The sequence below is a fragment of the Musca vetustissima genome, unplaced genomic scaffold (assembly GCF_032173495.1).
Source record: "Musca vetustissima isolate MV318-11 ecotype Yass unplaced genomic scaffold, APGP_CSIRO_Mvet_v1 utg19197, whole genome shotgun sequence".
In the NCBI taxonomy this organism is placed as follows: Eukaryota; Metazoa; Arthropoda; class Insecta; order Diptera; family Muscidae; genus Musca; species Musca vetustissima.
This window is the reverse complement of record NW_026878198.1, coordinates 27,362-99,450: the sequence shown is the minus strand read 5'-3', so window position 1 is coordinate 99,450 and position 72,089 is coordinate 27,362. Positions and strand designations below refer to the sequence as shown.

The following is a 72,089-nucleotide window of genomic DNA, read 5'->3' as shown; positions in this document are numbered from 1 at the left end:
CTTCTAGTTTTACTTTGACACGAAGACCGTGAAATGAGTGGCTTAGTCGCAAATCGATAGAGAACATAAAAAAAACTGGTACGCCTCAACCTGTTTTTACACATTTGTCTACATTAAAGTAGACACAGCTTCCACCCAAATAAAGTTTGGAGGTCAATATCATGAACAGTTTGCAACGACACATCAATTAACCCAAAACTATTCACTTTTTTCATATACTTAAGTAATTCCCGAGTTATAAAGGGGTGAACCTCCGCTTCAGCTATGTTAAAAAATTGGCAATATTGCCCATATATATGATGTAAGCATTTTAAAGAAATCTTGCTCAACTAGAATAATTTTTAAATATTTGAAATTTTTGACTGTAAGGGCGATGATCATTTGAATACTTTTTAAAACAAAATACTAAAAATACATTCAGTTTTTGTACGTAGTTATATTCGACAATATTTTACATTTCCTCGGTTGGCAATGTAAATTCTCCATTATGATCAATTAAAAGCTAATTTAATGCTGATGATTTGTCTTAACAAAGGGTATCTTCATATTGTTTGTTGGTTGAGCCAATGAAATGATAATATCAAAAACGGGCAATTCCCAAATCATCCCTTTCGATTGTTGTGAGAAAAAAATTCGAAAATTACCCTCCCAAGCATTCCATGTGTAAACCACAAAAGCTGCAATAAATATTTGGTGGCATTCAATTTGAAAAACAACAACAAAACAAAAAAGGGTAGGTATCATCTTTTCAACAAAAACCCAAACAAATGTAAAGAAACAGAAACATGGATACGCTTAAGTGACTCGATTACTATCAGATTACCGACATATGAAACAATTACTTTTCAATCAAAACATATCAAAATATAATGTTCAGCTCGTTTGCGTATTTTCAATTGTGGTCAGAAAAAAAAACAAGGGAAAGTAATTGAAATACAAAGACACAGACAGAGATAACAATATTCACTTATGGTTTTTAACAGTGAATCAGGGTTATTTCAACCCACATTTTATATTTAAAACATATTCTAGACTTAATCCCGAGTAGTTCCTTATAAATTTATTCCACTGTCTGACAATGAATTAATGGACAGCAAACGTTACCGTTATCATCAAACACCATGAAATTAAATGTTTGTGTAAAAAAGAGTACTCAGATCCTTATAGTCCTTATATACAAATCGAATATTATTTCAATTTGTTGCAAAAAACACGAAAATTAATGGAAACAACAACAACAGTGGGTAACAAAATGTTAATACAATAATTACCACCTATTGCTGATATTCGCCTGTACGAATAAAATAAGCAGTCTCGGATAGTCAGCGGGTCCGAGGCGAGATTGTCGGAGGAAATGACCGGGTGTCAATAATCATTGGACTGATGAGACAAATATTAGCGTCCTAAATTAACGAGCAATCATGGACTCATAGTCTCATACCTTTAAGGATGTCTCCTACCCTGAAGGATGTCATCTACCCTGAATAAACACTGTGACGCCTCAATAGTATTCGGTTTAGTTACCAAGTCCTTGTCTTAATCGACCAATGGGTTCATTTTTTAAACAAAAATCACAACAAATAACAACTTCTTCTTACTCAATCCCCATTGTCATAAGAGCGAAAATCCCAAATATTGCCACGGCTTCGAACAGGAACTTTACCCATAACATCAAAATCGTGGACTCCGAAACATTCCAGGCCATTAAGACTGCGGGTACAGACATATTTTGTTTACTTAACATCGTTTCCGTATTATAAGACAGAGTGAGTCCCTGTTCATTCTAATTGAGGAATATTCATATTTTCGTCTGAGTTCGGGAAGTATTCCGGACGAGGAGAAAAACATGGTATTTAAAGTCTCCACCTCTATTAGACAGGATGCTAATGTCAAAATGACGCATAATTCGATATTTTCAACAACAGTCGGTAGACCGGTACTTCACAATCTAACAGACACTGTGGAGATGGGAATTCCGAATGGAAGCTCGAAAACTATTTTGGCAACCCCCCGGCCGACTTCCACAACCGAAAGAGCGAAAACCGAATACGTATTGGTCAGAAAGGCGTAACGAAGTGTTGCGAACGGTATGTCGAAACCCCTCAAATTGAATAACCGAGGAGGAAACACTCTAAAATAATGCGAGGTATTAGGGAATAGACTATCAAAAAAGTTTTAAAGGAACTTCTAATCACAAGAATTCCTCGCGTACAGTGGTTAGCCATGCCGAGACCTTTTCCAAGGTGGCGACAATGGTTAACCACAGTACGAAATCAAAATCCATTAAGTGTTCGAGCAAGAGGGCAGAAAGCGTGCCTGCTGTGACTTTAGTTTTAGCTGGTCCTCAAGGAATAATACTCTCCTCACAGCCGAACAGAACAGAAGCCTTCTGCTAAGATGTTTTCGGTCTTATATGTATCCGTAGCGGCAGGGAATGTAAGTGGGAAGACGAAAATTGGAGCAGTAAATTTTCACAGGAATATTATCAGCCATAATAAAAAAAAACATTCGAATCCAAAAGTCATAAGAAGCGGTGCTGTTTCAATAATTTGTGTGCAAAATGTTTACTCATTTATCCTCCTTTCGATGGAAAATTAAAATCATGGATCCAGGATAAACTTTTGTAAATATTATGTACCAAATTGCAGGTAGGAAAATTAAAACATGGCAAATTCAGCTAAGATATTCAACATACCAAAGACAGATCTGTGAAAAATTACAGCCACTTCGATTGGAAATTGCGCCTAAAAATACTCTGAATGCTGAGGAACCCTTATATGGGTTCTATGGTTTTTCAATACCTGAAAAAGATTTACTACCCAATGAGACAAATAATTATCAAATTATAGACAATTCGGATCTGTATTTTTAGCATGAGCAAAAAATCACGATATTTGCAACCCACTTGACCGATTACAAGCTAAAAGATTTTTCCCTTGCAAATTTTTGGAATCATATTTTCCCAGAGGGTACATAAAATTCAAATTTTGTTATTTTGCCAAACCGATCATTATTAAATCACCCATTGCAATTAGTAGGTTAGATCGCCTCCCCAGTGAAGAATTGGTTATATTCGGATTGTAATTGTTTCTTAGACCAACGAAAAAATAAAGTCTACGTTCCATTTCATTAGCGTTATGCTAATTTCAACTACGAAATATTCTTCACTATTTACTAAGCACATATAAATTCGGAAGATAAAAGTTGCCTGACGTTAAAAAAATGTTTCAATTTTGTTTATCATTGTCGGCTTTATATTTTGCGGGTGTTTTGTTTAAATAACTTTTGTTGGTTTACAATATAACAAGTAAAAAAACGCGCAACATGAGTGGACATTTTATATGTCTAAAATCTGTTGGGACCCTGTATGATATGTCATATTTTTTCCTCCAAGAAAACGAAATGCTATATTACCGACATATATGTGCGAAAAGTGGACTTGGACATTCAACATACCAAAAATTAGGAGAGATCTCTAATAATATGGACTTAAAAAAATGCGCCAAGGACCACAAAAAATGTCCAAAATGCTCGAGACATTTATATAACCCACAACATTGGCTCATATTGAAAATATTCTGTGAGGAAGAAGATGAACATTTACATTTATAATGTTATATGGCTCATTTGCTGCTAGACCGGAATAAATATTAATATCGATTTAGCAGAAAATGCATTTTGGTTTTCAATTTATTCACACCCTACAAGGAACAGAGGAACTTCTATAGCTTCTAAATCAGTGTGTGAAAGTGATATTCATCTGATTTTTTTTACCAACATGAAGTGTGATATAGGGAATAATTCGGCTTTATTAACTTAAAAATTACGGTATGGGACTATTTCAAAACATAGACAAGTAAAATTTCGCCGCATTCGACCGGGTATTTTATTAGACTTGTTATTCCGAAATTTCATTAAAGCGGGCTGGACCTTCATATTGGGCAATTTCTTTGTAAATTGGGTATTTAATGAGGTCTACGGAATTAGTGTCTAGTGTCGAGGTCGAGCATTTTTTATTACAATTAAAATGGACCCCGACGAAACTACTGTGTAAAGTACAAATATATTTGAACTAAATTAAAACGACCCATAAACATACCATTCGGAAATTTATGAACATTTGAATTCAATAATTTGTATGAAGTTGAGCAAAATACGTATGTGAGCTATATATAAATGGACATATTTAAGCATCCGTGCACCCACCATTTGGTATCCTGCAGCACAGTGCGCTATCCAAAAATTTATCTCGACATAAAATCCAATACAAGTTATTCTAGGTTCCACCTGGTACGTTGTGCATTAATTCGTCCCAATCGGACAAACTTAAGTTACTTGGTACAACATTTAAATGAAATCGGATGAAAATATATATGGAAGCTATATCTAAACCTATATATCGAAAGATTGGAACCTCAGCATCCTGTGTCCCGTGCACAAAAAAATGAGACAAGACGACGACAACTATAGAGGAATAACGACTGAACCCGATTGTAAATGACATAATTGGACCATACCAATGCGGCTTCAGACCTGGAAAATCCACAATTGACCAGATTTTCACTCTGCGCCAAATCCTTGAAAACCCCCACGAAAACACATTGATACATTCCACCTATTTGTCGACTATAAAGCCGCATTCCACAGCCCTATCCGTTCAGAGGTGTTTAAAGTCATGTCTCCGTTCGACATTCCTGAAAAACTAACACGGCTATGCAGCATAACTTTAAGTGGCACAAGGTCAGCACTTAAAGTCGAAAAGGACCTATCGGAGCCCTTCAATACCGAACGAGGATTCAGACAAGGTTACAGTTTGTCGTGTGATCATGTTAACATTCTGCAGGAAAAGCTCATACGAGACGCAAAGGTGAAGAGAAATGGAACTCTGTACACTAAACAACACATGTTACTCGCCTACGCCGATAACATCGACATAATGGGTCGAACATTGAGAGCGGTAACCACCTTTGAACAAATTGAGAAGAAGTCTGCCAAAGTATGTCTGGCAGTAAACGGCGAGAAGACCAAGCTGATGGTATCAACGCGCGAGACGTCCAGTAGACTCGGACCAACTGTGGAACTTGAGATCTATAGCTTCGATGTAGTCAACGATTTTATATACCTTGGTACCGCCATAAATAAAACGAATGACTTCAGTTTTGAAATTCGGAGAAGGATATAGTTGGCCAACCGATGCTATTATGGATGCTCAAAGCAAGGCCACCTCCCGCCAGACCAAACTCACACTCTACAAGACGCTGATACTACCCGTGCTGTTATATGGTTCTGAAGCATGGGTACTTACGCAAGCAGATGAGGCAGCTCTTGGAGTGTTTGAGAGAAAAATTCTCCGAAAGAACAATGGACCGATCTGCGTTGATGGTTAATATCGCCGTCGAATGAACCATGAGTTGTACCTTCTATTCTCGGACATCGTCATTGTTAGACGTATCGAGATGCAGCGACTACGTTGTGAGAATGGATGAAGATGTCCCAGCTCAAAAGACATATAAAAGCGAACCAGCTGATGGTTCACGTAGAAGGGGAAGGCCACGAATTAGATGGAAAGATTCAGTGAAAGACAACATTGCCGAACATGGTCTTTAAAATTGGAAAAACTGCGCAAAAGACCGACGCGCCTGGAAATTTTTTTAAGCTTGGCTTATGGAACGAAAGTTCTGTCACAAGCTATCTAAGTAAGTAATATCGAAATCTGAAACGATTTTTATGAAACTTAGCACACATCATTTTAGACTTAATTTAGTACTCTATGCCAAATTTAGTGCTAATCTAAAGATATATATAGGGACTTTGGTACACCATTTACATAAAATCGGACGAAAACATATATGGGAGCTATAACTAAATCTGAACCGATTTTCACGATTTTGCCTCTAATTTAGTATTTTGCGATATCAGACAATCTAGCAGATACTTGTCAATTAATTTTCGTGTTTTGACATAATTTTTTCTTGGAAAATCTCTAAAAACTCAGTTACGATGTGCAACCATTCCGTGAATTTTTGGCTAATATAAATAACAATAATTTAATCAACCCCTCTTCCTCTAAACAATCACCCCAGAATCCACTGTCTGGCGGTTATCATTCATGACCGTTCATTCTCAATGCTCAACTACCTGAAAGGATGAATGAACAAATCACTAAACGAGATAAAGGCCTAACTGCAATTATCGATGTTGTTGTTGTGGTGGTTTTGGCAAATTTTGTGGTAGCAATTTGTACAGAGGCTATGTTTACGCCCATTGCTTTCGGAGGCATAACAAGAAAACCAACAACAAACTACAACATAATGGATTAAACGGTTCAGCAAATCTAACAATGAGATACATTTTCAAGAGAAGCAGGGGAGTGAAAGAGAGAAAATATCAAAAATCCGCCATAAGTTAGAAAGAGAAAATCGTTTAGGAAAAAATGGAGTCCTCTTTCCAAAGAGGACGATGCTGATGGCGAACGAGAAAAAAGATCCTTTAAATAAACACCAAATTTGCAACATTGTTACAGTGCAAATTCAGCATTCCACGAATAAGGATCTCTAACTCAAATAGAAAAAAAGAGAAAAACTGCAAACATGAGCGATTTCAGTATTGAATATATTTTAAATAGAGCCGGTGATAAATATGCCGGTACCAATGGTTCACTGGGTGTTATGCGACGTGAGCGGAACACCTCACACTATCATCCCTACATGATCAATTTGCAAGGTCATGAAGGACAATTGGAATTATTGCAAAAATTACAACTACAGCAACAACTGCGACTTAGTCCCCAGCAAGATCAAATGCAGCAACAGCAGCCGCAACAACAACAGCAACATTTTTTGGACCAAATACCCGTCTTGGATTGGCTCCAGTACACCCGTTATCACCCACCAAAGTTGCAAAGTAGGTTTTACACAAATTGCTGGGAACATTATGAGACATTTTACTAATTATTTTTTATATTTTTCCCTCAAAAAGGATCTCTACGCCAGGGCCCAGCCAAACGCACACCCGGTCGCCTGCCACGCATACCCTTTACACCCGCTCAATTACAAGCTTTGGAAAGTGCCTATAAAGCTTCGAATTATTTGAGCGCCGAAGATGCCAATAAACTTGCCGATTCATTGGATCTAACCAATACTCGTGTCAAGATATGGTTTCAAAATCGTCGTGCTCGTGAGAGACGTGATCGACGCGAAAAAGAAGAATCTTCATATGACTCTACGCTATCTTCGAATGCCTCCAGTCCCGAGCCGGAAGATGTTATCGATATTGTTTAATGGAAACTAAAGCGGTTTAAGGATACAAATGGGTCCATAATGTTCCCCAAAATATAAAGATGGAACTAACCGATTTCTGGGTTATTGCTGTTCCAGAATACCGGGCTCGAAATATCTGTGGAATATTTTTAAAACGAATTTCTAATGAAATTGGATTGTCTTTGGATGTATTCGACATCGTTACGGATTAAAGGTGAGCCATTGAATACATGACCAAAATAACGTCTATTCAAGGGCCTATTTCACGGTGGTCTTCGCCAAGGTTCGATTAACGACCATTAGAACATCAAGTCTCAGTTCTCTGAGATACTGAATTGGAGATAATAAAATTGTTTCATTTTTAAATTAAATTTATTAAATTTAAAATGTAAATATGTATAAATTTATGTTATTTAATATAATTTTTAGTATTAATAAAAATTGAGTCTATAAAAAATATATAAATATTTTATTAAAAATATTTTTTTTAAACAAATTTAAAAGACCATGTATTGTGTTGATTTGTGAAAAAATGGAATAAACTCGTTAAGATTTAGACATGGAATATCACGACAAGAGAGCACGATGATGAGGTCGGCACATTTCTGTGGAGACTATGTCATTGTGCCACAGTTGCGTGATTGATGATGAATCATACATCTATACTTTTTTTGGTCTAAGTCCGTACAGATTTTGACAATCGCGCCGCTAAATCGATGATTTCGACCACCATGCGGCGAACAGAATTGAGCCTACAATGTCGTGTATTGAGTTTTGTTGAAATCGAAACATAACCAAATATGCCTCATGAGCCGCTTAAACCTACGAGAAACTAAAGGTTCTTCTCTTGACTTTCCTTTTCATTGTAAAATTTCGATCAATAAGCATGACTTGAAAAAAAGACTGACTTGAAACTCATTCAAATGATCATCGCCTTTACAGGCAAAATTCAAGTAAATAAAAAAGCGCACATATATATTTTCGAACGATTTTATGCTAATGGTGCATCAAACTCTCAAATTTGACCGATTGAGTCATAATTTGCACAGTGTACCATATTGAGTGCTAACTTTTGTTGAAATCAGTTCAGATTCACATGTAGCTTCCATATAGTTTTTATAACTGGTGCAACTTGGTCTGGCCAAAGGTGGCATTGTTTCTAAATTGCTTGCTCAGACAATAGTAGCATCTGTTGGCCAACACTATTGTCCTCCGAATTTCAAAATTGATGTCATTAGCTTTCTTTATGGCGGTACCAAGGTATATAAATTCTTTGACTACCTCGAATCTGTAGTTCTCAAGTTCCACAGTTGGTCCGAGTCTACTGAACGTCTTAAGATTTGATACCATAAGCTTGGCATTCTCGTCATTTACTGTCAGACCCACTTTAGCAGACTCCTTCTCAATTTGTTCAAAGGTGGCAGGATGCTAAAAAGGTTATACGACAATCTGTCATCTTGTCTGAATCTTCGTTTGGTATTAAAGGGCTTCGAGAGGTCCCTTCCGACTATTTTTGTGACAGTTAAAGTTATCCTGCATAGCCGAATTAATTTTGCAGGAATGCCAAACGCTGACATGGCTTTAAAAATCTCTGAGTGGATTGAGCTGTCGAATGCGGCTTTATAGTCGACGAATGGGTGAAATGTGTCGATATATAGGTGGGTCTTTTTCATAATTTGGCGCAGTGTGAAAATCTGGTCTATGGTGGATTTGCCAGGTCTAAATCCACATTTGTACGATCCAATAATGTCGTTTACCTTTGGTTTCAGTCGTTCAAACAACAAGATGGATAGCACTTTATATGCGATGGGAAGGAGACTAATTCCTCTATGATTGCCTAATATCGTAATGTCTCATTTCAGCATCTGCCCCCCAGTCTTGAATAGTTCGGCTGGTAACCCATCGGCACCTACTACTTTATGATACGTCAGTCCATTGACTGCTATTCTGACCTCATCTTGGCTAGGTGGTATACAATCTATACCGTCATCTCTTATTGGTTCTGGGGTATCTCTTCACCCCCACTATTTGATACAAGAAACTTTTCAAAATGCTCTTTCAGATCCTCAACACGCGGTCTGTATCTGTCACCCCGTTTACTTCTTAAATTCGATAGGAAGATGTGCCTGCACCAAAGCTTTCAGTTCGTATTTTACTCGATCTTACTCCTGTACATCTCCATTTGCTCCCGCTCACGTCTTTCTTTCCTTTTAGATAAACTACGTTTCTCCTTTCTTCCCGATAATTCTCCATCGCATTACGCGTTTCTACAGTGTGAAGGGTTGCCTTATACGTTGGGGTTTTCGTCTCAGTAGCATTACGAGACTTCTGATAGTACTATGGGTTTCTTGATGGTGGTCTTTGGTACCCAATCGTTGCTTTTGCTGCAGTTTATAGAGAGTGGACAATTCTTTGCCATTGTGATTCTACATTATTATCGGGACAAGGAGTGCTTTCGACATGCAGGTGATTAAGTTGAGCGGAGTAAGCTTCACCTATCTGTTGTGTTTGCAGTTTTTCGACGTCGAGTTTCCGTGTTACATTAAGACGGGTGCGAATCTTGGCTACCACAACTTAATGATCCGAATCGATATTCGTATCGATTCCTGATATCAATCGAACGTCTAAAACACTGGATGAATGCCATCCTGAGCTGCTGCGAAGTCAATCAACCTCATGCCGCTGTCTTATGTTTCTTCATGAAGACTAAATTTTCTGCAGAATTTTAATACCATGGCCAGGACAGCAGTCATATGCTGTTTTTAGGCGCTCGTAAAAAATATATTTGGGGGCATGACGCAAATAAGACTGGTGTAGAATAACTTTGCTTTTATACGGATTGCAGCAATTCGTTGGCGCCTGACGACACATAGCAGTGGGAAATGTATTGTAGTTGTCTGTAAATGCCTTGTTGACCACGAAGTCAGGCGCCAACGAAACGAACTTCTCATTGGGGTCGTATCGCTGGTAACATAAGAACTTCGCACAACTTGTCACAAGAGACATTTGGGTTTGAAAGGTTTTTTTTGTAAAGAAGCTATTAATAGCTTCTGGGGAGAATATCCCAACAAAAAACTAAGGGAACTGATGAGGATCAGTGGCGAGATCCGAAATCATAGTCTTCCCTGCCTTACCCTTCGGCGGACAATGCCATACATTCCCCACTAATAAATAGTGGCTTTTTATAAAAACAACAAACTGGGATTAAGCCTGACTATTTTGCAAAAACATAATATTAATATATATATGAGGACTATCTTAAAATGTGAAACAATATCGACCATTTTTGTAGGAAGATTTGCTACCCTATTTGATTTCAAAATATCAATTTACAGTCTTTTTGGTTGAAACCCCTGCCCAAAATACCAACACTTAAGAAGTACCGTCATATGGGGGATATCTTAAAAAATTGACGAAAATTAGTAATTCTTGGTAGGAAGATGTGCCACCAATTAAAAACTCAAAATACTAAATTGCAGCCAATTTGGTTTAAAAACGTACGAAAAATCCCCGAAATACCGGAAATGTGGGGGTCACGCTATATGGGAGCCATCGTAAAATGTTGACCAATTTTGAAAAGTTTTGCCAGGAAGAATTACAAAAAATGGTGGTGATACCTTTATATGGGGACTACACCAAAACGTTACACATTTATGGAGAGCCTAGAACAGGTCCGAAGATGAAGCCTTCAGATTCACTCTTTCTGGCACCTCCAAACAACGTAAAGTTATTAGTCACTTCCATTTTGCGTTTCTAATTCCGTAATCTAATCACGTGCATTATGATGCTGATATCGTGTTCTTTCGAACAGAAGAACAACATATGTTTCGAAAACATTGATGGGGCATCCCCTGAGACATTTTAAACAAAGAATAATTACCAAAATTAAAACATTTGTTCATGCCAGACAATGTTGATCTTCCGAATTTATTTGTACTTAGTAAATGGTGCGCGTTCTGCGTTAGCTGAACTTTATTTTAAAGTTTATAATATTATAGAACTGAATAAATATTATGATACATGACATTGTCAATTGTTGTGTGCAAAGCAAAGCCGCGTAGTGTTCCTTCACATTTTAGGTATTTACTTGGCCTAAGGTTGTCGGTGGGTACTAAACGAATGAGCAAAGTTTCGACTCCATATAAAAGTCTTGCTTCATTTTTCAAGATCCCAGCCGAATTTTCTAACATTTAATTTTCTTATCCGATATTTTAGTATCCACATCATAAAGGATCCCCGAGTGGTTTTGGGTATTTTGAAAGCGGAACTCAGTGTTGGAGGGTCCGGCTCGTACGAACTTAAAAGCATTCTTTTTTTTCTTTTATCTGGTAATAAAAATGGTTAGAAAAGGGTCCGCATATAATTTTATATTAAGCCCTATATGTTATCTTTTCAACTGTTGATTGTTTAAATATTGCAATATTTAATTATTACAGTCAGATATTATCGAAAAACGATCTAACCATATAATAAAGGTTCTCTGCCGAAAATGACAACAACATTCTCTCATGAACTCAAGATGTTTCTCTAAACCACACTCACACGGGAATAAGCAAGGATTTGTGAATGGGATTTAAAAAAATTATAATTTAAACTGGACTATGAAAAATTACCACAAGATGAACATCACACACCAATATACCGACATACATGCATACATATGTATATGTGCACTTTCATTACTGCCGCCTTCTAATCCTAGGGCGCTGTACATTTAAATAAATTACTCAACATTATTAGAATACCATTGGATTTGGGAATTAGTTTTAAGTAAGTTTGGGATTTGCAAATGAACACCGAGTGCGCCTAAGATTCGAAACAAAGCAAGACAAAAACATCTTTCGGTCATCATCATCGTTTGCGGAAGTGATTTGTGTGGCAAAAAGAAAACGATATGTGGCCTAGATGATGGACAAGTATGGATAACAGAACCATGTTATGATATGTTGTGGAAAGATGTGTGTAATTTGATAGTTTTTGTTTGTTTTGAAAACACAGGCAGGCACTCAAACATCGCACAAAACATGGAAATACGCATCCATTCCTTTGAATGCTCTTCTGTTCCTTTATTCCGATCCTGCATTATTTTCCATTTGTTTACAAATAACACCGCAGTGAGCGAGCAACAATTATTAAATCCGCTTAAAAATGCCTTGTATCAATTGAAAAAGATACTTTTTGCGTAAATGTTGTTCGTATTGAGGCTAGCCAATGCTGTAGTTAGCCTTTTTGCTTATTAAAAATTCACATGTGAGTGACTGAGCGGTAAACTATCATTTGATTGAAATTATATATATATATATATATATATATATATATTTTTTTTTTTTCACATCATTAATAACATTGCTCATCGGCAAGTAATAAAAAAAGCAATTATGTATTAGCTCGGAAGTACACCAAAGTCTACATGATAATATTTTTAAATTTAAAACCAGTGAACGGAGAAGTATAGCCGAACGAAGCCGACCATATGATACCCTACACAACTTCCACAGAACACTAAGTTCCTGCGGATCTATATTCCGAGAATGGGTAATATTTCGCGATATTTTCATACAGCCATATAATTGATATGAACTTAAAGGTCAACCACTCCACTCTTGGATATTATCCGGTCTATGCTCTTCAGGAGTAAATATATACCCCATAGAATGCAAATGTTGCCATTTTTTACACAAAAGTAAAGTAAATATTAACTGATCTTTATCAAACGGATCATTACAAAAAACAATAGGGGTGTTCTTCGGACAGAACCCATCCTATATACAAAATTTCGTGACGATTGTTCCATAACTGTGGCCTATATCGTGCTTACAAATTATAATCTATAAAAATATGGATCTCTATTAAATATTTTCTGTGTATAAGTTTCTTATCCACAAGGATTTCGGAATTTCAGCTACTTTGGTGGGAAATCCGATCATAACTCTCAAAATGCCGGTAATGGTATCGAATCTTTACATAGGGGTTGGCATGGCCCTTATACTCTCCATCCTCCAATCTCCAACCCGAAATCCTAAATTAAAAAAAAAAAAATTGAGCGAATTCAGTTGGTGTACCACTATATGGGGGCTACCCGGAAATTGATATTGATAATTTTTGGTAGGAAGATTTTCTACTCAAGGAGAATCTAAAATATAAATTTACTCCCCAAAATACCAGCGTTAACAAGTTAACCAATATTGATATTTTTAGTAGGGAAATTTGACACCCAGTTAAAACACTTGCCCCAAAATATCGAATAACCCGGAAACATGGGCCAATGTTGATCATTTTTGGTAGGTACATTTTCTACTCAATGAAAATCCAAAACATTAAATTGCTCCTAAATTGGTTAAAAAACGTGAGCAAGCTGCCCAAAATACTAATCTTTGGAATGTAGCGTTATATGGGGCTCCACTTAATGGTGGAACAATATTAATAATTTTTATACCCTTCATAACACTGTGGTACAGGGTATTATGTACTCGTGCATATGTTTGTAACATACAAAAGGAATCGAGATAGACCCATGGTTCCTTTTGAGAATATGCATAGAATCACTTTCTGAGTCGATTTATGCATGTCCGGCTGTTGGTGTTAAATTGTAAACAAAGTAAAGTTAGCATTTATAATTCGATTTGGATTAAATTTGTTTATTTTTCAGAAAGAAGGTACTGTATCTCCGGAATTCAAAGATGTAGCGATGGAAAGTTTTGTTCATATCCTATTTAGGATAGTTAGATTAAATCTGTGCACAGAAAATAGTTCTATTGTCACGAGTCAAAATTCGGGCCACAAAGGGTTCAATCTTGCCTTACCCTTTATGGAATTTTTACCTCAGTTCAGATTTAGATATATCATAGGTTCAATATATAATTTCGACCTATTCATGTTAAATAGCGTGTGTTAAGTTTGCTTTAAATCGATTTACAAAATTTAGAATAGGTTGCAGAATGGCATGCATAGGGATTGTTGTTAGTCGGTTTACATATAGATAAAGATCACATATTTAAGTTCGTTCAATTGCATGTCAATGTTCCTTCGAAAGGGCGACGTCTGTAAGTATACATATGGGAAATTACAAAAATCTCGCGAAATATGAACATATTGCATATAATTTAAATTCATTTCTATAAAATGAAAAGTTCTTGTCAAAATCTTAAAATATTGGTAATAAATATTAAGTTGAGTGGAAGCTGTGATGGTTGTAATGTAGAAAAATGGGTAAAAAGGGTTGAAGCCAACGAGTTTTTTGTGTTCGTTCCTGATTTGTGGCTAAACTACACAACGCACGCTTATGTGATCAGTGACTAAGTTTCGATATAATTACTGCATCCACCCAAAACGGATGTTGACATTTTGAAGCCGAATTTTCGGTGTTTTTTTTTAATTTTTCTTATAATCAGGACGCGCAACCAGATAATGGGCGAAAATGATTATAGGATTGAAGAACTCGTCATTTTGCTTCGTTTAGTGTATATCTCATGAATGTGCTCGTAGCTTCCTTGCAATTGAATTCCAATAACGAAAATGTTCTGCGTAAATTGGAACCCCGCGTAATTATACCCTTCACCACACTGTGGTACAGGGTATTATGTCTTTGTGCATATGTTTGTAACAGGCAAAAGGAAACGAGATAGACACATGGTTCCTTTTGAGAATATGCATAGAATCACTTTCTAAGTCGATTTATGCATGTCCGTCCGTCCGTCTGTCTGTCTGTGCATGTTAAATTGTAAACAAAGTACAGGTCGCATTTATGATCCGAATTGAATGAAATTTGGCATAGGTCACTTATTCGGCCCAAGGACGAACCCTATTGAAATTGGGAAAAATCGGTTCAGATTTAGATATAGCTCCCATATATATATTTAACCGAAAGTCCCTATATATCTTTCGATTTGCACGAAATTTGGCATAACGTACTGAATTAAGCCTAGAGAGATGTCTGCCAAGTTTCGAGAAAATCGGTCCAGATTTCTATATAGCTCCCATATATAGTTTCGTCCGATTTCATGTAAATGGTGCCCCAAAGTCCCAATATACCTTTCGATTTGCACGAAATTTGGCATAACGTACTGAATTAAGCCTAGAGTGATGTCTGCCAAGTTTCGGGAAAATCGGTCCAGATTTAGATATAGCTCCCATATATAGTTTCGTCCAATTTCATGTAAATGGTGCACTAAAGTCGCTATATATCTTTCGATTTGCACGAAATTTGGCATAACGTACTGAATTAGGTCCAGAATGATGTGTGTTAAATTTCCTGAAAATCTGTTCAGGTTTAGCTATATCTAATACATATTTTCGTCCGATTTTAGGTAAATATTGCACCAAAGTCCCTATATATCGTTAGATTTGCACGAAATTTGGCATAGCGTACGGAATTAAGTCTAGAACGATGTGTGTAAAATTTCGTGAAAATCGGTTCAGATTTAGATATAGCTCCCATATATATTTTCGTCCGATTTTAGGTAAATAGTGCATCAATGTCCCTATATATCCTTCGATTTGCACGAAATTTGGGATAGCGTACTGAATTATGTCTGGAACGATGTGTGTTAAATTTCGTGAAAATCGGTTCAGATTTAGATATAGCTCCCATATATATTTTCGTCCGATTTTATGTAAATGGTGCAACAATGTCCCTATATATCCTTCGATTTGCACGAAATTTCGCATAGCATACTGAACTAAGTCTAGAACGATGTGTGTTAAATTTCGTGAAAATCGGTTCAGATTTAGATATAGCTCTCATATATATTTTCGTCCGATTTTGGATTTATAAGTAAATTTGGATTTATAAGTAAATAAAAAACTCAAAATGTGGCCGAATGCAAAAACCACACTGAAATAAGTGTAACCTATATTTCGATATTTGGCTATAAATTTATTTACATTATTTTGTCCCATCGTAAGAAGCAACTCTATACCTGACCAAAATTTAGTATAGGTTGCAGACATGACATGTTTAATTTCATGTTAATGGTTCTTCAATAATGCGACGTCTGTTAGGATTCATCTGTTTAATATACCCAGTGGTGAAGGGTATCATATAGTCGGCCCCGTCCGACTTTACTACTTTCCTTACTGGTTTTAGTTTGTTTACGTGCCGGATCTGATGAGCCCCGCCATGTTCAATTCCGCCCAATAAAACGGCGGATATACCTTGAATGAAGGAAAAACTGCAAAAACTTATTTTGACAAATTCGCGTATATTATCGCGCTTTTCTTCGAATTGATTTTACATACATTTATGTTTGTATTATCATATACGCGAATCTGTGTGAAGTTAGGTAAAAAATACATCGATACGCGAATAATATGCCTATTTTATCCAAAATTATTGTGACGGCACATCCGCGGTTCTTAACCAATACTTTTGTGTAATTTCATTGGACATTACTGAAATCTGATGCGCATAAAAATCTTATGCATGTGTCGCGTCATTTTTAGCCATTTTTTTAGGTTTTTGCATAGTAAAGTACATCGAGCGGCACACTTTGGCCACTAAAGTAAACGTCGAAAACCGCATGCACAACAACTGATTTCCACGAATACGCGAATTGCATGCTTTTCAATATTGATCATTTTTATGTATTGTACGTACAATATAGTTAGACATTTTTAACGTCGAAACTCTTATTAGGTGAATCTACCGATATTTAACAATCATCTAAAAAAATTTGAAGAACAATGCGTCGCATATTTTAGAAGATTAAGCAAACCCGTATTCCCTTTACCATACTAACAAAAACGAAAATTCACATACACGTTTTGTCTTAATTAAAAAAATTAATTTATTTATTTATTTTTTCTTTTTTTTTTTTTTTTGTAAATGTCTTGTTAACCTCGAAGTGAGGCACCAGCGAAATTCTCATGCAGTTCATGTCGTTGGTCAGCTAAGTACTTCGCTTTGTTACAAGAGACATTTGGGTATGAAAAGGTTTTTTTTTTGTATAGAAGCAATAGCTTCTGGGGAGAATATCCCAACAAAAAACTAAGGGAACTGATGAGGATCAGTGGCGTGATCCGAAACTATTGTCTTCCCTGCCTTACCCCTCGGCAAACAATGCCATACATTCCCCACTAATGAATAGTTGTTTTTTATAAAAACAACAAACTGGGATTCAGCCTGACTATTTTGCAAAAACAAAATACAAATGGTATCCCAAATAAACCGCCAACACTACTAAAATTAATTTATTTTATTTTCAGATATCTTTATGCTTCTATTAGTTTTTCGAGACTATTATACCGTATTTCAATGTGATATGACAGGTATACAAAGAAAACAAATGTGTTTATCCATTTGTGAAGAAATTCGCGAATTTATATTTGAAATACAAGATTTAAAACAGCTATAACTTTTGTGCGCATCATCAGAATTTGTGAACGTGAACAGATTTAGAATCAGCATATTTTTCTTAACCTATGTACCAAAAATCATAAATGTGCTCGCAAAAATTTTTTTCAATTTTTTTTTTTTAATTGAATTTTAAAATCATTTTGTAATTTCCCATATCTTTTTTCAAACCATATTAGGTAAAATATCGGAAAACGTGCGCTTGTTGGTGCAAGCGCCTGCACCCACCATTAGGTTCGTTCCCGTACTTTTTGATAGTAAAGCTAGTAAAAGACCGAACTATCAAAAATTACTCTCACATACAAGATTTGCGCAAAAAGTAAAGGAACGAAAAATAGTTAAAACATAAAGAAACGTCGAAATCAAAAATTTCATTTGTTAAGGACAAAAAAAAGACTACAGAAACCTTATGCACAAAAAAAAAACAAAACATGGCTGGACGCTCCCATAATGTTAATGCTATTGAAATTGGTAGATATTTTGATTGGAATGTTTTAGCAAACTTGAACAACAAGATATGGAACAAGTCAAGTTTAGGGGCTCCACTCGGATCATTTTGAAATGATTACCGTATGTAGCTCTCCTTGTGCGGATCACAGATATATAAATTTCATGTGGGGAAATGCATACTTCCCGAGATATTGGCCTTGAAATTTCGGAACATATTTTCTATAAAACAACCATTTTTCTATTGCCACCAAGGCAATATGGGTATCATTAAAAGGTTATATCGGGTACTTTTTAAGAGAACTTAAGAATAAGACTTTCACATATGGACAGGCGCATACATGGTTATGCGATATATTCTTCATCTAGTTATATAGCACAAACCCTAACCTTTAAAATGATACGGCTGATTAAAACAACATACTCTCCGAACTTTCAAAGCCCATTTCGCGGGAAGTATGCATTTCTCCCTATAAAATATATATCACTGTAATCAGTTCACCGAGGACTACTTACTGTAAAAATGTCAAAGCGATCCAAGTGGAGCCCCCAAACTTGACTTAAGCCCAAGATATTTTGGACCAATGTACACACATTGGTTAGTATGATTAACCAACCCAACCCAAGTCTTCATTCTATAGTATCTTCATCTGAATCTTCTGCCAGCCATTCATATTCGCTATCCTTCAAAAGAGAATAAAAAATCTGCCCATTTTTAAATTTCTTATTTGTTTTTTTTTTCAAGCAAATGTGTGTGCGTCTGTGCGTGTGTCCCTTTTGTTGAAGCGCTAACTTTCATATGTTTTATTTCGGACTGTATATCTCTGGCAATCAAATGTCAAATTCATAATTTACTACATTTACTATTTCCTGCTAGCCCAAATTGGTCTTGCAGAAAATAGGAGAAGAGAATGCCATTTTGGTTTTAACTCTCTTAAATTTAACATAAATTTTTCCTACTTTTCGGCGTAAGGAAAGGCTTTTCTAGCAAAAATTGCAAAACTAGTACAATATAGTACTATATTGCAGGTTTGGGAACACAGCTATTGTTAGTATTGGCCAAAATATGGTCTCATTGTTTTCCCAACAACGATGAGATCAATAGCATAAATATTACTACATTAGTCAGACACCTAATCATAAGCCGATTGAGTAAATTTACGCGAATTATGCTGAACTAAATCGACGGAAATGAGGATGAGAGGAGCGACAGTAGGAGCGAGACGATTAGTTGATCAGCTTATGAATAGCTAAAATAGATGTGTATGTGCATTGTGTGGGACGGTAGGTAAACCAATGGCCTGTCATCAACTGAACAAAGGCATAAATACATATGTTTGATTTTCTTCTTCTGAGCCTGAGAAGCTTCCCTAGACCATTTTGTGCCACACTTTGTTGTCCCAAATATTAGATCATTGTTTTCTAAACAGGACTAAATCATCAACACAAACATTATTTTAATCCGAGCGGACGGAATCATAAGCCGACTTAGTAAATGTGTGCAAACTATTCCACACGAAGTAGACGCAAAGAATGAGATGACCAAAATCGTAGGCAAGTGAAGTTGTGGCAGACTAAAGACATGTATTCACATGAGACGAAAACATGTCTTTATTTGGTGACTGTTTAGACGCGATACATTTCTAAGCTTCATAATTTGGACAACATGAAGACTTACATGGTAACATATTTTCCACAAAAAAAGATTTTTTAATACTTCGGAATCATGAAGGTCAACATACAATATAAGGCTACATCTTTCCAATAGACTCGGATCAACTGTGGAACTTGAAAACTAAAGCTTCTTGGTAGTGAACGTTTTTTTATACCTCGGTACCGCCATAAACATAACTAATAACATCAGTTTGGAAATCCGGAGGAGAACAACAGATGCAAGGCCACCTCTCGCCAGGTGGCATCTACAAGACGCTGATATTACCCGTGCTGTTGCATGGATCTGAAGCATGGGTACTTGCCCAAGCAGATGAGGCAGCACTTGGAGAGTTTGGGAAACAAATTCACCGAAAGATCTTTGGACCGATCTACATCGACGGTGAATATCGTCGTTGACTGAACCATGAGCTATAACATATATTCTCGAACATCGACATAGTCAGACGGATCGAGCTACAGCGACTACATTTGCTAAGTCATGTTGTGAAAATGGATGAGGATTCCCCCACTCAAAAGGCATATACAAGCCAGACAAGTGATGGTTCACGCAGAAGGTGAAGGCAACCAATCTCGTGACATGGTCTTTCAAATTGGATGAGATGCTCATAAGACCGACACGCTAGGAAATCTTTTTTAAACTCTGCGGCGGAAATTTTATATGGATGTCATATAAAAAAATGGACTTATATTGGTCAAAAAACCAAACCAGTAAGGAAAGTAGTAAAGTCGGATGGTGCCGAATATATGATACCCTTCACCACATTGGGTATATTCAACAGATGAATCCTAACAGACGTACTCGATGCCTATTTTCATGCCAATCGAATGATATATAGGGACTTTGGTGCACCATTTACATTAAATCGGGCGAAACTATATATGGGAGCTATATCTAAATCTGAACCGATTTTCTCGAAACTTGGCACACATCATTCTGGACCTAATTCAGTACTCTGCACCGAATTTCGTGCAAATCGAAAGATATAGAGGGACTTTTGTACCCCTTTTACCTTAAATCGGACGAAAATATATATGAGAGCTATATCTAAATCTGATCCAATTTTTCCCAATTTCAATAGGGTTCGTTCTTGGGCCAAATAAGTGACTTCTGCCAAATTTCATCCAAATCGGATCATAAATGTGGCCTGTACTTTGTTTACAATTTAACATCTACAGACGGACGGACGAACATGCATAAATCGACTCAGAAAGTGATTCTATGCATATTCTCAAAATGAACCATGGGTCTATCTCGATTTTTTTTTTTTTTTTTTTTTTTGCCTGTTATATCATATGCACAAGACATAATACCCTGTACCACAGTGTGGTGAAGGGTATAAAAATTTATGCCGATTTAGGCATTTTCCGTTGAAATTCCGCGTACCAAGTTTTGACATCATCCCACGTACAAAGGACACGTTTGTAACATCTTGAAAAATTCGGGACCCCATTACTCCTAGGATGGTGCATATCGGTCCTCGTTTTGGAATGGTTTCAATGGCAACGTTTCGAATTTTAAAAGATTTATGCGCATATTCCAACCGAATGTCTATAATATGCTGAATTTTTGCAGACTGACATACATCTACACGGAAAATTATCAATAGAGGTCCATGCGTTGACATAGCCCCACAATATCGAGGTCTTATAATAGGATTATATAATGGCTACCCCGAAACATTTTATGGTAGAGTAAATAACAAGACCACATAGATAAACAAGCATTTCTTTGTATTATCCTGCATTTCTATTGTCAGTGCAAGCGCCTGCACCTATCTTAGTTAGTTTTTTTTCATTGTTTGCTCAGCAAGGATCGGATCAATGGCATAAATATTACTACATTATTCGAACACCTAATCATAAGCCGATTGAGTAAATTTACGCGAATTATGCTAAACTAAATCGACGGAAATGAGGATGAGAGGAGCGACAGTAGGAGCGAGACGATTAGTTGATCATCTTATGAATAGCTAAAATAGATATGTATGTGCATTGTGTCACAGTAGGTAAACCAATGATCTACTGTCGTCAACTGAGTCTGAGAAGCTCCTAGACCATTTTATGCCGCACTTTGTTGTCCCAAATATTAGATCATTGTTTTCTAAACAGGACTAAATCAATAACACAAACATTATTTTAATCCTAGCGGATAGAGAATAAGCCGAATTAGTAAATTTTTGCAAACTAGACGTAAAGAAGAGATGACCTAGATCGTAGGAAAGTGGCGTTGTGGCAGTCTAAAGACATGTATTCACATAAGACGAAAATATGTCTTTAGGTGATGACTGGTAAGCGCGATACATTTCTAAACTTCATAATGTGGACAACCCGGAATCCTGAAAGTCAATTTACAATAGGAGGCTGCATCTTTCCACTAGACTCGGACCAACTGTGGAACTTAAAACAACAGCTTCGAGGTAGTGAACGATTTTGTATGCCTCGGTATCGCCATAAACAAAACTAATAACCTCAGCTTTGAAACCCGGAGGAGAACACCAGAAGCTACTATGGTCTAAATAAGCAAGTCCACCTGTCGCCAGACAAACCAAAAACACTCTACAAGACGCTGATATTACCCGTGCTGTTGCTTGGATCTGAAGCATGGGTACTTGCAAACGCAGATAAATCAGCTCTTAGAGTGTTTGAAAGAAAAATTCTCCAGAAGTACTATGGACCGATATGAACCATGATCTATACCATATATTGTCGGACATCGACATAGTCAGACGGATCGAGCTACAGCGACTACGTTTGCTAGGTCATATTGTAAGAATGGATGAGGATTCCCGCACTCAAAAGGCATATAAAAGTGAAACAAGCGATGGTTCACGCAGAAGGTAAAGTTCACCAATCCGATGGAAAGATCAATTAGATGACAAATTCTCGTCTCATGGTCTTTCAAATTAGATGAGATGCGTTCAAGACCGAAATCTTGGAAATCTTTTTTAAGCTCGGCTTTTGGAACAACCGTTCTGTAACAAGCCAGCTAAGTAGGTAAGTATCTTTCAAAATGCCAAAATCGCTGTGAAACCTGTATATGGGGCTATGCCAAAGTTTAAGGTTGTTCTGCAAATAACATGAAATGCCAAATTATAGTCACTTTGGTGTCTATGTCAAAACATGGATTTATATCTAAAATGTTCTCAAAATTTGTCATTCGCCCTCATCCGAAATGTCAAATTACAATCACTTCGATGATACAATACTGCTAAAACCTTAAAAATTTTGAAAATGCGGAGGTAATTTTATATGGAAGCCATATGAAAACATGGACTTATCATGATCAATTCCTATGTCACCCTCCAAGAATCCGGAATGCCAAATGAAAATAAGATTTTTGCAGAATTCTGAAAAATTGGTTATTTGCCCATACCTTTTAGAAATCTTTGTTGTCGTGAGAATTTGTACTATCGCAAAAAGAGCACCGCATAGATCATTTCTTTTTATCATCCAGTATTGTTTGTGCAAGCGCCTGCACCCACCTCTGCTATATGGGCCAAAATATTGTATCATTGTTTGTTCAACAAGTAGCGGATCAATGGCATGGCAGATTACTTCATTAGTCGGGGACATAATCATAAGCCGATTCAGCAAATTTGCGTGAGTTATACCGGACTATGTAGACGGAAATGAGGATGAGAGGAGCGACAGTAGGAGCGAGACGATTAGTTGATCAGCTTATGAATAGCAGAAATACATTTGGAGAATTTGAATTGTGTTGCGGTAGGTAGGCAGGCCACTGAGCTGTCATCTACTAGGCCAACACATATGTTTAAATTTTTGAAAAAAACAAAACAAAATATTTTAGGTAATTGTATATCGCATCCGTGAAACTCTTAGACCATTTTATGCCACACTCTGTTGTCCCAAATATTAGATCATTGTTTTCTAAACAGGACTAAATTATTAACACAAACATTATTTCAATCCAAGCTCACTAATCATAAACCCGGATTAGTAAATGTATGCAAACTATCCCACACTAAGGAGACGTAAACAATCTGAGGCCGCATATGGTCAAGTGGCGTTGTGGACGTTTGGACACATATACAAGCGGACCACTGTTGCGGACTTACTTAAAATAATTCTCTAATCCAATGTTGTTCTAATAATGTTGAGTAATTTATTTTAATGTGCAGCGCCCTAGGATTAGAAGGCGGCGGTATGACTATTGCTTGCAATGAAAATTATATATTAATCTAGTGGTATTTTTTCATAGTTAAGTTTTGTACGTCATTAAAATAGTTTGCATAAAAAAGTAAATAGGAGGGATCAATGTTTTTATTGGAATGATTTGAGAAAATCTGAATCGTCATTGCCGATGTTCAACAGTTCTTGAGCTCTGGAGTGCTCCGACGACCATTTATATTTAAAATCGAGTTGTAAGGTTTGCATATACATTGCTGCTACACCTAGGATATTGAAATTGGGATATCAATCCATGTTTCTATACCTCCACATGGCGCTACCAGGTAATTTTTCGTATTGTGGGCAAATTGACTGTAATTTTGTATTTTATGTTATTTTTGGTAGCACACCTTCCTACAATAAATATCAATATCGGTTCACTTTTTAGGGTACCTCCAAAAGTTTGGTATTTTGGGCATGGGTTTGAACCAACTTCAGACTGCCGTCATTTCTAAGCAACTCGTCCTACAGATGTTAAAATTATTCCAGTGATAGCTCAATATATGGTTTACAAGCGTACAAATGTATGTTGGTGAGAATTTTCCAGAAAAAAAGTCATTCGTGATGGAATTCATGCGTGATAATGTGATTTCTTTATATTTGGCTGGAAAACCACAAGTGGCTATCGTTAGAGCATTCCAGCTTCTAAACGTGAATAAATGTTTTGTGTCTCGTACCATCGCTCTTTACCGTGATACTGGTAGCGTAGTCCAATGTCAAGGAAGTGGACGGAAGAAAACCGCAATATCAGCAGAAATGGTTCGAAAAGTAAAAAAAGCGACTTGACCGAAACCCGCGTCGCAGTGGCCGAAAATGACTCGTGGGCTGAACATATCGCAATATTCCATTCAGCAAATATTGAAAACTGAGCTCGGGATAAAGCCATTGAAATTCCAAAAAGTACAAGAACTTACACCACAACAGAAAGAAAAAAACTCAAAAGAGTTGCTTCTCTTGACCGAAAGTGGCGAACTGCCGAATTTGGTTTTCTCCGATATGAAAATATTCGTTGTCCAGCAGTTTGTAAACAAACAAAATGATCGTGATTACTTGCCAAAGGGGTCAGCTGAAAATGTACGCCTTCGGTTGGCCACCAGAACTCAAGCGCCAGCCATGGTGATGGTGTGGGCCGTCATAACAGCCGATGGTCTGGTCTGGAGGGTGTATTAAAACCTTGGGCATGCAAACATTTTGGCCGCAGACCTTGGACATTCCAAACGGACTCAGCACGCGCCACCCAAGAATGGTTACCAAATGAGATTCCTCGCTTCATTTCCAGTGCACAATGACCACCAAAATCTCCGGATACCAATCCGTTGGACTCTTGTGTCTGGAGTATTTTGAAAAGCAAGGTTTGCACTAAAAAATACCAAAGTTTCGATCTTCTCAAGCAAGCGCTTCGCCGGGAATGGACCAAAATGTCGTAGAGCAACATTTGGGCAGCAACATTTGGATGGTTTCATAATTCGTACGAAAGGTGACCAATTCGAACAAATCTTAACTTATTCTAAAATTTTATACTATTTCCGACATTTTTTGCTTTCATTTAATAAAATTTAAAAAAATGTAAAAATTATGGCGATTGACTTTCTTACAGTTTTTATACCCTCCACCATAGTATTAATTTTGTCATTCCGTTTGTAACTCATCGAAATATTCATTTCCGACCCTATAAAGTATATATATTCTTGATCAGGGTAAAATTCTAAGACGATCTAGCCATGTCCGTCCGTCCGTCTGTTGTAATCACGCTATCTTCTGAAGGAATTGAGATAGGGTGCTGAAATTTTTCGGTATTTTGAGGTTCTTGATCTCGTTTTTCAACCGAATTCGCTGAAATTTGGTACTTTGAGTTCTTATTGGGTAGCAAATCTCCCCACCAAAAATTATAAATATAGGGTAATTTCTTCTGGTACCCCCCATATAACGGTACCCCCCAATTTTCGGTATTTTAGGGTTCTTGAGCGCGGGATTCAACCGAATTCGCTGAAATTTGGTACATGGGGTTCTTATTGGGTACCAAATTGCCCCACTAAAAATTATAAATATAATTCCACTTTTTCTGGTAGCCCCCATATAAGGGTACCTCCCAATTTCCAGTTTTGGGGGGTTTTGACCGGATTTTTTCACCGAATTGGCTGTAATTTACAGCCTGTTTTTGTAAAATTCCAAACGAACGAATTCGAGTGACTTACGACCAAACTCCTTGGTTTTGAAAAATATGTCATTTATTTTTGTTTTGGATCAGAAAACCTTTGTAAACGTAAATAAAGGTTCGGTCGTAAGTCACTCGAATTCGTTCGTTTGGAATTTTACAAAAACAGGCTGTTAGTATTTTGAGTCCTTAATAGGTACCAAATCTCCCCACTAAAAATTATGAATATAGGTCCATTTCTTCGGATAGCCCCCATATAAGGGTACCCCCAATTTTCGTTATTTTGGCGTTCTTGAGCGCGTTTTTTTTTTCAACCGAATTCGCTGAAATTTGGTACTTTGAGATCCTATTGGAAGCAAATCTCGCTACTAAAAATTATACATATAGGTCCACTTTTTCTGGTAACCCCCATATAACGGTACCCCCCAATTTTCGGTATTTTAGGGTTCTTGAGCGCTGGATTCAACCGAATTCGCTGAAATTTGGTACATGGGGTTCTTATTGGGTACCAAATTGCCCCACTAAAAATTATAAATATAGGTCCACTTTTTCTGGTAGCCCCCATATATGGGTACCTCCCAATTTCCAGTTTTTGCGGGGTTTTGACTGGATTTTTCACCGATTTGGCTGTAATTTAGTATTTTTAGTCTTTAATAGGTACCAAATCTTCCCACAAAAAATTATGAATATAGGTCCATTTTTTCGGATAGCCCCCATATAATGGTACCCCCAATTTTCTGTATTTTGGCATTCTTGAGCCCGTTTTTTAACCGAATTTGCTGCAATTTGGTATTTTGTAGTTGTATATAGTAACAAATCTCCCTACCAAAAATTATTAATATTCGGCCCCTTTTTGGGGTAGTCTCCATATAACGACCTTTTTTGTAGTTATCTGATTTGTTCCGCGTTTTGAGTTTGGTTCTAAGACTCTGTTGTAATCATTTCTCCTGCGGAGGTTAGCGAAATACGAAATTATAACGTAAGGTTCGATAATGAACTATAGCCGCATTTAGACCTAGCCCCTGTGTGGAGGTTCCAGAAGGAGTGGACCGATATTCCCCATCTTTGAATTTGAACTAAGTTTGTAAGAAATAATAAGATGGGCAAAGTTTGGATGAAATCTAAAATTTCTGAAACGGATTTGGTCCAAAGAAACTTGGTGTCTAGAACCAATATTTCGATGAGGCACATTTTCACCGTGTTAAATTGTATACACCCTTATTAGCCATAAGGCAGAGGGTATAATTATCCATTAAAAATTTCTAAAATTTGTATTATGGTTTACATAATCCCTTTTTAGAAATGTCGGTATAGGTCCACTTTTTGTTATGTTCCCTATATTTTCATTTCTAATATATGTCAGTATATCTATGGTGGAGGGTATCCAAAGTTCGGCCCGGCCGAACTTAACGCTTTTCCACTTGTTTTATCTCAATCTGTATCCTAAAGTTTTCATTCTCTTTGCAACACCTCGAAAGATTTGTCATAGGCCTCATAAAGTATGTATAATTCTATATCGATTACACCATTCCTGTCCCGATGAAATCACGATCGGTATCGTTATATTTAAGGTAGAGCATTGCATTTTTGCACTGGTATTGCTATTACTCCTAGGATGTTTGGCAAATGTTGTATATCGGACCAAGATTTGGTATAGCTCCCATATAATGGCACCGCCCAATTTTTTGATTTACGAGTATTTTCCATCTGAAAACACTGTAATCTGGCAAATTGGGTTTTCTGAAGCTGGAATATATTTGCTCAGGTCCATATTTTGACATAGTCTCATATAAAGGCCCTGTTCACCTTTCGATATTTATAGGGTTTTCGACGCATTTACTTGACAAAATAAATACTTATCCCCAGAAAATTTGCAATGTCAAAATTTGTAAACACATAAATTATGCGGAACCCCTTATTTTTTCATATTTTAAGGGCCCCCTTTCGGTTTCAGAAATTCGATTTTTCTACCCTCTGCCTTATGGCTAATGGGGTTATATACTCTTTAATACAACAAAAATGTGCCTTATCAAAATTATGGTTTTAGACCCCACATTTCTTTGGCCCAAATCCGTTTCAGACAATTTGAAGTTGATTTACAAATGTTCATAGGTAACCGATTTCATCCGAACTTTGCACATCGTAATATTTCTTCTAAACTTAGTTCAAGTTCGAAGATGCAGAATATCGGTAAACTCCTTCTGGTACCTTCCCTACAAAAAAGTCAAAATATTGTTGAAATTTATTCTATAATATCATGCGAACCGACTATCCGATTTCACCCAAACTTTGCACAACCTATTATCTTTGCCCTGCCTAAATCATGTCCGAAGATGGGACCCATTGGTCCTCTCTTACTTATGAGTAGATCAAGTTTGCAGAAAATATAAGTCCAAGATATTTCAAATAGATCCTCCATTAGACGTGTTTGCCATACAAAGGATATATTCAAAGCCCTATCCGCATTTTTTCCAACGAAGTACACGTGGCTCGCATTTCAGAGAATTAGAGACATTGTGGTACCGACATTTGTAATATTGGTCCATTAGATATACCTCCAACTTATTCGGTTTCTATAAGATAGAATAATTTGCTATTACCCTGGCATTTGTCAATATCGATCCACACCAGTTCAAATGTGTTTTCAGGGTCTGAGATTAATTCAAAATTCTTAACAAATACTTTCGATAGTTGTTTTTCCTTATTTTCGTAATTATAAAACTTTTTTTAATAACTAAATTGTGAAAAACTCCTAAGCAATACAATTTTCATATTTATGAGCTAGCATAACAAATTAACTGGCGGAAGGGTGTCTGGGAATGTGACCGCATGTTAGTTAAAATTGGTGTACGAAATTTGTTAAACTTTTAATAGGCCTTAAAATATCTTAATTAATAAAAATTGTTTTCCAAAGTGTTGTTGTTGTTCACAACTACGAAAAATTGGTTTCAGCTGTGCGGTTATGACGCGTGTTCTACCTTCAAGACCTCAAGAATACACGGCACACACAAAGGTAGTAATAGCAGTTTGTCTACTGTGAAATGTCCTTGTGGTTAGCTGCTATTTTGTTTTTGTGTTCCTTTTATAGGTATTGTAGTATATCCTATCTGTGTTTGTAAATCAGACCATTGTCCAGGACAATGTGACCAAAACGATTAAAGGTATTTAGAGCAGAGATTAATGTCTGTGTGCGTCTGTCATTGTAAACATTGTATCATTGTTTATTAAACACAGGACATTGTTGTTGTTTTAAGGAAGTGCATTTTGTCCTTTGGCATTTTGGTGTAATCATAAGCCGATTGAGCAAATTTACATGATTTATCTCGGTTATCCAAAAGAAGTGGAAAACGTGAAAGGTAGATCTTGAGAAATTTTAGTGAAATGGGAAATAAACCAACGATGTAGATCATCTGGAGGAAGTTGGCAATTAGTTTGTCTATTAACTTCAATTGAGGGACGGGGAGAAATCGAACATTCTGATAATGAGGTAGTAGACTCGTAAATCGAATTTGTGATATCTCTCCCATTTAATCTTTAACTTCCCGCTTGTATCAAACGGGCGATTTAAAGATGATCATTTTAAATACATAAAATCGATAGGAGCAAAACAGAAAACGAAATACAAAATTACAGACAATTGTTGGTTGGAAACTTGGCATACGACCTTGAACATACTGAAAAAAGGGGGCGTTACTTTTGTATGGTGTCTATTAGAAACGAGGACTTATTTTGAAAATGTTCTGAATGCCAAATTACAGCAACCACATAATACTAAAATATAGTCTCTTCGTATAAATAATGCGACTGAGACCAAAAAACGACTGTATCTATATAAAGGGGTAGTTAGGAAGATTTGTCACCCACAAACGTCGAAAAACGTTCTCCACCTAATGCGGTAAAATGACGTTTATCCAGTCCGAACACCCAAAAACAAAAATATCCTGAAAGGCAAAGTCTGAAGTGTGGCGGGCAGATTATTCATTTGAGATGCAGAAATTGATGTAAGGCACTCCCTCCATTCCTAATTCAGTACTCTGTGCAAAATTTTGTCTCAATTGGAGCACTTTTGGGAGTTTGGTGCAGCATTTACATAAAATCGGACGAAACTATATATAGGAGCTATATATAAATATGATAAACATGTACGGACGGTTCAAAAGTTATCTCGATTTCTTTTGCCTGTTACAAACATTTGCATAAAGACTTCCATAATCCTGCACCCAAAAAGTAATCTTTATCCCGAATTTCAGGAGTCAAACTGCATCCGTTTCCACAAATCCAAATTGTAATAATAAATATCAGGATCCCAGGTCTATCCGTTCATCCAAATCCAAATTGTTCCAAATGTAGTGTCATTTGGAACTTTTCATACCCATAAATAACTACGAATTTCATGATTCAACCTCCATACATCGAAATTGCACCAAATCTAGTTAAATTTAAAACTGTTCGTAACCATAAGTACGAATTTTCAAAACTACCTCATTTTTACACTTCCACAGTAATTTAAATTCCTAATTTCAGGATCTCTACCATATTTAGTACCATCTAATACTTTTCGTACCATTACGTACGAATTTTCCTAAACTATCTCAATCCTACACTTATTTTAATTCACAATTTGAAGACTCCAGCTTGTACCAAATTTAGTACCTTTCGTATATATAAGTATCTCAATCTTGTACTCCAATAGTAATCCTTATTCCTATTTTCAGGATTCCATCTGTATGCGCTCATCTAAATGCAAATAGCACCAAATTTAGTACTTTTTATACACACAAGTACGAATTTCTAAAACGATTAAACTCCTGCGCAGCCTAATTAAATCTGAGTTTTTACTAGGTAAAATTAAATTTAATGTACAGTTACGTTGTACCGGAAAATACATACCCCTTAATTTTATATTAGCAAAATCGAATTACGAATTAAGTAATCCTCTTCGATTTTTATGTGAAGAATACAACAAATTATATAATAGTATATAATTATCTGAACCTCTCCATGCCATTAAAAACTGTATCTTACGTTTAAAGTGTGTAGCTAACAACTGTTGCCAGGCGTATATCTTCAATTAGTTGTATTTATTTTATTGGTGTGTTGTGATTATCTATTGCCGTAAATTGTTAGTGTTTATCGGGCTGAGATTTTACTGTAGCTGGTTTTCCCAATCTACTAACGCCTATATTCCGGAAGATGAAGTGTGCGCGCTCCCTAAGTTAAGGGAAGGTGGCTCTCTCGTTCGACAGGAGCGGGAAAGTGTTGCGATGGGAACGATCGAATAAAAAAAATTGTCATACATCAACACCACTTTCCAACCTGTATCCAATATAAAATATCAAGATTCTAGATATATTCGTTTAATACTTTTCGTACTCTTATAGGTCGAATTTCCAGAAACCTTTTTGTACATCGTTTTAAGTTTCCATGCGTGACCCACATTCCAAATTTCAGAATTCTAGCCCTTCCACCTTGCCTAATACAAAGGGTACAATATTTAGTACATTTTAGCATTTTTCGTACTCTTCTAGTTCGACTTTCCAAAAACCCAGCCTAATCTCACGCCTACACACCAACAACAACCCACACTCAAAACTGCAAGCTTCTAGCTTCAGCCGTTTCGTCTGACGATGATCTGTCTGTCACTCACTCACTTATATACTAAGACATGACAAATGTGGATATAACTGAACATACAAAAAATACCCAATCATTATATAATGGTTGTAGCTTTTATGTTTTTGTGTGTGTGTTTTTAAAGAAGTTTTATACTCTCCTAAAACAAGGAATGCAAAGTAGCACCTGTTGTAAATACTCTTAGGAACAGCAATGTCAGTCGCTCCTTTTGTAAATACTCTTAAGAATCCAAAATACCTAATATTGGGCGGGGGCTATATCAAAACAGGGTTTACATTGATAATTCTCTGCAAATGTGTTCAACACCCTTCAAATAGCGGGAGTGCATATTTACAGTCCCTTATGTTGGAAATAGGCTCTCTTGAAGCCGGCGATAGATAAAGTACATGTTTCATAAAGAGCCTAGGAAACCAATTTCCTTCAACCTTCAAAAATTAATTCACGTTCGTTCTGTGAACTGATGTTCTTCAGTAGAGTATCGTGTGCGAGCTGTGGTGAAATATATTTTCACACAAATCCAAATTGTACTAATTATAGTTCGATTTAGTACTTTTCGTAAATATAAGTAAAAAAGTTCCAAAACTACGTGCATATCCCAATCCTACACTCCGACGTAATGTTAATTTCAAACTTCACGATTCCAAATATATAGCACACTTCGTACAGGCTTTCAAAACCACCTCCTTAAATAGACCCTACATCTCATCCCTATTTCGCATTCCAATGCTACGAAATTGTACCAAATTTAGTACATTTTAGTACTTTTCGCATACTTATAGTTCGAACGTCCAAAAAAATCTATGCTATTTTTATTGTACGTTCCGTCAGTGACCCTCATTTAAAATTTAGTACATTTAGTACTTTTCTTACCGTTCTAGTACGAATTTCCTTGTCGGTCACCTTTGGACCAAGAGTGACCCTCACCCAAAATTTCAAGATTCTATCTTCATCCGTTAAGTCAGTCAGTCAATCACTTTACTCTTTTATTAGTATAAATGCTAAGTTTGAATATAATTAGATATTCCGTTCGCTTAATATGAGATTTACTAAGTTTTATCCTTTATAAGCGGGGGTACCAGAAGTAGTGGACCGGTTAACCCTATATGTTTTATTGTTAAGAAAGTACAGGTCATATTTAATATTATTTATCAATTATCCGCGGCTCATTCATGAGGCCCAATGACGAACCCTGAATTTGGCGATAGATAAAGTACATGTTTCATAAAGAGCCTAGGAAACCAATTTCCTTCAACCTTCAAAAATTAATTCACGTTCGTTCTGTGAACTGATGTTCTTCAGTAGAGTATCGTGTGCGAGCTGTGGTGAAATATATTTTCTATCAAAATTAAATCGAACACAAATTCACCATATTTCTAGTAGTTATGTGTAATAAATGTAGCATACTTTTAGGCTTATCGGTTAAGCATAAATTTCTCATGTAAAAATGAAAACCCCTCTTTAATAACAATACTTATATTAAAAATAAATCTCGTATATATTAAACAGCAAATAAACAAATGTGTTTATATTAATATTTATTTTTAAATCTTTAAGAAAGAACGAACACATTTTATTGAAGAAGAGAAGGTGAAGTTTTTATTTTTAAACAAATGTACATTTAATGAATATCATATACCCTTCAAACAAACCAATAACAATATTATTAATACATCTATAAAAATGTCTGTAAAGTATTAAAAATAACCTTGAAATATGTATGTACGTGTAATAAATTATCAGTACATTAATACGAGGAAATTGTTGGTATCATCATAACCTTTAATAAAAAAATTGCAACATTTTATTTCACTACAATATGTGTATGGGTGCAATTATCGATAATTATAGTCTGCAGTTCCAGATATTACATGGATGTGTCTGTCCATTGAATTGTAGACATTAGAAGCGTAAAACAAATATTATTAGAAGTTACAGTAAACCGTTACAAATGAATATTATAAAAGGGCGTTTATAGTGATATATATATATATAACAAGTAAATATATACAACAAATAAAAATGTCACTCAGTGCTGCCGATAGATAGACATATGGTATGTTCCCGTACTGCAAGAATCTACTATTTTTTACTCCGATAACACTTTTTTTCTTATGATATCGAAGAAAATAGTAAAATCAAATAAATTTGTATATTTTCCAAATTGTTGATATGTTGTGAAGGGAGGTACCAGAGACGATGGACCTCTATAGCCTACATAGTTGCACTTAATCTATATTTAGTTATATAGTTACAGTAGTTTTTTTTATTGTCCACAACTATAATTGCACAATTACCTTGTTGACGAATTTTGTGGACTGTTTACTACTTTCCAATTACTACAAAATATCCATTTAATTGCCTTTAATTCGGTATTCCCCATAGGGTAAGAAACTTTCCTCATAGTTTTCGGTATAGGCTTTACAAAATGGAACCGCTTAATTTTTACTTCACCATGTCATACTGTGTTTTATTTAAGGAAAAGTTCACAACCTATAGCGAAGTAGCACTATATTCGAATTTCGTTTTAAGTCCTTTAATGGACTATAACTGAATTCTGATCCGTCAAGAACTATACACAACGTATGTATTTTTTTAATTAAAAATAAGTTTATTAAAAACATATACATGTATATATATGTATATAGTGCACCCAATTTTTGCAAGTGAATTTAGAAATTCTTTACATTTGTTAATGTTGCCAGAAATCTAAATACCATGCCAGTTTAAAATATAAAAAAAGAAAGTGGCCTGCCTATATAAACTTTTTTCTATGAAAAATTAGTCACTAAATAGTACTGTTTTCGCTTACATCCGTTTTTGGCCTTTAAGCGTAATTGACTATAAGCGAAAAGTCCTCAGAAAAACTAAGCAATATACATATTAATTTCGGCCATAAGTTAAATTTGAGTACAATTTAGTACCAAATTTCATAATTCGAGTTCTAAAGGATCACCCACATTATTTCCATAAGTATCCACCTCAACCATCTAACAAACTTCCTGCATGCCCCGAACCTACACCCCCACAATTATTCCAAATTCAAATATCAGAATTTCAACTCTATTGGTTCACACACAATTTAAATTGTACCAAATTTAGTACACAGTAGTACCAATTTCCAAAACTTCCTACATACCCCAATCCTACACACCCACAGCGATCCTAAATCCAAGTTTCAGAATTCCAATCTATCGGTTCACCCATAATTCAAATTGTACCAAATTTAGTACACAGTAGTACCAATTTCCAAAATTTCCTACATACACCAATCCAACACCTTCACTGTGATCTTAAATCAAAATTTCAGGATTTCAACTCAATCGCTTCAACCACAATTTAAATTGTACCAAATTTAGTACACATTAGCACAAATTTCTAAAACTTCCTACATATCTCAATCTCACACCCCAACAGTAATCCTGACTCCAAATTTCATGTTTCTAGCTCTATTGGTTCACACAAATCCAAATTGTACCAATTATAGTTCGATTTAGTACTTTTCGTAAATATAAGTAAAAAAGTTCCAAAACTACGTGCATATCCCAATCCTACACTCCGACGTAATGTTAATTTCAAACTTCACGATTCCAAATATATAGCACACTTCGTACAGGCTTTCAAAACCACCTCCTTAAATAGACCCTACATCTCATCCCTATTTCGCATTCCAATGCTACGAAATTGTACCAAATTTAGTACATTTTAGTACTTTTCGCATACTTATAGTTCGAACGTCCAAAAAAATCTATGCTATTTTTATTGTACGTTCCGTCAGTGACCCTCATTTAAAATTTAGTACATTTAGTACTTTTCTTACCGTTCTAGTACGAATTTCCTTGTCGGTCACCTTTGGACCAAGAGTGACCCTCACCCAAAATTTCAAGATTCTATCTTCATCCGTTAAGTCAGTCAGTCAATCACTTTACTCTTTTATTAGTATAAATGCTAAGTTTGAATATAATTAGATATTCCGTTCGCTTAATATGAGATTTACTAAGTTTTATCCTTTATAAGCGGGGGTACCAGAAGTAGTGGACCGGTTAACCCTATATGTTTTATTGTTAAGAAAGTACAGGTCATATTTAATATTATTTATCAATTATCCGCGGCTCATTCATGAGGCCCAATGACGAACCCTGAATTTGGCGAGAATCGATTCGAATTTGTTACAGTCCCCATATATTTTGTTCTTCGATTTCAAAAAATCACTTTTACGACCCGATATTTTGTATGGGCCACTAGAAACGTGTTATGACTTTTTACTCAAATTTACACGCTATTTTATTTATTCTCAACAAAAATATACGAGGATAAGCATTCGGTGACTTTCGATGTTACATTTGAAAGATTTTGTTTTTTTTTTTGTGTTGTTACTGAATATTGAATATATCGGTCCAAATATTGGTAGAGCACCTTTTAAGGTATACCCCGATATTGTCACTATTTTGAACTTTTTAAATACATAATAATTTAACGCCTTTGTAGTAAATTGTCTGACTAGTGTTTTTGAACGGAAACATGTTTATAGTAAATAGTTTCAAGCGTCGTTAAAGTATGTTCTGGAACGGAGCTATATATGGACTTTTCCAATACCCGTTTTTTGATGTCTTTCCACGATTGGCATTTTAAAGATTATAGCCGCATCTTCCGCCAAACTGACTGTAAATTGGCATTCTGGATCACTGGCGAATAACAAACCTTTTGCAGTTTATTTTCATTATTGGCCTGTTTTTTAATAGCCCCCATAAAATGTGCAGCACGTTGAAGTTCCTAACATATCTCGATCCGCCGAATTTAACGCCTTTTTAGTAAGTTGTCTGACTAGTGTTTTTGAACGGAAACATGTTTATGAACGGAAACATGGCGTAGGGGATGATAGATACCAAGCAACGGCTCTGAATGGCTTTAACATGGCGAAGCCCAGGCTTATCTTGGTCCCTCTTTCATCTCAATTGTGGACACTGACCTCCCCGCGGTGCCACCTTGGGACCTATTCTCATCACCCGATGAAATAGTGAGCTAACATGTGCCGCGAGTTCACCCATAAGAACTATAAAAAAATGGGTTGAGGCGTCGGGTTAGTTGCCCACTCTCGGAAAACCCAACCTACTATGAAAAAGCAAAGAAAAAGAAAACCATACCCCCCTAATGTTGACGACCCCCGCAAACGTATAAAGGACCACGATCTGCGAATCTGCACTTGGAATGTGCGCACGTTGTACAGAACAGGGGCAGTGTTCGCTTTGGCGGATATACTCAAGAAGTACAAAGCCAATATTATTGCCTTACAGGAAATGCGATGGAAAGGGACAGGCGTAAGTAAATCAGACGATTACGCCCTGTATTATAGCTGCCATGAAACGAGACATGAATTTGGCTGCGGATTTATGGTTAACAGGAGAATAAAAGACCTTGTCTCCAGATTCACTCCAGTAGATGAGCGAATTGCTATAATTCGTATAAAAGCGAAGTTCTTTTACATCAGTCTAATTTGCGCCCATGCTCCGACCGAAGAAAAAGATGAACAGACCAAAGACATATTTTACGAGCGCCTAGAAACAGCATATGACCGTTGCCCTGGTCACGACATTAAAATTCTGCTAGGAGATTTTAATGCAAAAATCGGAAGGGAAAATATCTTTGGCCCCACCGTCGGAAAATTCAGCCTTCATGAAGAAACATCCGACAACGGCATGAGGTTGATTGACTTCGCGGCAGCAAAAAACATGGTAGTTAGCAGCACCAGATTCAAGCATCTCGATATACACAAGGCCACCTGGCTTTCTCCTGATCAAGTAACGAGAAATCAAATTGATCATGTTGTGATAGACGGAAGGCATTCATCCAGTGTTTTAGACGTCCGATCGATCCGAGGAGCGAATATCGATTCGGACCATTACCTTGTGGCAGCCAAGGTACGCACCCGTCTTAATGTTGCAGCAAAGGTGCGATCTAATACAACACGGAAACTCGACGTCGAAAAGCTGCAAACACAACAGGTAGCCGAGGCCTACTCCGCTCAACTTACCCATCTGCTTGAAGAAAGCACTTCTTGTCCCGATAATAGTATAGAAGCACAATGGCAAAGAATTGCCCACTCCCTACAAACTGCAGCAAAAAGAACAATTGGGTACCAAAAACCACCACCAAGAAACCCATGGTACGATCAGGAGTGTCGTAATGCTACTGATGTGAAAAACGCAACGTATAGGGCAACCCTGCAAACAGTAGCAACACGTAACGTGATGGAGAATTATCGGGAGAAAAGGAGAGAGGAGAAACGTGTTTTCAGAAAAAAGAAGAAAGAACAAGAAAAACGTGAGCGTGAGCAAATCGAGATGTACAGGAGTCAGAATGAAGTCCGGAAATTTTACCAACGAGTAAAACACCAAACCGAAGGCTTTGGTGCAGGCACATCCTCCTGTAGAGATGAAGAAGGAAACCTGGTGACAGATACAGACAGCCTGTTGAGGATCTGGAAGGAGCATTTCGAAAAGCTACTAGTATCAAATAGTGGCGATGAAGAGATGATGGTGTAGAGTGTATATCACCTAGCCAAGATGAGGTCATAAAAGCAATTAATCGGCTCAAGAACAACAAAGCAGCAGGAGCCGATGGGTTACCAGCCGAACTATTCAAGACTGGTGGCCAGATGCTGGTCAGGAGCATGCACCAGCTGATTAACACAATTTGGCTAGATGAATGCATGCCCAATGATTGGAACCTCAGCATCCTGTGTCCCGTGCACAAAAAAGGAGACAAGACGATATGTGCCAACTATAGAGGAATAAGTCTCCTTCCCATCGCATATAAAGTGCTATCCAGTGTGCTGTGTGAACGATTGAAGCCAATGGTCAATCATCAACGCGCAAGACGTCCAGTAGACTCGGACCAACTGTGGAACTTGAGAACTACAGCTTCGAGGTAGTTAAAGACTTTATATACCTTGGTACCGCCATAAATAAAACGAATAATATCAGTTTTGAAATTTGGAGAAGGATTGTGATGGCCAACAGATGCTACTATGGTCTATGTAAGCAGTTTAGAAACAAGGCCACCTCTCGCCAGACCAAACTCACACTTTACAAGACGCTGATACTACCCGTGCTATTATATGGATCAGAAGCATGGGTACTTGCGCAAGCAGATGAGGCAGCGCTTGGGGTGTTTGAGAGAAAAATTCTCCGAAAGATCTACGGGCCGATCTGCGTCGATGGTGAATATCGGCGTCGAATGAACCACGAGCTCTACAATTTATACGCGGACATCGACATAGTCAGTCGTATTGAGCTGCAGCGACTACGGTGGCTAGGCCATGTTGTGCGGATGAATGAAGATGCCCCAGCTCAAAAGGCATATAAAAATGAGCCTACTGATGGTTCCCGTAGAAGGGGAAGGCCACGAATTAGATGGAAAGACCAAGTAGAAAACAACATCTTGGAACGTGGTCTTCCAAATTGGTGGACTTGCGCACAAGACCGAAGCGCTTGGAAATCTTTTTTAAGCTCGGCTTGTGGAACAACCGTTCTGTAACAAGCCAGCTAAGTAAGTAAGTACATGTTTGTAGTAAATAGTTTAAAGCGTCGTTAAAGTATGTTCTGGAACGGAGCTATATATGGACTTTTCCAATACCCCATGGTATAATAAAAGAAGGTAACAGCAAGTGTTGTTGTACAAAAAACGATACAACAACCACATGGAAATTTGTTGTTGTAAGTTCTACTAGTGTCAACTCATTTGACAGAAAAATGTAAACAAACAAACAAATTATCATCAAATTATTTTTATTTTGAAAATGAAATATTTTCGAATCCTCAAAATAAAAATTGAAAAACATGAATAAAAATCTATCAAATTTATATTTCTATCGCTTCCACATCATTCCTATACTTGAGTCATTGCCATATATATGTGTAACACATATGAAAATGCTGGGAATAGCGAGTTATTCCTTGAAGAAAGATTTGCTTCCTCAAACTTTCAGCAGGAGTAAATTGGATACAGATTGAGTAAATTGGATACAATCATATGGTTTCAAACTTTTTTCTTTGAGAGCACATTTAATAAAGAACAATTTCAAATTGTATGCGTTCCCAATTTTCCTGTTGGGTGATTTTTAAAAACATAATTTGTCAATTTCATATTGACACTAGTATTACGTTGGAATCAAATCAGCTGGGATTTGCTGTTACCTTTTATAATTGTACCATGCCAATACCCGTAAAAATCTATTTTAACACTTTTCATTTATTAATTTGAAAATTCCAAAAAATCAAAATCCATAAAATTGTTATCAAATAATGGCATGTTGTAAAAATCCGCTTGACAAAGACCGTGAATTTCGTCCAAATTACGCATTCAAGGCATTGAGTGAAAAATTCTACGCTCGTCATGATAATATCGATTTGGTTAGTAGTCAACTAACACGTTTTCCGCATTTTGAGGAGGAAATCGAGAAGCGCATGAATTATGATGCCCGCAAGCGTTATTATGCTCCTGTGACGGAAAATCAAACTTACTGATGGTTACTGATGGTTGGAATATTTGGCAGAAAAATATACCGGTCTGGATCGTGAGATATTTATGCATCAACTGTCATGCGATGAGGTTATGCAGGTGGAGAAACAAATTGCCATCGATGTTATTCGTGAAAAACAATTGATGAAATTGTGAAAAATAAATTATAGAACATGGACTATACATATAACTTTTTTAGAACTGGCGACGATGTATTGACTTATGGTTATAATATATACCGAAGCTTTAACATCTTACGATTGATTGTGTTTTATTTTTTAGACAAAAAAAAAGTCACTAATCTTGTTTAATATAGGCGACATATTCCCGAGACAGTTTCTAACCTAACTCATCAGTTAATACCAAGGCACCGCAGGTCTGGAACCATTTGAAAAATTAATTGATTTGAACGTGGCCACTTTCTTGGATGAGAAGCAGATTCCATATAAAACTCCATACATTCTACAGGTTAGGCACTCGGTTGTAATTCAACTCCGCACCGAGCCAAAACACTACCCGAGAGTTGTTTTCACGACAGGTCTACGATCCGAAACGACCCAAGTCTTTCTCGGCCAACGTCTGTCACCTCAGGCCATTGTGTAAAAGCAATAGGGCTGCTACAACAACAGCAACAACTACCCGAGAGTTGGGAATAAACCACGTCCAGCACGATGACCCCGAAGGACCAACACCAACTTACCAGGCTAGATTCGTGGAACTACGAGGCTCTTGACGAATCGAAAACTTTCGATTAAGTTCGTAGCCTAAACTGTTCTCAGGAGATCTCCAAACAATTCGTTTGATCTCCAAACAATTCGCAACTGGTCACATACGACTATAATCTCTGTCCAGCTTCATAGTTACTACCACTAAAACTAATAGTTGATTTCATGGAAAGGGGATAAAAAGCCTGCTAATTCGGTAATGGTCGCCCAGAGACAATAATTTTCTAGTTTTCGCAGCCGAAGCTACAAATAGTTGCAGGCTCTCCACAATGAAGTAACCATTAAAGGTAGATGAGAAATAGAGGCGAAAAAACAACAATACGCCACCTAATGATCGTACCAAAACCCAACATAATTCGGGAATGGTAACCGTACTACTTCGAACCGAGGTCTGGAGCTAATAATACCAATGGCGTGCCCTCTCACAATGGCGTGCCCTCCCACAAAGACTTAACAAAGTACACAACAAAAGGCCAGAATGTTCTCACGAACATTCCACCATAAATATGTCTTCCCAGAAAGCTCACGCACAACCACACAGGACAGTGACCATAACCGTTTTAGGAGCGAGACACGACGCTAGAATACACTCTCCTAAAAATGTCTACTAACAAATCCTTCTTCATTTGAATGATCGATTAAAGCCTCAACTTTACTTTCGCCGTCAGTGTGATCCATCGCATTCAAAAGATTTATTAACTAGATCAACTTTAGCCAATCCGACAACATGACCCAGACAACGTAATCACAATTCACGTATAATTTTAACGTTATCAATGCCGGCGAAAAGCTGTGATTCATGCGACATCGTCAACACTTCTTTGGTCTGATAGATTAACGGCAGAAATAATCTCTATTTTCGCAATTGCCACGCGTCTGAGCTGTACAAGAAGTGTCAGCATTTTATAGAGAATGAACTTTGTCTGGCTAGACATGATTTTGTTTTTCAACAACTTTTACTCAGTCCAAAGTAGCATCTATTGACCAATATTTTTTTTAGGTTTGTTTACTATTTTGTTTTGAATGCGATTCCGGGTTGTCTCATCGCATTATTTCGCAAAGTTGTAGTGCATATGCATGTGCTTACGATTACTTTTCGAAGGTCAAACACTCTCCGGTTGTGTTCGAAACATTGGATAATCTTCAAATATGAAAAGGCTGAAGTTTCGAAGTTTTGAATATAAGCATGTATTTGTGATCCAGATAAGGCTGGATTTGAAGAATTTCTTACAAGCTAAAATTCTTAATTTTAGTTCGGCCCGCCCGATCTCAACGACTTTTCCATTTAATGTCGTCAAAGAAAAAGTCGTTATGTTCGGATGAGTTAAACTTCTTATAAATCGATCGAACCTTTATATGGATGTTACGTCATGCGGCTAAGAACTTCAGCATTCCGAAAATATAGCGCATATATAAAACCATTCCAACTATCTAGCTGGAATGTCAAATTAGTACCACTTCGGGTTAAAATGCAACGTTAACCATTGAAAAATGAATCTATATTGAAAATAGTTTGCAGATTAGTTTTTAGCCCCATAGAAGCATGGATGCTAAATGAATGCTTACTTAACATTTCAAAAGTAGGTCGGGGCCTTTATATTGCCAAGTATAAATGTCAAATATTGACCCTTCAGTTAAAAAATGGGCCTGATACCTTCAAAATAGACTCCAACATAAAGTTGATAGAATAAATAAAAGCGTTGTGAAAATCGTATAAGAAGTTCACGAAAATGGTTTCCGACCCTATAAAGTATATATATCGTTGATCAGCGTAAAATCCTCCATATCCGTCTGTCTGTCTTTTGTAATCACTCTATCCTCTAATCGAATAGAGGTAGGTCGTCAAAATTTTGCATAGAGTCGTCTTTTGTCTGCAGGCAGTCCACGTTTAGGCATATCTCCCATATTGGTTTCCTATTGGGTATCCAATTTCTCCACTAAAAATTATAAATATATGTCCATATTCTGTACTCGAAGGTATAAAATTATAAGACGATTTAGCCATCTCTTGTAATCAGTCTACCTTCAGAAGATATCGAGATAAAAAACTAGAATTCAGCGTGTAGGAAGGTAATGTGATAGTTTTTGGTTCGAAATTGAGCTATATCAGTCCTCAATTAAGCATAAAACCTCATATAATGATAACTCCAACTGTTCGGTAATTCCTGCACGATGTAATCAATATTGATCCCGCTTTAAGTACAGCCTCCATAAACCTACACATACAAATTTTGCCCTCATATAACTTTTTCCTCTAAATTGCTGTATTTTGGGGATTTTATACACATGTTCCACCCTACAATCTGTCGTCAAAATCGGTCCACATTTTGGGATTTTGCGATTTTAAGAAAAATCTCTATTAAACTTGCTGAAATTTGTATTCGGTGTACATTATAATTAACAACAACAATTGTTGGTATAGGTATACTTTTCATTTCAAGTAAATATCAGTATACCTTTGGTGGAGGTCATCCAATGTTCGACCCAGCCGAGCTCAACGCCTTTTTCACTTTTAATATGTTTTTATTTTCAAATTTTAATTTATTTCACCACGCGTTTCTATGAACGGTTTGACCGTCTGCATGGAGATGTTGCCTATAGACACAATCTTCGGATATACTGTAGGTTTAGTAAAAATATTACGATGTGTAGGATCAAATATATACCCCATTCGCATCGTATCAAATTTAAATGTTTGTCCCTTCAGAAATAGAGGATTTATAGGTACCATCTTCAGGCTTGATCTAAGTTTGGTAATAATACAGTATGCAAAGTTTGGATAAAATCAGTAATTATATTACGAACCTGACAGCAAGGCGAACAGACGGGCAAATGGGATTTGAAACCAATATTTTGATTAGGTATACTTTTTCCCGCAGGAATATCTAATTAGCCCTAAGACTGAGGGTATAATAACATGTTGCATTGTATTCATATACAAATTGTCTACCGAAGAAATGTTGTCTTGATAAAATTTGGCACGTTTCTCTTTAACAAAAATATCTGTAATTTTACATTTGGGATTGTTGTCAGAAAATATCCCTACCAAAAGTTATCAATATCTGCCCCAATTCGGGGCATAATATATTTATGAAATATGGATCTATATTTGTAATATGGATCGCAAACCAAGCTCCTATATTTTGGTATTACGATGTGTAATTTAGTATTCATGGATTTTTGTGAGTAAATAAATTACGCACAGAACATGTTCAATATTAATGATTTTACCTATTCCGCATGCAAGGGTTATGTGCCATTTCCGGTATGTTCATTGTCCTAGCCCAATGTACCATGACATAATCACCATATAAAAGTTAAGATCGATTTTAGGTATTTTGAATGTCCACATCATGGCGGAGTATATTAAAAGTTTAGCACAGTCAAAGTTATGGGCTTTTTTCTGATAAAATGCAGACATGGATGGTCTAACAATCAAACAAGCTAAATCTTAGCCGAACTACCAACCAAATCGCTTTTGTCTGCGAAAGTTAATAATTCGTCAAAATTTTTTTTATGTATGTACTTAAATAACGAAAGCTGTGTTCAATTGTATTTAACTATTTTTTTGTTTTACATTAGTTTTACTCACGCAAATTTATATTCCTTGACCTTAACCTTGCACTTAAATTATAGTATATTTACCCCTAGTAGAAAAACTATTGAGAATTTTGGAGTTTGGAAAATGTGTATCTTTATTATGAAATTATTGTGAATTCCCATGACATTTACATTTCCCAATACTACAAGTATTGGTAACTACAAATTAAAACATCCCATCCCTGCCTACCAATAAGAACCTTTATTCCAATGCGACCAAGAAAAACCACAAAACAAATTCCCTTTGAGATTGTTTAAGCATTTATCAATTTTTAATAAAAGAATTTGTTTAAAAACTCACTCACTCACACCCACAAAATAAACAAGAACAACAACAACAAAACTATTCATTAGTTAATATTTTTAAACAATAAAGAGAGTGATGGTTTGCCGTCAAGAGACTCAAACTAAGAGCATTCCAGTAATGCTTTCTCTATAGAATTGTGTTTCAACGCCAAACGGTAATTCTGGCCGACAGACTAACTAACAATCAGTCCGCCAACAAGTAAATAAATAAAAACTAAACTTGATTCTTTCGAATGCCTTCAGTTGAGTTCGAATTCTTGTAGCGTTCGGTTGTCGCAGGCGGAAAATTGAAAACAAAACAGAATAGAACACAAATCTCTGAAGAGATATTTAACCCAATTTTCGTTGTATTTAACTGAAATAAATAAAAAACTAAAAACAAATATTTGTCAACTTAAGACAAATTTTGAAAAACCAACATTAAAAAAAGTATTGAAAGTTAATTAACTATATCAACAACAAAAATGAGCTGTGATCAATATTTAACATTTAATAATGGCATTAAAATGCCGGCTTTGGGCTACGGCACTTGGCAAGTAAGTATTACTTTTATTTTGATATTTATATAAATAAGTGTGTTTGTCTGGGCTCAGATTTATCTCAAATAAAGTTAATGACGAATTACGAAAGAGGGAACAATGAGATTTTTGTGCTGAGTATTTTATGTGTCAATTATTATATTACAGCCAATTATTTGGAATCTTTGAATTTTCAAGCTATTTTCTTCATAGAAATTTGAATTGTCAATTTACATTATGAACATTTTTGGGATGGAAAATTTCTTATGGGGACGGAGGACCTTGGCGAGTATATTAAGAACCCAGAAAGACAAATTCGTCACAGAACAAGTTATTTATTTTGAAAATGGTTTAAGTCCATTTTTGGTTCTTATACAAATATTGGTTTTCTAGAAAAGTTTACAAAACTTTGTTTAAGGGCACAACGTCACAAGCAAATTTAATACCGCTTGACAATATTTTTGAAACAATCCATCCAAACCATTAAATATCTCAATATAATAAAAAATGGACTTAAACCATTTTCAAAACAAACGATTCAGTTTCTGAGCTTTACATCTTTGTTTATAGCTATTACAGGTTAGTTTTGAATAAGGAATATTTCCAGCTCCATATATTCTACAAAAATGTTGCTCATAAAATTTTTCTAAAGAAAACAAAATCCTTTTTCCACTTTTACCTTATTCTAACTAAAAATGTGACGAACGCCTTCAGAAATTTCCAAAATCATGTATCAGACATGAAAAATGTAAATAATTTGGGAGATTTAGGGCTTCTCTTCCCGCACTAGAATTTTTCAAGCTTTACATTTCGATAAAAAAATAAAACAAGTAAAAACGTCGTTAATATGACCGCGTCGAACTTTTTTTAACCTCCACCATTAGATGGACATTTAAAATGCCTGTAACTTAAAATGCCTGGGAACTTTATAGATGGCGATATATGCCATTCGATCGAAAAAACTCTCATAATCCAAAAATAATAGGCGGTACCATTAAACAATAAAAATCTTAGAAGTAATGACAATGTATGTCAAAAATTTCAAAGCCCTATCTTAAACGCACAGACAGACGAACAGGATAAAAGACATAGAATTTTTCTCTAATCAAGGATGTTAATATACTCATTATGTGACCTCCGGTGAATATTTAGACGTGTTACAAACGGAATGATGAATTTAATATTGGGAAAATAAAATTTAGGGGGCAGATCAAGATCAACAGGGAGAGCTTTATTGTACAAGTTTAGGTATAGTCCCCATACAACCATATATTTCTTCATATATTCCTTTTGCAGCACATCAAAATATGCACCGTATTTCTCATTTTTTTCTTTGTTACTTCTCTTGGGAGCGAAGAGTTTTCTTAAACCATCGCCATACAATGATCTTGTGTTAGTTAATCATTGTTTTTATTCCAGTTAAGTAGATTACTAATCTGATGTAGCCTGTCCTAGGTGATGGGTCTGTCATCTATTGTTGCCTGAAACAATGCTTCCATGGATTTGTTGGGCAGTGGATAAAGTTCCCGCGTACTTAGTTTTTTTAATTTTCACCTGTCATTCCTACTATGTGTTATCCTCATCTGTTACAGTTGATGCCAAAGTTGGATATTAGACTGTCAGGGGGCTTTGGATGCATTTTATCTCAAAAAGGATGTAATCTCATTTTTACAAACATTCTAACATCTCTTTGAATGACTTTCTTCTCCACCGGGACGCGAAACCGAGGTGGTATAGCTTCCATATATCGTCACACCTAATTTTCGTCAATTTAAAGATTTCCGACAATCAATAGGACTAACTGGAATTCAGGAGTTCCCTTTTTTATTAAATAATTATAAATATTATTTAGGTATAAGCCGATGAAGATCCGATAAAAATGTACCCCCAATTTTAGATTTTTTCAGAAGTTTTAAACAATTTTCCATAAATAATTTAGCAAATTAATATTTTTTGTATATTCCATATATAACCTTCCCTCCCGTATTACATAATATCGGAAGCGACATAAGAAAATCGAAATATATAACTACAGACACTCAATATTGGGATACGACCCTAAACACACCGAAAATGTAAATACATACAATGGAATTGACAATTTATACCCACTGCTCTGCGAATAACTTGTTCACCCACCAAGTTCCCACTTTGCTAATATAGTCAGCTCGATTGAAAACGAGCTTAGGATCATCAAAATACCTATAAAGGATTTGGAACATTTTTGGTAGGTCTGTATGGCACCCAATTCGAACCCTAAATATCCAATTCGAGTTAACGCGTTCAAATGTAAGGGGACTACCCGATTCTGGGACCAAACCCGATACATTTTGGTAGGGAGATTTTCCACCCAATGATAATCCAAAATGCTTGAAAAACAACATGTCCAACCTCCATAAAATATCGCAATTTGGAAGATACTAATAAAGATGGACCATTATTAATTTTTGATCGGAAAATGGGAACCAAAAAATACCAAATTATTTGGCAATTCGGTTGAAAAACGTGCCCTAAATTCCACAAAATACCGAATATTGGGACTACCGGTATGTGGGTGGAAATGTATATTTTATTTTCAATACAACACATCCTTGGAGTGGTAGCAATGTGGGTGCCACAGAAGGACATGACTTCCCATATAATTTTACACCCTCCACCATACCACTTTCAGACCCAGCTTGATCAATTGTGGAATCTGACAATTTTTTAAAAGAAGTTAGTATAAACATATGAATATGGGCTTGTTAATTACTTAATTTTTACTTAAAATAAAAATGAACTGAGAACAAACTAACATATGGCTCATGATTCAATTTTTCTACAAATGCATCAGCAAAAGTACTAATGGCTTCGGCTCTGAAAGTGATAAGGTGGCTAATTTGAAATTCTCTGAATTTTTGAAATATAGAAAAGAGTTTGCCACGCTCATAAATGGTGTTGGGTGTTCTAGCTATAAATCCACATAGAAAACATGTGTTTCAAGCAGCATACCTACACAATTCTTAACTACATACAAACGTATTAGTTTTTGTAATCACTTTTCCAAACAGTTATTTTTTTTATTTATGTGAAGTTTTTCCCCCGAAGATTTATGTTCAAACATAATAACAATAATACAAGTGTATTGTTCTCGTCGATCTTATCAATAAAGTGTGAATGACCATGACACTTTCTACATTCAAACTCCATTAATGGGATGTGGGCATTGATGCAACAGCATCCATAACCCTTCTACTCTTAATGGAGAAATTACCTGTTGGAAACATTCAAACACCGGCTATGAAGTTTAATAACCGGTTTTTTGATGCAAAGATGCTGTTGATCTAATAAATTGGGTCAAACAGACAGCAGAGAAGTGGGTGCACGATTAAAACACAAACACACCTGCATTATGTGATATCTGAGATTTTCAATTCTTACAATAACAAAACCGGTTTAAGAGAATGCTTCTAAATAACGAGATTGAATTACAATTGGAAATCGTGACGTGTTTAAGTTGCAGAGATGGGATGTCGGATGTTGTAAATAAATAACTAAAACGAATTAATGAAGGGGGAGAAAGGGATGCCACATAAATATATTTAGTTCGGTGGAATTTTTTAAGAAAAAAAAAATAATTTTAAAAAATCCACGTATTGATAATTACTTGATAGTTACAAAAAATTTACAAAAAATATTTTAAATAAATCCAAGCCTTAATATGTTAGGTTTTGAATCGTTTTATTGACTGACAAAACTATTTACAATACATATTTAATTCTAAGAAAAATTTCACAATATTATTTCAAAGCCTACTTAGGTCAAACACACAAAATATATAAAACATACATGTTGGAGTAGATTGCCAACAAGTTATTTAATACTCCTTCTCAACATGGATGTTCCATTACAATTAACATTAACTATTTTTAACATTTTCCATTTAAATTAACAAATTTAGAATTGCTTGATTGTACACTTCGGCGGAAGTTCGACCTCGCTTCTTCAACGGTCTGTGGTATGCTTTCGACTGTCATACGATTTAACATATTGTATACCTTTTTGGGTCTTCCAGGCATTCCTGTTCGCATTATCCTCGGTCTTCCAGGTCGCTTTCCTGATACCACTTCTTGGTTGTCGGAACTTGAATTTTCAGTTGCTTTACCAAAATGTTCGTCGTTACTCCCGTATTCTAAAATAGTCTGCGACTGCCGATCAACGTTTTCCGGTTGACTTCCATCGCTATTTAGATTTTGATCAGGTTGATTTTCTTGCAAATAAAATTTAAACAGCATTTCCTTTTCGTCTACTTGAAATATCTCCTCGTCGAAAATAACATATCTTCTTTCAATTACATTTCTTTGTTTTGCATCATATAGTCTAGAGGCTTTTGAGAATAACCCACCATAATGTATTCTTCTCCCGTCTTTTCGAACTATTGCTTATGGGTTTTATTCAGAGCTACACAATAAGAACCAAATGTTCGAAAATGACTTACATTACACTTCTTTCCATGCCATACTACATAAGACGTCTTATCTTTCAGATTCTTTGTGGGGCATCTGTTTCGCAAATAAGCTGCAGTCATTATTGCTTCTGCCCATAAATTGTCACCCACACCTGTATGCAACATCATAGTCCTCGCCATTTCTACTAGAGTTCTATTTACACGTTCTGCCACTCCTTTCTGCTGAGGACTGTAAGGAACGGTTAGCTATCTTTGAATACCATTGTTCCTTAGATACTCGTTAAACTCCTTATTGACATATTCATCACCGTTCTCACTCCGAAGTAACTTGATTTTCTTACCGGTTTGTCTCTCAGCTTACATTTGAAATTCTTTAAATTTTCCAAAAACTTCATCCTTCGACTTCAAAAAATATATGAAAATTCTCCCATATTTATCATCAATGAAAGTTAGGAATTTTTTAAACCTCCAAGTGATGGACATCCGATCCGACCAAAACATCACTGTGTATGACTTCTAGAATTTCCTTTGCCGAACTCGTACTTACTTTTGGGAATGGGAGGACGATTTTCATCCATTTCACCATTTCTTTGGAACCAAGCTCATTCAAACTTTTGTGATTTAAATGACCGTACCGATTATGCCAAAGATTTTCTGTCATAATAAATATTCTTTCTTGGTGATTTCAAGGTGTATTTAATAAGGTGTATGCATCAGATACAACAACAAATATTTTACAAAAACAACATTGTTGTTATAGAAATTAAATTGTCATGCTGACAATAAGTTTTTGACAAAAATAAACAAATACAATTATGAATTTATTTTTGTCAAGAACTATTATTTGAAGAATAATTAATGAATTTGTGTATTTTTGGGGTTTTTGGCGGTTTTAGGTCAGTGAAAAATAAAGTCGCGATTAATTTTAAGTTTCCCACATGTAGCGCATGGCTCCTTGTGATGTTGTGGATTACAATCTATTTTTTTCTATGGGATGGCTTCAAATCTTGCCTTCTTAAAGAAAGATTAAATCATTGACATTGTGTTGACCGTATGAAATCCTTTCATATGCGTATTTAACCTCCGCCGAGAATTGTGACAAGCACCAAGGGGCCGATTCCAATATAGACTAACATAATCTCCTTGATTTTATGAGTAGCTGGGATTTCTGGACAGATTACCACACATAACATAAAATATGTGGACCAATCGGCGAACGGGGTTACAACTGAGCCTAGGTTTTCTTTCCGTCCGCCTCTTTGAATGTAGTTTTCTTGAATTTTTATTATTAAAAAAGCCTAAATTTAAAGACCATTTTTGGAATCGAAATGTTGAATGAAGATGTTTTTGACAATTTACTTTACAATCAACAAAGAAAAAAGTTTGAAACCATATGATTGTCACTTACACCTTATTAAATACACCTTGGGTGATTTTCTAGAACAAACATGACATCGATTTTTTGGAGCCTTCAATAAATTGTCATTGGATTTTGTTTTAATGACAGAACATTCTTGGTAAATATGGCTTTTAATCCGTGGTTCACAGGCTTACTGATAGAAATAAAAGTTGCCTGCAGTTCCGGTGAATTCAGCACATTTTTCAATTTGAACTCACTCTCTATTGTTTTGATTAAAACGTCACCTCTTCCAATAGCTCTCAAGAAAATTATCACCAGCCAATATTATTCTCTCTTGGTGTTCCTCAAAAGTGGTGCAATTGCACATGTGTGCAGTTGCACCACTATCTAAATACCACAATGACGTAAGCTACATTTACGCGATTGAAAGCATTTTGAAGTCTTATCAAAATTTTTAAAATTTATTTTGAAGTCATATTTACACGTTTCAAAAATTTGATCAAAATATTCAATATTTCAAAATATTTTGAAGCTAATTTACACTATTGGTAATTTTTTATATTGAAAATATTGACTTTGAACAGCTGTTTTGATATTTTTGAGAAATTGTTTAGTATTAATAACTATGGACGACGACATGGTCATCAGCATTTTTTAATATTGGAGGAAGAATTAGCTGAATGAAATGAAATTAAGAAAAAAAGAAAACAAAAGCAACATTGGGTTCGGCCTTTTCTTTTGGAAGGTGATGGTGTGTATGTTTCTTTTATGGAGCGATTAAAACGGAATGATCCCGAACTATTCAAAAACTTTGCAAGAATGTCACCAGACGATTTTGATTTTTTGCTTGAACTAGTCACCCCATTAACAGAAAAGGCCAATACTAATATTAGGGAATCTATATGCCCCGGAGAACGCCTGACAATAACATTGAGATTTTTAGCGGCTGGAGACAGCTATGCAAGTCTGACGTTCTCGCAACAAAAATGTGTAAATAAAAACATATGATATGTATTGATCAAAAGAATGAAAATGCCGTCAAAATATTTCTAGTCATCAATATTGCCAGATGCGATTTTGATGCCTATTTACACGGCATCAATAAAATCTTCAAAAGTTTTGTTCAATAAATTTTGATCAATACTTTTTTAAGAAATTTAGCTGTTTACTCGAGTTTGAAGCATTTTGAAGAAATCTTCAATCGTGTAAATGAAGCTTTATTCAGTTATCCAGCTTCAGCAACTGCTAACAGCATAAATGATTCATTTTTATTCCTCTTTTGATTATTTTCGCATTTGTTAGAACACTTCCCAAATTGTCCACAAGAGAAGCATTTCCCTTTGAATAGTTTCTTACTGCATCCCTTACCTTTGAATTTATTTCTCGATGTGTTTCCCTCAGTTTTTTTTTCGGTTGTTCATGCAATTCTTCATCTTCAACGTGGCATTTTCTCTCGGCTTCCTCCATCACTCTCTGCTTTAACGATAAAAAACTTGGCAATTTGTTTCTCGATTCCATTGCCACAAAGAAATTATCATATTGTCTTGGAAGGCTTGTCAGTCCACCCCTTGTAAAGGTCCGCCCCTTTTATAAACAAATTAAAGTTCCTGCTCAAACCCCGGGTACCTTATATCCCTTAGAAAATATACTCACTATAAAAAAAACAATTGTATATTGTAATTATATACAAAATACCTATGACTGTATATATATATATATATGTACGTAGGGCATGTGTTGCACGACAAATAGTATATAGTATGCCAGAAACCAACAACGTGCTGGTTTGACCTTCCACAATTTAAAATGGCTCATAGGAAGAGACAATGCCCAACCAAAACCTGGATAAATAATTGAGACTTCGTGACAAATGTGGTCGTCACCAGTAGTTGTAGTGAATAGTTAATTTATTTATATTTACAAAAAAAAATAGTTATTTGCTTTGAAATTTAATACTTGCACTAATGTAATCTGTTACATAGATATATACTATGTATATACAAATGGTTGGTTGTTTGTAATGAATATTTAATATGAGTGTAGAAAAAATTAATTAGTAAATATTCCTAATTATATCTATTTCTTGCTAATTATCCCATAGGTCAGTGAGAGATGTAGATACGATTTGTAACATCTGTGTGGAAAGTTTATTGAATTGCTTAGTGATTTGAAATTATTAACATTGAAAATTTAATGCAGAGGGAGATTTAAAACAAGTTTTGCGGTGCCCGAGGTGGGAGACTTTATTTGTTCCAATATCAAAATTTTTTAAAAATATTTTTCAAAGACTATCAAAGCTTGGATTTATTAAAAAATATTTTTTCCAAAGACTATGTTTTATAAAACAGGCTTTGAGGACATTTTTAGGACCAGAAGTTTTCCATCCGTGATGGCGCCCAACGTTGGATACATTTTTTTCATCGGCAATTTATAATGTTTTTCATCCCTTTCAGGCCCCCGACGCTGAGGTTGAAACTGCCTTACATCTTGCCCTGGAGGCTGGCTATCGTCATATCGATACAGCCCCGGTATATATGAATGAAAAGGCTATTGGAAGAGTTCTGAAAGAATGGCTAGACTCGGGACGTATTAAACGCGAGGATTTGTTTATTACCACAAAATTGCCACCACCAGGTAAGGGGAAGGGAAATCTCATGGATTCTAAGGGTAGTTAAAAATTATGAAAATTTATTTACAGCCAATGTTCCGGATTATGTTGAGCCCACTTTGCGTAACTCCTTGGCCGATTTACAATTGGACTATATCGATTTATATTTGATTCACACACCATTTGGAATTGTGTTGGAAAACAACGATTTCAAGCGTGATGAAAATGGTCATGTTGTTGTAGACCCTACCACCGATCATGTTGCTGTTTGGAAGGTGAGGACGAGGAGGGAGAGGCTGGATTTTTATTAAAAATTAAATATTACTGTGTTTTTATTTTTATTAGAAAATGGAACGCCTTTTGGATTTGGGCTTGGCAAAGTCAATTGGCATTTCCAATTTCAATCAAAAGCAAATTCAACGGGTCTTGGATAACTGCACAGTTCGGCCAGCTAATTTGCAGGTATATCGGTATAAATTACGTTCCTTAAATTGCAATATTAATTGGTCTCCTTCTTCTAGATCGAACACCATGTCTATTTGCAACAGCCGGATTTAATTGAATACTGCAAAAATGAAGGTATTGTCGTTACCGCTTATTCGCCACTCGGTTCGAAGGGTATTGCCAATCTAAATAAAATGGCTGGCATTGAGCGAGAACTACCCGACTTAATGGATATCCCTGTGGTCAAGGAGATTGCTGAGGCCCATGGCAAAACCCCTGCCCAAGTTCTACTACGTTGGATATTGGATTGCGGCATAGCCGCCATACCAAAAAGTACCAATGCCAAGCGTCTGAAAGAGAACTTGGACATTTTCGATTTTAATCTCACCGATGAGGAAATTGAGAAAATGAAGGCATTGGATGCCAATGTTCGAATTTGTGATTTTAAATTTTTCCCAGGGTAAGATTTAATTGGATTTTTAAGAGCAATTTTTGAAATTACTGAATTTATTTTCTTTCTCTTTCTTTTGCAGTGTTGAGAAACATCCTGAATTCCCATTTTAAGCAATCTCAAGAATTGGAAACTTTTTCTTATTTTTAATTTTAATAATAAGCATCAAATTGTAAGCTATTAGTAGCCGAGCCACGCCTTTTTGCTTTTTATTGCAAAATTTGAAATGTTATAGAGTATTTTTTTAGATTTTAATTTATAATTTGCTACGAATAAAATGTTTAAAAAAAATTATTTGATTTTTTGTATTGTATATGGTATTAAGGGTTTTTAAAGAACTTCTTGGAGTTTCCGGTCTTCATTATGAAGATCTCCTTGCTTTCTATGGGAAACCCCTTCGAACTTCTCTACGAAACACTTTGTTTATGACCTTTATAATCTCTGACCTTCTAACAGGACGATCAGACCTTCTATATATTATCTGCTCTTCTAGACAAAGACCCTTGAACGCTCTATAAGAAAACCTCTTAGGCCTTCTATACAAGGACCCTTTGGCCTTCTATAGTAAAACTCTGGCTTTCTATAAGAAAACCTTCCGGTTTTTTATAAGTATACCTTTTTATATACCTTGAAGATCCTCTTTATTTATGTACTTCAATAGGAAAACATTATGTTCATATATAGGAAGACCTTCTGAATTCTTAAAGAAATATCACTAACTTACTTTAGACTTCTAATTTAAGAATCTCTAACCAACTATAGGAAGAATTTCTGGCCTTCGATAGGAAGACTTTCGGCATATTTTCCGAATATTACTAATATTCAGTACAACTCTTCTATTGGCTTGTCCAGATTCCCTTCACCGTGGATTGTGTTGTTTTTGGCTTATAATTGTGGTCCACTTCATTCCAAAATTATTATGTGATCATTATCGAAACCTATAGGCGTTGTACTAGACCATAACTTGAACCTCACGGAAAATTTCAAAGCGATCAGCGCTATATTTCCGCCCTCTAGTGTGGTAATGGGTTACTAAATAATATCTGAATACGTAAACACCTGTAAATATGTAAGAGTAACTTGCACATCCAAAGGCCAACCACTCCTCTTGGATATACTACCAACTTCTCGGGTCTTTGTCCTTCAGGAGAATAAAAAATTTGTAATTTTTCACACTAACGTCAGGGTCCATTTGATCCGCTAAATATAGACCGATCTTTATCAAAACAGCTATGCTTATTATTTGACCCAACCCCTTTCACCATGTAAAATTTCGCGATGTTCGGGCCATAATTGCGGCCTGTGGAGCGACCAGAAAAACCGACAAAAATTATGTATTTGGTCCATTTCAACCCCTAAATATTAACCGATCTATACCAAAAATAATACAGGTCTTCATTGGCCAGAACCCAAAAAAAAAAACCAAGGCCTTGATGGTTCTTAAAATGTGGTTTTTAAAAATCTACGCCTTCATATTTAAAAAAAAACAGTAAGGAAAGTTCAAAAGCGGACGGGGCAGACTATATAATACCCTTCACCACTTAGGGTACATACAAGAGACGATAATGTGTACAATATCCTGTTGATAGAAGAGACAAAGCATATTTGGAATCAACCTATATTTGACTCTTTGGTGTTCCCTTTACATAAAATCGGACTATATATATATATATATGGGAGCTATACCTAAATCTGAACCGATTTCAACAAATACATCAATATCCATACATCAATATGAACATAATTCTGTACTCTGTGTAAAATTTTGTCTCAATCGGACCAATATTGACAGTATGGTCCTCCATTTACATAAAATCGGACGAAACTATACATGGGAGCTATATCTAAATCTGAATCAGTAGGCTATACAAAATTTTGTGCCAATCGACCTAAATTTGACTCTTTAATGCTCTATTTACATAAAATCGGACGAAGCTATATATGGGAGCTATATATAAATCTGAACCGATTTTATCCAATTTCAATAGGATTCGTCCTTGGGCCAATTAAGTGACATGTGTCAAATTTCATCCTCATGTTCACAAAAATACATGGACAGGACATGCATGGACATGGACATGCATACGGTTAAGACAACCCCAAACACTTCAACAGCTTCTTCTGGCAGCGAACCATGATTTTTTCTTGATGTGCGGGAATAAATACAGTCGGAATCGCTTACCGGCGAAAATGCGATATCAAATAAGGGCCAAAGCTTTTTTAGGGACGTGACGTATGTAGAAGTCATGGGTTGTCAAGTCAGGGATGTACGTCGGATAATATGTACATTCCACTATTTGACCGGTCAAAAAGTCACTGCCAATGTGCACTAGTTCACATTGTCATGGAGAGTTTATCCGAAGACTTTAGTTTACTATAAAATAAGATCTTCTGCATGAAGACACTTTGAACAAGACAAGACTATTTAATATGAAGATGCACTAGTCTTTTCGATTTCTGCCCTATTATTTGAAGATCTGGTGGCTTTCCATAGGGAGACATTTTGTAAGAAGACACTCAAGGTATCTGCATGAAGACGGACTGTCTCTTATACCAAGACGCTTTAAACGTCTATACGAAGTTTCTTCAGCCTTCCATAATAATACTCTCTGGCCTTCTATTAAAGAATCCTCTGCCCTTACGTCTTTCTGTAGGGATATATTCGGTCCTTCATAAAAAACCCCTCTTTCTGCCCTTGTATAGGAAAGAATGAACTTATGACCTTCTTTGGGAAGGTCTTCTGGTCTTATATATAAAGATCTTCTAGCCTTCTATAAGAAAATTAATAATAAATGGATTTTTCGAAGTCACTATAAACAACACAACACATGATCGTTCGTCAATCCGTACTGAGCAGATTTACGCTTAAAAGTGCCAAACTTTCCGATGGAAATGTCAAATGACCAGAAATGCATATAGTAACCCTTGTAGAAGGCGTCCTTTCGTTTTACTATAAAATAAGATCGTCTTGAACCCGAAGAAATTTGTGTCCTTTTTAGTAAGCCCTCAATAAAATGTCCGTTTTCTTTATAAGAATACATTTCCATTTTCTATAAAACACATTTTTTTATAAAAAACTTTATTAAAAAACTGTACAAAAAAATATTGCAAAAAAAATCACATCAAATTATTGAAAAAACTCTTCGTATTCGTAAAATAAATTTCAAATTGTTGGTATAATTGTTGTTGTAACAATTTTCAATTCAATCGATCTTCTTGGTAGTTCTGCAGCAGGTGCTTCAATTGTTTCAGCTAGGTTTGCATTGACAGGTTTCAAAATCTCTTGTTGAGTTAAAGGTGAGGGTGTAGCTGGAGTTGAGATATCAATTGTAGGTACTTGATTAGTTTGGTCGGGTTTCACCGCAAGAGGAACAGTTTCAGTTTCTTTGTTAAGTTTCGCTATCACAATATCATTGTGACTAGTTTCGAGTTTTTCATTCGTTGTTTCTTTCGTATTTTTATCGGTGTTATTATCAGTCTCTTTAGGAACTATGGTGTTTGGTACATCAGACACCTCTTTAGTGTTGAGTACTGCTTCTTCTGTATCTTGGCTAGAGGACTTAGTTGTCGCTTTGTCGGGTAAAATTGTAGTGGATTCTTTTGCAGGTTCCTTTTTATTCTCGCTTTGTTTTTCCAGGTTCTTCGTTTGATTTTCATTTTGGATATTCACAATGGCATCGACTACATCCACTTGGCTATTAATCGGGAAGAAAACAAGTAAGTAGAATAAGTATAAAAATTAGAGATTTTTTAAAAATGGACTTAAAAATAATTTTCAGACTTAACAGCAGATTTTGATTTGGAATTAATAAGCAGCATTGTTTATATATAGCATCCCTTCTTCGACACATCCTTCTACAATAAAAAGTAACTACTATAAACTGGACAGACAGCCAGACGTACGAACGCACACCAAACTTGCCTCTAGTAACCAAATTAAAAATGAAAGTTCAGCCTGGAGATTAAAACTAACGTTTTTCAATTCTCAGCATAATGGCTAATGAGATTATACACACATTGATACGGCAAAACTGTGGCTCATCGAAATATTTGTTTTTAGGCCCCATCCGTTTCAGACAATTTTGAGTTGGCCACACCAGCTAGCACCATAACTCTCGAAGAAAGAAACCAATTTCATCAAAAATTTGCACATCATAATAAATGGTCAAAATTGTGCTTTTAGGTTCATAATTTAATGAAATCGGAGGAAATCCTATCACTTTCTGTGTTTCAGTACAGAAAGTTCTGTGTCCTTGACATGTCTAATAAATAGGATAATTAACCTAGTCGAGAAACATACAGTCCATTACTTAAACTCAATCCATGGCATGATGATAGAGGATTTCAATGTACATCATGAGTTATGACATTTCTTCTAGGTGATGACCAGAACGGTGCAGCACTGTCCAAGTTTTGCATGGTGAATGCGGATGCCTCCACGAGAGTTAGAGGAGATTGCCATAGTAAAGCACACAACACCATCGTGACACCTGTCGTAATCTGGCAACCCGTCATTTCCCTCGGTACAGACCATGATGCAATCTCATGGTTGGCAACATTGCTTGTCGTATTCAAGCAGAAACTATGCACTTTGACAGTTAATCGTATAGTCAGTTCATCGATCCCTATCATCGTCTCCGTAAGTAGTCCACCCGATTTCATAACTCCAGAGAGCTTTAGAGATTTGATAGGTGGCCTTTAAAGGCATCTATCGTCGATAGGTGGCCTTTAAAGGCATCTATCGTCGATAGGTGGCCTTTAAAGGCATCTATCGTCGATAGGTGGCCTTTAAAGGCATCTATCGTCGATAGGTGGCCTTTAAAGGCATCTATCGTCGATAGGTGGCCTTTAAAGGCATCTATCGTCGATAGGTGGCCTTTAAAGGCATCTATCGTCGATAGGAGGCCTTTAAAGGCATCTTTAAAGGCATCTATCGTCGATAGGAGGCCTTTAAAGGCATCTATCGTCGATAGGAGGCCTTTAAAGGCATCTATCGTCGATAGGAGGCCTTTAAAGGCATCTATCGTCGATAGGAGGCCTTTAAAGGCATCTATCGTCGATAGGTGGCCTTTAAAGGCATCTATCGTCGATAGGTGGCCTTTAAAGGCATCTATCGTCGATAGGTGGCCTTTAAAGGCATCTATCGTCGATAGGTGGCCTTTAAAGGCATCTATCGTCGATAGGTGGCCTTTAAAGGCATCTATCGTCGATAGGTGGCCTTTAAAGGCATCTATCGTCGATAGGTGGCCTTTAAAGGCATCTATCGTCGATAGGTGGCCTTTAAAGGCATCTATCGTCGATAGGTGGCCTTTAAAGGCATCTATCGTCGATAGATAGGCATCTAACCGGGCGAATAAGAATGAGGTCCCTCCACAATTTACGAAGGAAGATGTTGCAGATGTCATCAATAACGCTAAGTATATCGGGGCTCACGAACGGAATTCCCACGGTAATGCAATAAGCAACTGGAATTGAGTACTTAACATCGGCCCTCCAGTTGTCGATAGGCAGGGTGGTCCCGCAGCTGAAGCTTGGCAGGGTTAGTTGCCAGGTGAAGTGAATCGTGCAGACCGATTTCACATATGTCGTCAGTAGCAATGACACTTGAGGCTCCTCTCCCTCCATCGATGTGAATCAGGCTAGTGAAACTGCTGAAATTAAGATCCAGATGAACAAAGTTGGTAAACAGATTCCGACTACCAATTACCCTATAATATCGGGTGTAACATTCGACATGTCACTGGCTGGCAGCACTGGGGCGCTGACCTCCTACAAAGCAATAGACCGAACAGTCGTATGCTATGCAACGCCAGTGTTGCCTGAGAATTTGGAAGAACATTCAGAACATCGGTATGCCGCCATGAGAACTGCAATCTTCATGATCTAGAGAAAGAGAGGTCTAAGTGTGAACAGGCCTATTAGGCAGGTCTGAAATACAGACATTCAGGCAGTAGAAGAATACAATATGAATACTATACGCGGATGCCATCCCACATTCATAGGGGCTTAGGAGAGGCAGTATCTGGACAAACACGAAGAATGAGAACACAATTTGGCAAAAATTGATTTGGTTCGATACCTAACCCATACCGGCCTGCTAAGCCTACTCAAATTCCCTATGGACACAGGTCATACACGTTACAACCTTTTACCAACAACCACAGCTACTACTACAACTATCTCTGATAGTTTTCCATACGAGAAATGAAAAATATCCGCCACGAACATGGACAACGGAAATGCGTCTACCTTTAAATGTACCGGTCGTTGGGTTTATAATTTCGATCAGTAATTCCCCCAAAGTTCCTTAGACTCATTAAGACGTCCGCTCATGCCACAGCTACTTGCGATGAGGTCAGTAGCAGAAACAAGGTTCGGCAGTACTTGGGGAACTGATGTTCGATTAGAAGAATTCAAATCTTATGCGTAAGGTCAACTTCTGTAGAGACGACTAATAGGACAACATCAACCGAAATCCCTTAAAGAAATATAAGAAGCTAGAAATATCCACTATTCAGTGCCCCGGAAGCTGGAGTGTGGAGAATAGAAATGTGATGTGTCAGTGAACGTCCTTAAAATGTGTTGTTTTATAGTCGACCAATTTTTCCTTGGCAAGGTGTAGCAGTGAAAATTATGAGCGACAGTTCGCAGAAGTGGCATTTCAAAGAAAATTAATGACAGAATACATTTTTTATAAGCTGCAATTTTTAAAAACATGCATACCTACTTTGTCATGTCATTTTTAAATAAAAGATTTGATGTTTTATTTTTGTTTTTTTTTTCATTTGTATTTTAGTTTAGCATATTTATTTTTGAGTTAGAATTAATCAAAAAGCTCAAAAAATGATGTAAAACAAATTTACTTTTTTTGTTATTCTTATTAATATTTAAATTGTAACAGGCATTTTATTTATTTTGTTTGTATTATTTTTTTTATAACAATAGAAAAAAAATCAGAGATATATAAAAAATAAATTCATATTACATTTTGGTTTTGAAATTCAATTTTCGTTATTTTTTTTTAATTACAACTGAATTTGTTTTAATTATATTATTTTTTATTCGAGGTAGTAGTGTTTTAGAAACACTGTGTGTGAGTGTTTTTTTTTACTTATTTTTAATTTTTTTTAATAACTCAAGAGAAAGGAAATGGGGTTATTCTTGGGAAGAATACATTTATATATATTGTGTTTGGTAAAAAAATTATCACGTGTTAGGGAAGGATTTGAAATAATGTATATAAAAATATTAGTAATCATTTGAATAAGGGGTCAAAATTAAAAAAATAAATCACAACAAAATTATCATTTGTTTGGCTTTAACACACATTTTTCACACAGACCAAAAATATGTTTAGATGATAGAGATACAATGGATAAAATACAATATGTATATATACGAGAATTTGAAATATCAAATTACGAAAAGGACATCCTTTTCAAACTGATATTACTCCTACTTCGGTCACTACAAAATTTCAAAATATCACGCCACATTTAACATAATTAAAATTATTATGAATAGGAGAGCATTAAGAATAATGCTTCAGTTTTCATCTATTAGCGGAATAATTCGGATTCTTCTTCGAATCATTAAGAATATCGATGTGAACCCATTGTTAAAGTAAAAATTGTTAAGTTCAGTGAATTGATAATCAATAAAGGAACAAAAAAATTAAAAAATATTTTTTTAATAAAATTTCGGTTCACAACATTAATTGGCGCCCAACGTAGAAGGCCGCACATTTGTCCATATTAAAAATAAAAAAGGACAAAGATACGAAAATTACATTATTTTTCAAACTGAAATTACTCCTACTCCGGTCACTTCAAAATTCCAAAATACAGGGTTGCCCATATTCGACGGACCCATCTGGCAACGCCATAACTTTTGACAGAGATGTCAAATCGCTTAATGACATACCGCGTTTGAAGCGTCAGTCCAAGCAATACACGCGAGCGCTCTGAAATAGTTGTAATTTATATTCAACAGAAGATGTCAATTGTGAAAACTCAACGTGCTTTTAAAACATTAAAAAAATGTGAGAAGTGTGCCTTCTAAGAACACCATTAAGCGTTTATACGAAAAATTTTCGACTGGTAAGGCTCTTTCTAATCCGAAGAGGCCATATAAAAGTCGACCAAGGCGATCGGCGAGAATATCGCTGACGTACGAGCCAGTGTTGAGAGGTCCCCAAGAACATCCCAAAACCGCCGTTCTCAGCAGTCGGTCATTCAAATTCTCCCGTACAAAATTCAATTGACGCAAAGAATGTTGCCTGCGGACAAGCCTCGTCGATTGGAATGGGCCCAAAGAGTCATCGAAATGGCCGAAGATGACGAGCAAATTTGGAACAAAATTATCAGACATGAAGCCCATTTCACATTGAATGGGACCGTAAATAAGCAAAATTGCCGTTTTTACACCACTGCCTCTTCATGACAAAAAATTCACAGTTTAGTGCGGCGTTAGTGCGAAAACGGTCATTGGGCCGTTTTTCTTCCAAAATGAAAATGACCATGCAGTTACCATCAATCAGGAGCGTTATCACGACATGATGACCAATTTTGTGATGCCAATTATTCATCGAAAGCGTATGAGGCAGTTCTGGTTTCAACAAGACGGCGCTCCACCGCACACAAGTCGCATAAAAATCGATTTTCTGAAGAATTTGTTTCCGGGCCGTTTGATGTCGAAAAGTGGTGATTTGGACTGGCCACCGCGTTCGCCCGATTTGACGCCGCCTGACTTCTTCTTGTGGGGATATTTGAAGTCAACGGTTTACGTTAACAAGCCAAGGACCGTAGAAGAGCTCAAGGACAACATTCGTGAAGAAATAGCCGCTATTCCGGCCGAAATGTTGGCAAAAACAATGGAAAATGCAGCAAAAAGGGCACAATACTTCATCAACGCCAGAGGCGGCCATTTGAGAGATATCATATTCAAAAATTGAAAATGTGCAACCCTGTAGAGCGCGTAACATAAAACGGGCCGACGCCCAAAATCACATAATTTGCCTCCGTGAATAGTAAAATTCCAATAATTGAAATATGATCGCGGCTAAAACAAACAAATCCAAATATAAAAATTCCATAATATTAATTTACCGAATCACTCCATTTCTCAACATAAACAATTAGAACTATTATAAATAGAAGTAAATAAGGAATAAAGCTTCAGTTATCATCTAGTAGCAGAATAGTTCGTAGTTCTTCTTCGTGCCTTTATCGTAATAATCGGTCTGAAGATATAAAATTGTTAAGTTAAGTGAACCCATATTAATAAATTAATGAAGTAATAAAAAAATAAAAAATATTTTTTTAATAAATCCCGGTTCATAACATTAATTGGCGCCCAACTAGCAAGGCCGCTCATTTCTTCCGAATAAAAAATAAAAGGACAAGGACAAAAAGGGACTCTGCGAATAGTGAAACTCAAAATAAAGTGAAGGATACCGTGCCATATAATAAATAAATAATGTCTCCAAAGAAAAATAATAAAGTCTCACAAAAATAGATACCGTGCCACTCAAATAAAAGTAATAAAGTTTCTAAAAAATATACCGTGCCATTATAAGGTTTCTAAGATAAAGATACCGTGCCATAAAATTACTAAAAGGTCTCTAAAAAATAGATACCGTGCCAAAAAAAAATCAAGTGTCCTGAAAACAAGAACAAATAACAAAAAAAGGAAGATCTTGCGAATGGAAGCAAAATTCGAAAGAAACACTCTAAACACATCAGACTTGTCAATTAATTCCATACAAACTCTGACTTATGAAATCGAAGACAGTATATATTTGTCAAAAGTAGGTTTCTAAAGTGGAAGTAATTTACCTAAAATCAACAAACTAAAAAAAAAACTATTAACTGTAGTAGAATAGAATAAGGAACCCAGCTATTGTAAATAATAACCGAACTAGTTTGTAGAGAATACCAAATACTTACGATCATTTAAATAACCGCTTATGTATACTAGATTTAAGAACAATGGATGATGAAATAAAGAAAGGACGCCATTCTGTATTGAGCGACCGAAAAGACAACATCATCAGGTGTGCGCGGATCCACAAAGCCGAAAAAAAGGAAAAGTACAGTAGTGGAAAAGTGCAGAAAGAAATTAAACTTTTTGAAAGGAAAAAACTGAAGTGAAGAAATTGATTAAAAAGAAATAATAAAAAAAGAAAGAAAAACTGAAGAACTGAAGAAAAATATAAATAAAATATAAAAATAGTGACTTTTGCGAAGTGGTGGCTGGAAAACGCTAAACAAAAAAGATAGCAGAAATGGTGCGCGAGCAGCTAATGAAGGAATTGCAGCAGTTGGGAATTGATTTCCCTGAAACGGCGTCAGTGACGCAGCTAAGAGACCTGTTGAAGGAAGTGGTTGGAGCGGCAAGATCACCGCAGGCCGAAATAGAAAAAGGCACGCCAGAGCAGGCAGAAAAAGCGGTTGAAGGCGAAGCAGAGGAAAGACAGATAAAGCTTCTCGAAACAAGGCTAAAAATGCTGAAGCTGGAAAAGGAGATAAACGAAATGGAAGCGCAGAGAGCTGGAAAGAGAAGCATGTCCAATTTTGCAGATATTGAAGGGGCGTTGCCAAAGTTTAACGGAGATGATGAGTATGGCATAGAGAAATGGGTAACGGAATTTGAGAAGGTTACAAAGGTGGTTGGCTGCGCAGAGGCAGAGAAGTTTTTGTATGCACGCCGCATGATGGCGGGAAGCGCAGCGTTATTTCTGAGAAATACGAAATCGGACGACTGGCAAGGGCTGAAAATGAAATGATTGCCGAATTTAAAAAAGCTGTCGGTGCAAAGACCATTCTAAAAAAATTGGACAGCAGAAAGTGGAGCAGAGGCAAGGAAAGCCTGCACCGGTACGTCCTGGTAATGCAAGAAATAGCGGAGGACGCTCCCATAAGTGAGGGTGAGCTGGTGGAGTATATCATAGAAGGACTCCAAGAGAAAACGATGGCGGCAACAATATTCCTCAATGTAGACACGGTAGCCGGCTTTAAGAAATTAATCCCAAAATATGAGAAATTGGTGGAGGAAAGAAGCCAGAGGCAGACAAAAAGCGGTTTTGAAATGAAGACGTTGGCTGAGTTGAGGTGTTATAATTGCCAAGAGTTTGGGCAAACAATAGGAGTTAACAAAAAGCTTTTGCCAAAATTTAAGGGTCCTTATGTCATAACCAAGGTGCTACCAAATGATAGATACGTAGTCAAAGACATCGAAAATTGTCAGATCACCCAAATTCCTTATGATGGAGTGATCGAAGCTTGTAACATAAGATTGTGGAAGACGGATGAACCGGCTGAAAGCACCCAGAGTTGCTCTGACCCACATTGTACATAGTGTATATATGTTAGCCTAAGTAGTTTAAGTTTTTAACATACTCATATCAAATATATTAATCCCTAGTATAAGTAATTTAACCCCAAGTGACCGGGGAGGTCACTATTGTCAGGTTGGCCGAGCTGTAGTAGAATAGAATAAGGAACCCAGCTATTGTAAATAATAACCGAACTAGTTTGTAGAGAATACCAAATACTTACGATCATTTAAATAACCGCTTATGTATACTAGATTTAAGAACAATGGATGATGAAATAAAGAAAGGACGCCATTCTGTATTGAGCGACCGAAAAGACAACATAACAAAACAAATAACTCGCTTAACCGTTCCGAGCAACCAAAAATTAGGAAAATCGACAATTAATCGAAATATCCGTTCGTTTTAAATAAAACATATAAAAATAAAAAAAATCTAAAAATTTGCTGATACCAACCAACTGGTCACACCAAGAAAGGAGTGAAGGACGAAAAATAACAAGAAGGACGAAAAATACCAAGGAAGACAACACAACCAACAACGCATCAGAAAACTTCCATTAAGGTAAAAATTAAGTTATATAATTATACTACATTATATACATTTATATCTATATACAATTGCGGTTGGTTTAAAAATATGCCAGGACCAACGACTTCAACGAGGGGAACAGACAAAACAATTAGTAGATCAGATAAAAACTTTAAATAAAAGGTTTGAAACATTTACGGGGGGAACAAAATATCGGGACTATAAAGACGAAGAAGTAGATGATTCAATAGACGATAAATCAGATTCATATTTAGCAAATGCACTACCAGTACTATGTAATCAAGAAGGATACGTATCTTGGAGGCAAGCAGTTCATAATTTAATGAAATTACACAAACAGGGAAGTAGACCATATATCTACTCACTCAATAAAATTAGAATGAAATGCTCAAGAGAGGCGGATACTGTATTGAATAGTCACAATACACCATTAAATTTTGATGCCATAATAGCTAGGTTAGACTGCGCTTTTGCAGATAAACGTCCTAGACACATCCTGGAAACCGAACTGAAAATGTACGACAGGAAAATTTGACTATAATGGAATATTACAATAGGATAAATGAAAAATTAACACTCCTGGTCAACAAAATTATAATGACATACGGTAATGATAATACAATGACTAAGGAATCAAACGATTGCCACAGACAAAAAGCTTTAAAAGTATTTATATCAGGATTAAACTCGCCTTATAACAACATAGTAGCTTCAATGCAACCAATTGATTTACCCAACGCTTTATCGAAAGCCCAGGAAATAGAATCAAATTATCAACGCGCCCAAATAGCATATAACTACGACAAACAATTAAAAAATAATTTGCTTTACCAAAAACAGAAAGACAAAAAACGACAATAGAATGCGTTACCCAGTGGTGCAATATAAACCACAACCTAAACCGGAACCTATGGATGTAGACCATAGCCGACAATACAGATATAACACGAATTACAATAGTTTTCATTGATCAGAGGAATAATTCGGGTTCTTCTTTGTGTCCTTTATATCGGAATAAACGGTCTGAACCTATTATAAAATAAGTTAAGTGAATAATAAATAAAGAAAAAATAAACCCCAGTTCACAACAATAATTTGCACAAGAACTAAATAAACAAATAAGCAAAATACTATTGAAAACCAACATAACCCAAATACACAAATGATAGAACGGTTTCAAAATTTGACAACCCATATTAATACGGAACAAAGAAAATTCGAATCATATTTAGCACATTTGTCATAAAAACTTCAAACAAAATTCGCAAAGAAGAAAACATCCTACACGAAATGCAGTATTTGGAACAAATAAATTACAATATCGATTTGCTTGGCGAAGCTATAGTTTTATCCAAATTAAAAATCATTTCTAATTCATTTACGATGTATTTACACAGCTTTCAGTCCCAGGATTGAAATCACTGTTTATTATCGCTCCCCGTTGTATAAAGAGGACGTCAACAACTCATCTTGTGTTGGAAACCCGTTGAACCACAAACCCCCCAAATGCGTATTTAACGATACCGGACCAGTGGAGTCAATAATACCACTAGAAGAGAATCATATACTTATTATTAATACTAAACATGCAATAATAAAATCTACTTGTAGTAAAAACCTCCATGAAGTAAAAGGAATCGCACTTCTTCGATACAAGTCCTGCGAAGTAGTCTGTTCTCGGAACACACCCACATAGCTCCTCCAACAAACTCCCAAATTGAGGAAGAGGCGACAATAGAAACATTAAATTTGAAGAAGCTGGAAGAATTTAATGTTAAAAGTAAGTAAGCGGTCCTAACGTTGGAAAATGGAACGGAGGATAATATGAAGATAACCCATCTCAAGGACATGGTTCCGCCATATCAACTTCCAGTTCCACATTCAATGAAGCTATAGGATCAGTACTTTCACAAGACGGAAAACCACTAATATTCACTTTATAGACACAAATAAGAAAGAAATTTAATGAATTAAATGAATCTCAAAATGGAGTACCGGGACGAATCACTTAAGGCAGGGGGCGAGTTAATAATCGACATTATCAATACATCCCATTGTTCATAAACAGAGCGCGTAACATAAAACGAGCCAACGCCAAAAATCTTTAATTAGAATCCGTGAACTCTTCACCACTTTGATGATAAAGGATAGGAAAATTCCAATAATTGAAAATTACAACATAAAAATTCTAAAATGTTAATTTTCCAAATCACGCCACTTTAAAAACAATAATTAAAATTATTATAAATAGGAGAGCATTAAGAATAATGCTTCAGTTTTCATTGATCAGCCGGATAATTCGGGTTCTTATTTGAGTCCTTAAAACATCGAAATAAACGGCGTGAATCCATTATAAAATAGTTAAATAAATAAGAAGAAATAAAGAAAAAATAAAAAATATATTGTTGCAATATGTAAATCGATCAATAGCGGATACACTAAGTAGGGTGTTTTCCAAACCCAAAAAGAGCTGAAACAATAGATAAGCTGTCAGAATACTTAGATGAATACTTCTTGGACCCCGGGGAGGGTGTTCAGTAGATCGGACATTTCGAGGTTGCAATGATATACACCTCGATTCTTGCAACAAAGCAATTTGTTCAATTATGTACTCTGTTGCTTTGCACGTTTACGTTGCTGACAATTAATGAAAAATCTGACATTCTAAAGAAATTATCTGCAGGATTTCCATTAACTCCTTAGCCAAAAGTTTTCACGTGCAAGTTAGCGATCAACATATCTGACCACATCCAAATGACTAATTCATAATTATTCTGAACTCGTAATACAAAACCGAAGAAGACCACTTGGTCATAAAAATATTCCTATTAAAGAAATGATCAGGTAAAACATTTAAATAAGAAATTCGAATCGTTTACGGATGAAACAAAATATATAGATTATGAAGATGAGGAACTTTGGACAAATGTCAACAAGCTTACGCAACTAATGAAAAGGAACTATATGCAATAGTTTGGGCATTAAAAACTTTAAGAAATTATTTATATGGGACAAAAGATTTAGAAATACATACAGATCACCAACCGCCCACATTCTCAATTTCACCAAGAAATCCCAATGCAAGGATTAAGAGATGGTTACTTTTGTTAGAAGAATATTCACCAAATATTATCTATAAGCCAGGTAAAACAAACGTTGTAGCAGATGCTCTATCTCGACAACACCTAAATCAAGTTACAGATTCCACAACCGAATCATCTGAAAATGAATCGATTAGTTCGCTAGAAACACAGCATTCAAGTGAAAGCTTAGACATGACCCATATTCCCGAGACGAAAAAGCCCTTGAACCAATTTAAACAACAGCTAGTTATACATCCAGGAAATTTCACAGTACATGAACATTTGACCGTATTTGAAAAGAAAAGACATTTGATAACTTACGATACAGCTGATAATTTAAAAACAATCCTTACAGAGTATTTAAACCCTGACTTAGTTACAGCAATATATTGTACACCAGAAACCTTATATGACATAAAGGATATGTTAGTACAGACGTTCCCACAAATGAAATTTATACACACGAAATTAATGCCACTAGATGTCACCGAAAGTGAGGACAAGAAAAATGTAATAGAGAAGGAACATACTAGAGCGCACAGAAACTTTTATGAAAATTATAAACAAATAAAGGATAAATATTACTGGCCAACACTATTGAAAGAATTAAAAGAATACATTGGAAATTGCGATATATGTAATAGGAATAAATACGTCAGAAACCCAATAATAGTACCGATAGGCGAAGCTCCAATCCCAGAACACGAAGGAGAAAACCTCCATTTAGATATATTTCATGCCGAAGGAAAAATATTTTTAACTTGTATAGACGCTTACTCTAAATTTCTAACAATTAAACAGATAGAAGATAAAACAAAGTTAGAAGAAAAAGTTTTAGAAATATTACAAGTTTTCCCAAATGCGAAAATACTAATGCTAGACAATGAACCAGGATTCACATCCTTACAATTCAAATCGTTAATGCAGAGAATGCAAATTGAACTAAAATATTGTTCACCAGGGCACAGTAAAACCAATGGTCAAGTAGAAAGAGTACATTCTACAATAATTGAAATGTCTAGATGTATTAAGGAAGAATATCAAATAATCGACCCAATAGAAGCAATTTATAAAGCAGCTCAACAATATAATAAAACAATACATTCAGTTATCGATTTACAACCAGTAGAGGTATTATTTAATAAGGTAAAGCATACAGATATTCCAGAGAAACTGAAAACAGTGCAAAGCAAAGTATTGGAACGCGAGAATAAAAAAAGACAATTAAGGAAATACGAAGATGGAGATATAATTTACGAAAAAATATTAAACGAGAGAAATAAACTCAGACCCCGATATAAAAAACAAAAAGTTAAGCAAGATTTAGGGAATAAAGTATTGATATATAATAATAGAATCGTTCATAAGGATAATATAAAATAATTTTTACAGATGTGGCCTTTACGAATTTTGACAATTGCAACACTTGCAATCCACCTAATTAACGGCGATATTGTGGATTATACAAGGGAAAGATATGTTTTAGTCGAAAATGACGACTGTGCGATATATGAGACATTCGGAAATAAATTTCACGTAACCAACCTTACTTATTATAATGAATTAATATTAGAACATAGAACTTTATTAAATAAAATAATAAGGAAACCGGAATCGGAAAACCAAATTACAAGCATCGAAGAAGAAATCGAAATGATAGAAACGCTCCTTGAAGAATTAAAATTAAACGATAGAATTAAAAGAGGGATAAACGAAATAGGGACACTTTGGAAATGGATCGCGGGAACACCGGACCATGACGACATTGTCGAAATAAATCAGAAAATTAATGATTTAATAATTAATAGCAACAAACAATTTACTATAAATTCCAAATTATTTTACATAATTAATAAACTGACTGATCAATTTGAAGCAAATAAAGAAACTAGGGGGAACATTAAAATTATTCGAAAAAGAAACAGATTAATTCTTACCGACTTAACAAACTTAATACACGCAATTAGTTTAGCCAAGGTTAAAATATTATTCACAGGAATCTTGAATTTAAAGAAATAAGACAAATAATGAAAGTTGAAGAGAAAAGGATAGCTCTTACGGACATACTAGATGCTTCTAATTTTAAGGTAATCCAGACAAAAGATTGCATTGTCATTTATATTAAGTTTCCTATCGTAAATAAATTATGTAAGCTATATGATGTAAGACCTATTAGTATAAATAACACTGAATTAAAAATCGAGAAACAAATTGTAAAATGTCATAACCAATATGATAACGTAAAATTTTGTAAACAAGAAATGCATAATACATATTGTCAAAAATCAGTTAAAGAAACATGCTTAGGTAATATCTTAAATTCGAAACAAGCTAAATGTAAAAATATTGTAAAGAAACCAACACCAATAGAAATAATAAAAGATGGTGTTATTTTAATATCAGGAACAAACATTGTAAACCAAACTAAACTGGAA

The 72,089-nt window shown here is 35.8% G+C and overlaps 2 protein-coding genes across 2 annotated transcripts; both read left to right on the top strand.

Annotated features, from left to right (window-relative positions):
• The first annotated feature begins 6,585 nt into the window (after window positions 1-6,585).
• Window positions 6,586-7,280, top strand: LOC133322997 (homeobox protein MSX-2-like). Its single transcript, XM_061531948.1, has 3 exons — window positions 6,586-6,723; window positions 6,796-6,903; window positions 6,979-7,280. Exons 1-3 carry the CDS (start codon window positions 6,591-6,593, stop codon window positions 7,278-7,280), a joined length of 543 nt encoding a protein of 180 aa, XP_061387932.1. The 5' UTR covers window positions 6,586-6,590.
• Window positions 7,281-45,319: 38,039 nt separating this feature from the next.
• LOC133322996 (aldo-keto reductase family 1 member A1) lies at window positions 45,320-54,816 on the top strand. Its single transcript, XM_061531947.1, has 6 exons — window positions 45,320-45,392; window positions 53,635-53,815; window positions 53,880-54,064; window positions 54,135-54,251; window positions 54,311-54,693; window positions 54,767-54,816. The coding sequence occupies exons 1-6, from the start codon at window positions 45,321-45,323 to the stop codon at window positions 54,795-54,797; spliced, it is 969 nt and encodes a 322-aa protein (XP_061387931.1). The 5' UTR covers window position 45,320; the 3' UTR covers window positions 54,798-54,816.
• The last annotated feature ends 17,273 nt before the right edge of the window (window positions 54,817-72,089 follow it).

Bases quoted from the DNA above. Each gene is read 5' to 3' on its own strand.
- LOC133322997 (XM_061531948.1), top strand. From the start codon at position 6,591: ATGAGCGATTTCAGTATTGAATATATTTTAAATAGAGCCGGTGATAAA. The intron at 6,724-6,795 runs GTCATGAAGGAC...GTCCCCAGCAAG, and splicing joins CTACATGATCAATTTGCAAG to ATCAAATGCAGCAACAGCAG. The intron at 6,904-6,978 runs GTAGGTTTTACA...TCCCTCAAAAAG, and splicing joins TCACCCACCAAAGTTGCAAA to GATCTCTACGCCAGGGCCCA.
- LOC133322996 (XM_061531947.1), top strand. From the start codon at position 45,321: ATGAGCTGTGATCAATATTTAACATTTAATAATGGCATTAAAATGCCG. The intron at 54,065-54,134 runs GTGAGGACGAGG...TATTTTTATTAG, and splicing joins ATCATGTTGCTGTTTGGAAG to AAAATGGAACGCCTTTTGGA. The intron at 54,252-54,310 runs GTATATCGGTAT...TCCTTCTTCTAG, and splicing joins TTCGGCCAGCTAATTTGCAG to ATCGAACACCATGTCTATTT.